The following is a 72,089-nucleotide window of genomic DNA, read 5'->3' as shown; positions in this document are numbered from 1 at the left end:
TGTTATTTTCAAAAGAATACAAACTCTGTCACTTGCATTGTTTATGGCAGAGTTTGAATGTCTCATTCATCTCTCAGTCAAAATCCTCATCAATACAATGTAACAGTAACAGTACCTTTTAGTAGGTGTGCTGACAAATTTTACTAGGAATCTGGCATGTAATGCATTATCCATATGTATTCGTTCTTTTCCTTCATTCTCTGTGACTGGCTCCTAGACTCACAAGCAGCCATTCTATTACATGATATCTGCAGAGTGACATCAAGTAAAACTAAGCTAGGGAGGACCCTGCTGGACAGGCTTGCTTCTCTGATGATTACATGGTAGCATGTGCATGGTACCACTCTTAACCATCTCCAGTTGCCAGGGAAGATCTGGAAGAGAAGTAATGGGAGAATAATTTTCTTTCTGTACCTTTAGATATGGCTGTTTCCAAACTTTGCTCTACATATTTAAGATTCCTGATCCCCAGCACAGGAGATTCTGATCAAGATGTTTGTGTTGGTGTTCAGGAATCTGTGATCATTAAAATTTTCTCAAGTAGTTCTCTGATGAACAAGTTTAGTCATTACTGCTCTCTGACATGTTGTTGAATCTAATATCCATTCTTTGTTATGGTTTGATTCTGCAGTGTTCTCTCAAAAGGCTCATATTTTGAAGATATGACCCTCAATGCAGGAAGATTCAAGGTGGGGCTTTTAGGCAATGATTAGGACTCTGATCTCCTCTGTGGATTCATCCATTTGATAGCTGAGTGGACTAAGGGATGATAACTGTCAGCAGGTGAGGCATAGCTGGAGTAGGTCACATGGTGTGGCTTTGGACTGTATTTGTCCCTGCCCTGAGCTGAGAAGCTTTTTGTCAAACCCTTCGTCCATGATGTTCTGACTCACCTCAAGCCTAAAGCCATGAAGTTGTCCAACCATGCAATAAGACCTCTGTAACTGAACCAGAATCAACCTTTCCACCTCTGAGTTGAGTTGTTCTTAACATGGATTTGGGTTACTGCCGCAGTCTGGCTGGGCACAAAATCACGAGCCACTCACAGCCTTGTAGATTCAAACAGCAATTCTTTATTCCCAAACTCACACCGGCACTCTACACACGTTCTGGGGAAATTCACCTACTCCACCAGGCTCTAATCAGCAGGATACGTCCTATTCCAGGCAGGATACACCTTAAACCTGGAACCGCCCTAAACCCAAGGAGCAGGATACTCCCTAAAACCTGATCCGCCCTAAACCAGGATCCGCCCTGGTCCTTGAGCAAGGTCACCTTACTCAAGCATACATGCAATGTCACTGTGAATGTCCAAGGCAAGTCCATTTCCATGAGTCCTTCCTCTAAGCAACATGGGGTACGCTGGCAAGGAAATTGTCATACCTACTTGGCTAATGGCTCTCAGCAGGTTACAGTGACCAAATTTAACACATTCTTCTTTGCTGAAAAGCTTGATGACCATTGTTTTGGAAAGTTAGTAATAATCACAAAAACATATTACTCAGTTTGAAGAGAACTCTGAATCAATTTTGCTATCTGGAAGTGAACTAGATTTACATGTGTTTTATCATAGTATCTGTTTTCTAATCTCTCTTTCTAGGGCTATCCTCATAAAATAACAACTGCAATTTACTAGCTATACCTGGCAAAGAGAACCAATTCATTAGTAGTTACTAATATTAAACTTCATGCTAGAAAAATCCTTTTATACAATATAGTTATCATCTGCTGAGCTAGTTAAGATTATTATTTCTCTGGAAACTTTCCTAAAAATATTATAGTTTATTGCTGAGATGTATTTTTGCTGATTTTGGCAGAACATTTGGTTCCCTTTGGTTGTTTACATTGAATTCAATTTATTATCATTAACCTTCTAGTTAAAGCTATTTCGGTTGAACTTGTTCTTATGTGACAGTATCCATCTGCTGCATCTATGTTGTATTAGGAAATAAGGGAAATGAAATATACTTTTGGCTTTAAGTTAAATTCATTTACTTAATTGCAATCAAGTTCATGTTTGATATTAAATATTTCATGTCTTTGTAAGTTTTGTACTGTTAAGATTGATGTTGTCTCCCCAGCTTCTGGGTTTATAAAATAGATATCATAGTATGTGTGATTGTCCAACCAAGAACATAAAACTTTTATACAAATATATGTAGATGGATAGTATTCTACCAAGTAATAATCTTGAAAGCAGTGGAAAGATTTTAAGTAAAATTTTGACCCTTGTTATTTGTTTCGTGTGGGTAGAAATATTTACTAACATTGCTAAAATTGATTAACTGGTATTATATGACAGTCTTAAGAGTTTCCAGAAGCAATATACATATCATTATTTAATAAAATTACTTCATAAGGCTGATTTAATGAAATTTAACTTATAAGATGCTCTATTCTTAAGCAAACAAATAAGTTATATATAATATTAATATTGATATGTATTTTTCGTCTCTTTGCTCAGTCTAGAAGTCCCTTTTCAGTGAATTTTGTGTATAGTGAATTTTGTGAACTGCTTTGGGATATTTCTCTATAGTTCCTCTTCTGTTGATTCCAAAGCACATGTGCCAAACATGTTTTTCTCAAATTCTTCACGTGTGTGTCATAGAAAATTTAATCCCTATGTTTTTCACTTATTTACATTTACACTTGAACTCATTAAAACGTTATTATGCAAAAGCTTTTTAAATTCTAGGAGACATTATTGGCCTCCAAAATTCTAAAAAAACTCCCAGCCAAAGTTCAATATTTTATTATTAGGATGTTCATTATTCTATTTTGAATATATATTTGAATAAACCAAAATAATAAATAGATCGTATTCCCCTTTCTGGTTTTCACTAGAATTTTCTAGAATTCAAAATTAACATAAATTTAAAATAAGTATTGAGAGTAGAGAACTAACACTTATTGAGTCCTTTCTAAGGACTTAAAAAATGTGAATTGTTTTAATTTTGGATCCTGTTTTCTTGGGTTCAATATTCTCATTATTTTTACAGTTGTGAAAATGTTTTCAGAGAGCCTGTTGTATGGGATGATTAACTATGTATTTACATTCATCACAGCATCTTGAGAAATAAAAAGCACAAGACACGAAAGTAAGGAACATCATCACGGCAGGAGAGATTTTAGGAATTCTAGCAGTAGACCATGAGTTCATGGGATAAAAGAGGCTGAACAGACATAACTAAAGACTTCAGTGTCATAAGAAGAAACTTCACAACAGATGAAGCCTGGCTTCCGAACAAAACATTTCAAATTCTCAAAAGGAAGATAAAAAAGTAAAATGTCTAACATCATGAAGATTAATCAAAGGATTAGATAAGGAGCAACAGAACCATTTACAGACAACAACAAATAAATTAGATTACATCAAACTAAAACAGCTTTAGCACAGCCAAGGAAAGAATTAACAATAAATAGATAACCTATGAAATGAAAGAAAATATTTGCAATGTATGATATTAACCATTTAGCATACACTGATTAGGGTTAATATCCAAAACACAGAAGAAACTAAAACAACTCTATGGAAAGAAAACAAACAATCAAAAACAATTTAAAATGGGCAAAGGATCTGAACAGATATGTCTCAAAGAGATAAGCTGGTCAAGAAGAAGATTGAAAAATACTCAGCATCATTAATCATCAGAGAAATGAAAATTTCTAATTGTGAGATGTTAAAAATTATCACACAGTGAGACGAAGGGTTTCACACCTCTGAGGAGGGCTGTTTTCAAAAAGATGGAAAATAAGTGTTGAGGGTGTTGAGAAAAAGGAAACTTTAGCCAATACTGATGGAAATGTCAATTAGATAGCCATTGTGGAAGTTCCTCTAAAAACTATAAATAAGAACAAACATAAAATTCAGCAATCCCACTATGAAGTATATGTATCCAAATGAAATGAAATCAGTATGTGGAAGAGATAGCTGCACCCATGTTTACTGCAGCATGACTCACAATAGCCAAGGTGTGGAATCGACCTAAGTCGATCAATGTATGGAGGAATAAAGAAAATGTGACACAAATGCACAAGGCATGTTTAACTTTTCCATTGCTCTGATCAAAAGACCTGATAAGAGCTATTTTAAAGGAAGAAGAGTTTATGTGGTACTTGAGCTTTCAGAGGTCTCATCTATAGACAGCTGGCTCCATTGCTTTGGGCCAGTAGTGAGGTAGAACATCATGGCCAAAGAATGTGATAGAGGAAAGCAGTTCAGGTCATGCAACCAAGAACCAGGAAGCTGAGAGAGACCTCTGCTCGCCAAGAATGGAATATATATCCCACAGGCATGCCCCAATGACACAGTTAATCTCTAATCTCTCTCAGAGGATTAATGTACCAAGATGTTGAAACTCTCACAACCCAATCATTTCACCTCTAAACTCTCTTGCATCTTCTCACACATGAGCTTTTGGGGGACATCCAATATCTAAACCATAGCAATGGAATACGAATCAGATTTTGGAAAGAAAAAGCATTTTATAATTTGAAACAGCATGGGTGAACCTAGGAAACATTACGCTAAGTGAAACCAGCCACACTGAAGGAAAGCAAGGCATGGCCTTGCTTCTATATGGAATCTAATAAAGTTGAACTCATAGAATTTGACAGTAAAATAGTGGTTGTCAGGGGATAGAGGTAGAGGGTTTTGGGGAGAATTTGGCCAAAGGACTGCAAATGTCAATTATGTTCAAGAGATCTATTGTGTGGCATGGTGACTATAGCTAATAACAATATATTATATTCTTGAAAAAATATTCATGTAAAAAACAAGAACAACAAAGTAGGTGTCAAGATTCATCTGTTTGATAGCAATGAACTGTCCCTCATTGAATTTTTATAGTTATATTGTGTTCTATTACGTGAACTATGATGTATTTTTGTTATAGAGAGACATTATAAACAATGCTTCTATGAACATTCTAGCTTAAAAATGGTTGTAAATTCTTTGACATTCTTTCAATAAAAAATCTGCACTATTCCTCTCTTCTTAATTCTGGTCTGGACCATAGCAATTTCTGCCTTAATATCCTAAAACCAGAGCAATGTGGCCTGTAGTGCAGTTACAGAGTAAGCTGAGGGACCCTCATAGAACAACTTTGGGATTAAATAAAGAGAGGCAGAGGAGACCTTTCACCAGGAACCACCTTCTGACTGTCCCCATTGGGACACCAGCAGCACGTGAGGCAAGTCTTTATGGAAAGTCCAGCTGAGATCAGTCACTGGTAGAACACCACTGAATAACTACAATGATGCCGTTTGGACTAGAAGAATCATTAATCAACTCTGCCTGAATTCCTGACCCAGAGAAGTATGTGCTTAATAAAAGAAATTTTATTTAAACCACTATGTTTACAAGTGCTTTGTTATGTAACCATCAATTACTAAAACACTCCTAGTACACTGTGAACAGGAGTCCTGTGCAGAGTATAGCCAACAGTGGACTTTCTGAGTCATAGATGTGCACATTCTCAAATTTATAGGATAATACAATAATGTTAAATGACATTTCCACCAGCAGCATAAAGGGTTGAACAAAATTTTCTTCTAATTGTACCCATTTTGTGCTCTCTTTAGAACATTGCATTTTTTAGACGTTTACCCAAATTAGGGATTGTTTAGGTGACTTATTACTGATTTTTAAGAGTTAGTTATGGATTTTGAAAACACCCTTTCTTAATTTTATCTATGGATCTATGTGTGTCTGCTTTTTCTTCAGTATGCTTTCATGTACAGAAGCTCTTGATTTTCATCTACTCCAATTAAGAAACATTTTCTTTTATGCTTAGCACTTAACAAATTTTATTTAGGATTTCTTTCTATATTTGAAGCAAATATATTTCCCTGTATTTTCTTCTAAGAAGTTAATACTTTCCGTTCACATCAGTCAATGGTCTGCCAGAAACTCAATCTGTGTGCTTTGAGTGTGTGTGCACACTTACATGCAAGTAATATGGGGATTGAATTTTTACGAATTTCTTTGGGATGATGGATTTATTATCTTGGAAGTATTTTCTGATATATGCTTGCAAGTATTCTATGACAAAGCTATACCTCTAGCTCATGTGAAGAGTTTTGATCTTAATTGTAGAAACAATGCTCTTGACCCCAAAAGTCTCTTGATTGTTAATAACACATTAAGTATACTAGAAATTCATCATCCCTTTGAAGTTCAAGGCAGCATGCACATGCTCTGTTATTCTGTGATGAAATCATTTGTTTCTCCTCCATTTGAGGAGTTTTAATCGGATCTAAATGTTCTCTCAAAGAATTGTTTTCAGTTGAAGGAAAGAATTCAAACATTCTTTTAAAAAGTCTTTAAAATACACCAGATTCTAATTTACTTTGCACGAACAAAGTACGAATATCAGAAATACTTAATTCTGTTTTGAGTCTTCATACAGTGATCTAGTTTAGAGCTGACCAGAAATATATATATTTAAACTTTACTACTTGAAAATGCCACCAATCATTTTAAGCAGTTTGATATATCATCTGTAGCTCAAAACCAGCAAATTATAGCACTCTCTTATCTTTGAATAACCCCTTTTTGTAGAGTTGGTTTAACTGGGTTTCCATTCTTTGAAAATAAGCATCTTCACTTAGACATTGAGTTTGTGCAGTGACAATTAAATTTATTATCTCAATTATGAAATATTGCATGAGAAGGGCAGAGGAGAGGCTACTCACAATTTCTCGGGACATTTGGCACAAGCCAGGTATATACTGGTTTAGCAGGAACATGTGAACTGCCTATTCATAAAACAGTCTATAAAGATGATAATCAATACTCCACAGACTAAAATTTTTTTATATATTTGAAAACATAAGCAGTTCTTGTCCCAACCCCAATTCTCTAATTTGAGTTTCCAATAGATATTATTTTTGAAAGTTAGAAAAATCGAAGACTAACTTTTTACCTTTGGATTAATTGTTAAGCCTAGTTTGCCTACTACCTGGAATTACTAATATTGAAGCTTATAATGAAAGGCAGTGAGCTTCAATGTGCTCTCCTTTTTCCTTTCTTTCAAATGAAAACTATTTCTAATTTAAGTATTTTACTTTTGAAAATAAATGCTGCAAAATACTGATCTTTGAGTAGGCCACAAACTTTCCATATGATCAAGTTAAATTTCTTTTTTTAAAAGTTCCCCAAGGGCATGTTCCTCATTTTGAAAACTGTCAGCAAGTACTCAGTACCTCCTGACAACACCCACTTTGCTCAAAGGTCCTTTAGGAAATAGACAAAGATAAAGTGTCCTGCCACTAACCCCAAGATATTTATAATCTTCTTAGAGTTCAAGGCAGGTTTACAAAAATAATAACAAGAGCAACAATAACAGAGCTCTGGTAGGCCATAAATGATAATAGAGATAATAAACACTCAAAAGGAGTTCGCTGAGGGCTGGCGTGGTAGTGGACACGAGGACCTGCAATTGGTTTGAAAGAGTTTTAAGATTCCAAATACAGACTTTTAAAAAATACACAGCTAAAGGTTGACCACATAAAAACTCCGTTTTAAACTGTCAGTAAAATGTGGTCTTAAAGTCCCCAGGCGAGGATTTTTGAAGTCTTCTGGGTGGATCTCCCAAGTGGTAGAGAAGTTGCCTTGCAGCAAAGCAGATGCACTTGAGCACTGCCGGGAGGGAGGCCTCCTCCAAGGGTTGTGATTCTCTCATCTGCATTCCAGGGAGCTTTGCTCCTTGAAGACTGACAGCCAGGGATTTGCAAAGTGGGCATTTGTCCACTGCTGAGAGCAAATCTGGGATGATCTGTTCAATTCGGGTAGGCTACAGAGAAACCATCTGTGGGACTTCTTTTGCATGTAATTTTGAATAAACTTGAACCAATGTCCTAGAGGCAAGATTCTCTTCTTTCTCAGTCATAAAGTAATCCTGAAACAAATGGGCTCCTGGCTAGAATTGACTCACTGGAAATGTAAAAACAACTCCAATTACAAACAATTCCAAGCACCTCTCCCTTGTCTGTCTCTAACGTGAAAAAAAAAAAATTTAAAAAAAAATGAAAAGACAGAAAAACCCATATTAGATACAGTGGAGGATAATCAATTAGCTGTCAGTCATTCTCCAGTTTCAAGAGGGGTCAAGCAAAGAAGGAGAGATCTAGATTAAATTAACTGGACAAACATTAAAAACAAAGGGTGTATCTGAAACAAATAGAGTAATGGCTTTTCAGAGAACTGCCATTGACTACAGGTTTTGACTTCATGCTAAAAGGGTTGCAATTAGAGAGTGGATTCATCAACATGAATGATCTTAGTGTGACTTTACTTCTTATGCTCCTTTTTAAAGTATACATAATCTTGTCAGAGGAGGGCAATTTAACAACACATGTTTAGAGATTTTAAAAGATGAACACCACTTGAATATATTCCTCACCTCTGTAAAAATTGCTAGACACGTGACTAGGGATACATTCAGAAAGGAAATATTATAAATAAATTGAAATAGTAACCTATGAGTGGCAGAATTATGAATGTTTACCCAAAATGTCAAACACAGGGTCCATTTGGTATTCAAGGGATCTATCAAATGGGGCATGTCCTTCCCCTTACTGTTTCCACGATTCTACAGCAGGTCCGAAGAGTTTTTGTGTCTTATGGGCAAACCCATGTAAACACACAGAAACACAAAACTCCTGAGGGAAGAGGCAAAACTCACAAAATATTTTCAAGCACTTCCTTTTTGAATGGAGAAGTGGCCTTCAGGAAGTGTACACTGCACCCAAAAACCTTTGGATTTTACTTCTTACTCTTCTGTCTTAGATATTTTTTTCCTTCCATTACAGAACAAATACTTTCGAATAAGAATCACTAAGAGGACCGAAACTTGGGATTGCATTTATTGTGAGCAAACGCTCATAGTCACTATCTCTACATGTAAAAAAAAAACATTTCCTATTTTTATCTTCAGCTGCACTTGCTGAGGAGAATGTATCTATTAATGTAATTGTATGTGACTGATGAAATATCAATTGTGGAAGCATTTTATTTATATCAATAGTTACCTTTTACCTATAGTAGTTTGGCTTGGACTTATAATGTTTTGTTAAATCTTTTGTAATAATATTTGCAAAATATTATTTTGATATTAATAAAACATTTTTGTTAGATAATACTTAGTACTATTTTAGTATAGTATACTATCATTTTAATAATTTAACAAAATGTTATTTTATTAAAGCCAAAAAATTAATTCATAGTACTTAGACTATTTTCAATTTGAAAAAAAAATGTGAATATTTGTCAGTAATCACGACTTGTGGTAAAGAATAAAGACCTGTTGCCTGGAAGCTCTTATAAATTGTAACAAAATCCAGATGATGATGGGGTAAGTTGGCTAAAAGAGGAAACTTTCAGGAAATGTAAGTTACAGAAGAAATAATTTGTACCACAATGTCATTTTTGGTAATTATTAAAACATGTGTATGTTCCAATTCTGTAAACTTCTGCTATTAAGTCTAAATAGTTTTTAATGAACCATATCCCAAAATACATAAAAAAACATATGTACAAATCTCACATTTTTATCTCCAGAAAATGCCATCAAATTATCTATTCCAAATATTCCTTTTTATAAATAAAGATAAATAGTCATAAAACTAATACAAGATAAGGGAACAGAAACGAGGCTTCTGCAACTTCAGGATTTCTAAATGTACGAAGCTTAGTATACTAAACTCTGGGAAGTACTAAAACTGTAGTGGATGCCGTGCAATTTCTGAATTAACAAACAAAGGCAGATTCTCAACTCATATGATTTATGCTCTAATCTGTTGTGAAATATAAGGATACCAGAAAGTAATGCATTATGAGAGATCTACTAAACTCCCCATTTTCTATAAGGATACCCAAATATTCCATCCATTTGCTCTTTGTAGCTGGCTTTAAAATGATACATTATCATCCCTATGATATAGATGAATTAACTGATTCACATCAAAGTCACAGACTTAATGAAGTAAAGTCACAATTTTAACCAAATTCTAAAAATTTAAAGCTTTTATCACATCAGGAAGTACCTGTGTAAAAATCATTGCAGAGTACCTGGTGCAAGAGTCAGTACATCATTCTGTTTCACCTTCAGAGTGAGGGGTCAATGCCACCTGAAAAGTTATGTCCATTGATCAATAAAGGACTGCCATTTGTTCTTAGCTTATTCAACATGCATGAGATAGGAAACAAATGGCACCTTCAATACAAGATCATTTTAAGAATATTTATTGACAAAAAAATTAAACAAAAATATAAACTAAATATAGGAGAATCTGAAAGTAACCCCAGTTAACAGTAGAGGAGCAGGTACCATGCTCAGACTCAATGGCAGGAGTAGAGGGACAGGAACTGGAAGGAGAAGTGATTGCACAGTGAAACAGTGCCCTCAGCCTGCAGACAGCCTCACAGGGAGGTGGACCAGGGCTTCACACTCTACCATCAGCCTGTTCTTCCCTCTGATGACCTGCTAGGAGGCTTCAGAAATTTACTTGATGGCAAACTCTATGCAAGCAAATTAGATGATGGAATGCCACTGAAGCAATGCCAGCATGGGCTTTGTTAGCAGAAAAATAGCATTAAGAACAAAGAGGGAGCTGGTACCCAGCATTCTACATTGGTCACGTAACAGATTTCTGCTCATTTCTCAGAAATTCATTTTAAGGAAAACAATGAAAGAATGCATCTCTTTGAAAGACAAAGCACTTGCCTAGTAAAGAGTCTAGAATAGGCTTGACATGGAGGGTGAAATAGGAATTGTTAAGGGAGAAAGGAAAGGAAAGATGTGATGCGATAAAGATGAAGTATATTAACTAGTCCCTCACTATTGATGAAGGAACAGAATACCACTCTGTTTACTGTAAGCAAAAGAAGATCTTCTCTCATGTAACTAAGAAAGCCAAGGAAAGTCCTGCTTTGTTCATGTGCCAACCCCCTGGTATTGTGGCAAGGGGTAGGGAAACAGGGCATACCTCTAGAGAGAAGAAAGCACAGATAGTTCAAGGAAGGGACGTGGGCACAGAGGAACAATGTTTTTGCTCTGGGTTGTGAGCATTGTTCCTCACAGATTTTTCAAGAGAAAGCAAATTAGAATTGGTCTATGAAGGATAGAATTGGTCTTCGTAGAATTTAAACTCAGCAATTATGGGGATTTGGATATTGACTCAATTAATTAAGTCTATAAATGAAATTTGGGGAGAGCACCAGTCACTAAAAGGGTATCATCAAAAATCAAGAAAAAATTCAAAATATGTTAGAGAAATATTTGTGTCTATTAATGATTAGGAGGCTAGAAATCTTTCTATTTCTAACAGTTCCGGTGTTATAAATAGAGCTTGGAAGCCCATTGTTTTTAAAATTCCATTGAATATTTTAAATCCCTTTTCATTTTTTACCAGTTCCCTCCAGAGTTCAACATGAGGGAGAGGAGCCTCTAGCCTCAGTACAATAATACTGCATAGAACTACTGAATGGGTCATTAAAAAGCACAAAATATGCACAAACTCACTTAATAACTAAGCTATAGGTATACAAAGCACAGTAAGGACTGTTTTCTCTCTTTGTATCAATGAGAACTTCAAAGAGTGGTAGAGATTAAAATAGTTATCAGTACTGCATATTACTTATGTATTTCTCAATAATGAAAAGACTTTGGTGAAACACTGAAAATAATTTTTAAAAAAATTTAAATGGTTTTTATTTGTTCTGATTAGTTATGCACGACAAGAGAATAACTTTTAACAGATCATACATAAATGGAGTATAACTTCTTATTCCTCTGGTTGTACATGATGTAGAATTACACCAGTCCTATAGTCATATGTGAAAATAGGGTAACAATGTCCAATTCGTTCTACTGTTCTTCTAATCCCACACCCGTTCCCTCCACTCCCCTCTGTCTAAACCAAGGTTCCTTTATTCTTCTCTAGCCCACCTCCCCTTCTCTTATTGTGAATTAGCATCCACATAACAGAGAAAACATTTGGCCTTTGGTTTTTTGAGATTGGTTTATTTCATTTATCATGATAGTCTTCAGTTCCACCCATTTATCTGCAAATGCCATAATTTCATTCTTCCTTAAGGCTCAGTAATATTACATCATGCATATGTACCACATTTTTTTATCCATTCATCTGTTAAAGGGCATCTAGGTTGGTTCCATAGTCTGTCTATTGTGAATTGGGCTGCTATTAACAGTGATGTGGTTGTGTCCTTGTAATATGCTGTTTTAAGTCCTTTGGGTACAGACCAAGAAGTGGGATAGCTGGGTCAAATGGTGGTTTCATTCCAAGTTTTCTGAGGAACCTCCAATGTGCTTTCCATAGTGGTTGTACCAATTTGCAGTCCAACCCAACAACCTCACCAACATTCATTGTTGCTTATATTCTTAATAATTGCCATTCTGACTTGAGTGAAATGAAATTATAGAGTAGTTTTGATTTGCATTTCTCTAACTTCTAGAAAAGTTGAACATTTTTAAAATATATTTGTTGATCAATTTTATTTCTTCCATGAAGTGTCTGTTCTGTTTCTTAGCCCATTTATTGATTGGGTTATTCAGGATTTTCTGGTGTTGAATTTTTTGAGCTCTTTATATATCCTAGAGATTAATGCTCTATCTGAGATACATGTCGTAAAGATTTTCTCCCATTCTGTAGGCTCTCTCTTCATGTTATTGATTGTTTGCTTTACTGAGAAGAAGCTTTTTAGTTTGAATAGATCCCATTTATTGATTTTTAATTTTACTTCTTACACTTTAGGAGTCTTATTAAGGAAGTCATATCCTAAGCTGGTATGGTGAAGATTTGGGCCTGTTTTCTTCTATTAGGTACAGGGTCTCTGTTTCAGTGCCTAAATCTTTGATCCACTTGGAGTTGAGTTTGTGCAGGGTAAGATATAGGGGTTTAATTTCATTGTGCTACATGTGGATTTCCAATTTTCTCCACACCAGTTGTCAAACAAGCTATCTTTTCTCCATTGTATGTTTATAGTGTCTTTGGCTAGTATGAGATAATTGTATTTTTGTGGGTTTGTCTCTGTGTATTCTATTCTGTACCATTGGTCTACTTGTCTGTTTTGGTCTTCATCTTAGTACCACTTTAACATACACACTGTTGCTGTCCAAAAGGTCTTGTGTTTCATTCCATTAAAAAAAAAACAGAAAAAAGAAAATAAATGTAAGCAAAGATGTCAGTTCATCAATGTATGAAAAATTTAGACTGGATTAAAAAAGACCCAGGCAGCTTTATGGACCAAGTACCAAGTTTATTCAAGGCATATTCTAAATGGGACTAAAATTAAGGATGCTCTTGAAAGAAGAAAAGTGAACGTTGGGTATGTGATGTGTGTGATAACACAAAGATTGTCCAAGGCAATGGTTCTTTATTGTTTCTTTTCTTTAACTATTAGTTCAGCTCTAACACTCGCAGAATAAATGCACTGTTCACTTTTGGATATTTTCTAAAAAGTTGTTAAAATGCCTTATACTATTATATGCATATATAAATTAATTCCAGATGTAAATTTCTATGAACACACAGAAAATATATTTGATTTTCTACTAAAATATCATGTGATGATAAACTGCTTTATATTTTTTGTCAAGTGATAATAAAACTTTACATTGGAGGGATCTTGAAGAAATGGACCCACATTGATGAAAAGGCAGTGACCTTCCCAGAAGAAATCCTTATAAATATTTCTAAGGTATTTTGGTTATTATAAAACTGGATTTCTCTGGGAATAGGATGTTCTAGTTAATTTAATTTTCTGTTGAACTAAGCATTAATGGATAAAGCCATTTTATTTCTGTACACATTGTTAAAATGGTTTCTAAAATATCTTGGAGCATTTTCTTTTCTGACCTAAATAAAAGTTCAGTGAACAAAAATTACCTTCACTATGATAATTTACAGTTTGTTAATAATACACATGTTTGGAAAATGGAACTAAGCTTCTATTGAACTAATGGAGATGATTTATGGATTGCCTATCTCTTAATAAAATTGCTCTTGTCAATGTCACTTCTCTTTGGATCTTAAATCAATGTCCCTTCCTTTTGGATTATAGTGTGATTCCATTACCCTCAAAAGGTTTAATAATTAAAATCATTGAAAAATTTCAAGGAGTAAATCATATAAAGTTCGCAAAAAAAATTACAGAATATTAAAAATAATGGTAAAATCACACACACACACACACACACACACACACACACACACATACACACACACAAAGAAATGTGGGAGGAAACCTTAACACATTCTGTCTCAATGAATAAACCTGGCTACTCTCCTTCGATAGACAAATGTGCGTCAGCTTGATCCTACTTTTCGCTTTTTATTTGATGATTGATGTTGGAACAGTTTCCAACATGGCTTACCATCTTCAAGTTAAGGTGTTATCAGCACAAAGCTTGTCAATGCATTTATTTCTACAGTTCATTGTAGCTACATTTTAATTCATTAATTTTTAGATTATGCAGTTGTGGCCAAGTCAGAGTAAGGGATTCCTACTTCTGGCTAAGATGTAAAAAAAAAAAAATAAGAGAAAGAACATTCCTATGATTTGAATAGAGAGGTCAAAACAAACTGCAAAATCATAACTTTTCTTGAGCCTATCAGAAAGCTGAGTTTGCAATTCAACCAAATTACTTAAATTCCAAAGAGAAATATATCCCCAAAGAGGAAATAGGGCAAAAGAACTAGCTCCCTTGGCCAAAATATTGAAGGAAAAAGAGACTGCTTAGCAGTTGCCATAAAAGCAAATATTTAAAAATCAGGTGGGATTTTATCAAGACAAATAAAGCACTAAGGACCAAGGATGGGCTAACTTCCATACAAGGCAGGAAGAATGAATGTGAGTCCAGATTCTGTCTTGCAAGCTTTTTAAAATGAAGCTCCCTTAGTAACTCACATGAAAATCTGAGGACAATGCAGGAAACCACAAGGGGTCCTCTTGCTTGTAAAAGACTGCAGAAAGTGGCTTGCATCTTCTTGGGAAATTATACCAAATCCCAGCTGCTTCTGAATTCATTCTTTCATATATATATGAAGACCCTCCGTTCTTCCATCTTAGGAGGCTGCACACACAGGATAAAAGCTGGGGTTGAACCTACCAGAGTGAAACTCTTGCCAACCACCACCAGGAGCCCAGAATCCAGCAACAGCCAGACCATACCAGGGACTGAGAACAATAGCTAGCAGGACTGAGGCTTCCTCTGCAGTGTAAGTTTGCAGAGATGATGAAAGTTGATGGTGGATCACAAACTCTGACAATAAAAACATACAAAAACAAAAGGCATAATTTCCAGGCACTCCAGCTACTGCTTTCGGCAAAAAAAAAAAGAAAAAAAAAAAAGAAAAAAAAAAAAGCCTGAAGTAAATGGAAGAAGAAATAGCATAGAAAACCCTCAGTCTGTTCAATGGGAAATGTTCAAATAATTCAAAGGAAAGCAAAACTGGGAGATGAAGGAATGTGAGGCCAAGAGAACAGAAAGCAAAAACTAATAATATGGTAGGCACAATTTTAAATGTCACTAATTATATTAAATGTACAACTGTAAACAAAATAATTAAAGTGTGGACATTGTCAGACTGGATTTAAAAAAGAAATGATTTGAATATATTTTACTCATGAAAGGCCATTTAATTGCATGATAAAAATAAGTTACGAGTGAAACCATGCTGGAAGATATATCATGGAAGAGTCATGGAAAGACAATGAAAGTGATGAAATGAGTATCGAGAGAAGTAGACCATGAGGCAGAGGTGGGGGCTAGGAGCAAAGAGAGATATTGCATTACAGTCAAAGAGTCAACTCATCAAGAAGATTAACATCTTAACTGTGTATGTGGCTACATACAGCTTCAAAATACACAAAACAAATTATGCATTTTCTTTGGAGAAATGTCTACTCATATCCTTTGCTAATTATGAAAATAATTATTTAGTTTATTATTGGTTCTTTTTAGTTATACATGACAGTAGACTCCATTTTGGTATAATTATAAAAACATGGAATATATCTTATTCTATTTAGGATCCCAGTCTTGTGGATGTACGTGATGGTGAGATTCACTTTGATATATTCCTATATGTACATAGGAAAGTTATCTCAGATTCATTCCACTGTCTCTCCTTTTCCTGTCTCTCCTTCCCTTCATTCCCCTTTGTTTAATCCACCTAACTTCTATTCTTCCTGCCCCACATTTTGAGTTAGCTTCCACATATCAGAGAAAACATTAGACCTTTGGTATTTGGGGATTGGCTTGTTTTGCTTACCTTGATAATCTCCAGATCCATCCATTTACTGGAATATGTCATAATCATGTTTTATGGCTGGTTAATACTCCATTGTGTATATATACCGTATTTTCTTTATCCATTCATTTGTTGAATGGCACCTTGGTTGGCTCCACAGCTTAGCTATTGTGAATTGAGCTTCTATAAACATTGTGGGTGTGTCATTGTAGTATGCTGATTTTAAATCCTTTGGATATATATCAAGGAGTGGGAATTGGCTCATTCCAGATATTAGATAGATCATCCGCAAATATTTTATTTCATTCTACAGGTTGTCTTTTTGACAGTGTTGAAACCATCTCGATGCCCAAGTTTTAAAAATGTTCATCAATTCCAATCTATTTTTTTGTTGTTGTTGATTATTTTCTTGTTGTCATATTCAGAGAATCATGCCAAATTCAATGTCCTGAAGCTGTTGATTCATACATTTCTCTATAGCTTTTGTAGATAACATTTCATTCTTTAATGCACTTTGAGTTAATATTTGCATACGATGTTATTGAGGTCCAACTTCATTATTTGGCATATGGATATCCAATTTTCCCAATGCTGTTGGTTTTAAAGACTCTTTTACTCATAGAATGATTTTGGCTCTCTTGTCAAAAAAACTTTTAATAATACACATCGGTATTTATTCCTGAGGTTCCTATTACATCCCACTGGTCACTAATCTTTAAAAGAAAACATAGCCAATTATAATGTGATACCTCCTCACATTCATTAGAATGGCTATTTTAAACAAGCAAACAAACAAAACCAGAAAATGTGTTGGTGAGAATGTAGAGAAATTGGAATCTTAGTGTCCTGTTGGTGGGAATATAAAATATGACACCCATTGTGGAAAAACAGTATAGCAGTTCCTTAAAAATGAAAAATAGAACTACCATATACTACAGAATTTCCACTTCTGTTTATATATCCAAATATACTGAAAGCAGGGAACTAAAGAGATACTTGCACACCCATGTTCCCGGTAGTATTTTTCACAGTAGCTAAAAACGTGGAAGTAACCCAATCATCCATTAACAGAGAAATGAATAGGCAAAATGTTCATGAGCAATGTAACATTATTCAGCCTTTAAAAAGAAAGAAAACTCTGAGGTATGCTACATCATGGATGGACCTGGAGGACATTATGCCAATTTAAATAAGGCAGTGATTAAAATATAAATACTATATGATTCTACTCATCTGAGGTAGTTGGAGTGACCAAAATTATAGAGACAAAGGTAGAATGGAGGTTGCCAGGGAATGAGAGGGGGGAATGATGGGAAGTTATTGTTTAGTGGATGCAGAATTCCATTTTAACAAGATGCAAATAATTAAGATGTATGTGGCAACCTTACAGCTGAATTTAATGTCACTGAGCCTATATGCTTAAAAAAGAGAGAAGGATAACTTTTATGTTATATGTATTTTGAAATGTTAAAAACATCTTTTTTCCCCACATCTTTTATGGGTGCATTATAATAGTACACTGATAGGATTTGTTGTTTCTTATTTGTACATGCACACAATACACAATATGACAATATAATTGGGCCAACATCACTGCCTAGCCCTTTGCCTCTCCTAACCTACTTCCCACCACTTGATCACTTTCCTTTACTGATCTCTATTTGATTTTCATGAGATTGGCTCCAATCTTTCTTTTCCATTTTCTCTCTAGCTTCCACATGTGAGAGTAGACATATGACCCTTGACTTTCTGAGTTTCATCTATTTCACTTAACAAATGGCCTCTAATTTTATCCATTTTCCTGCAAATGACCTAATTTTATTTGTATTCATGGCTGAATAAAACACCATTGAGTACATATACTGGATTTTCTTTATCCACCCATCTGCTTTTCTCATGGTAATTGGCAATTGTGCTGCAATGAACAAGGGTATGCATGTGTCACTCTAGTATGCTGACTTTAATTCTTTAGAATAAAAACCAAGAAGTGGATGGCTGGGTCATATGATGGTAAAGCATCTTAAACATAAGATGATAAAAAGAATGAAAAAAAAAATCTTCAAAATACATAAAGCCCAGATTGATACAAACAAAATGTAAAAGAAAGCACAGACCTACTATTAGAATGGATTCTTCAACAATCTTCTCCCAGCGATCAATAGAACACGTGGAAGGAAAGTCCCTAACAGATGGGCCTGTTAGAGAACAATTTTAAAGCACTGAATCATATCTCTCTATAAGATTAGAAATATGGGAAGGAAAGTGTTGATTAGCTTCTGCTGCCATGCCATCTCCTTGTTAAATTATCATGCTGTCTATTAGTTGTTCTTTTGTTGAATTAGGTGATAAAATCAATGTCATACACACAATCCTACTACCTCCATAGCACTGGTTTGGAAATTTAAAATATTTGGTTTTGAGTTGGAGATATAGCTCAGTTGGTAGAGTGCTTGCCTTGCATGTACAAGGACCTTGGTTTGATCCCTAGCATGAAAACAAAAAAGAAAAAATGTCTATATTTGGTTTGGCATATGATAAGTACATATAGACATATAACTTAAAATGAAGATACAAAATAGTAAAATATTTAACTTCTTTGTTCTAACCTTCAATCATTTTAGAGGTAGGAAGCAGTATAAGTAGGAAAACTTTCAAGAAGTTTAGGTATGACTTGGGAAAAAAAAAATCTATAGTTTGATTATCTGAGTTTTCCAGGAAGGCCTGGAGTTATATGTTTAAATCATGGTTGTTGAGAGCCACAGCCAAAGGTGCCCCAGCAAACTTTCAGCTGCCGGCTGATGATCCAGCTGCCAGCAAACTTCCAGCTGCCGGCTGATGATTGGCTCACAGTGGCCCCAGCAACATCTAGCTGATTGGCTCCTCTGCGGTGATGTTCATTGGGCTGTTTCCCTGCCCTTCAGACTGCCAGCTGATGATTGGCTCACAGTGGCCCCAGCAACATCTAGCTGATTGGCTCCTCTGCGGTGATGTTCATTGGGCTGTTTCCCTGCCCTTCAGACTGCCAGCTGATGATTGGCTCACAGCGGCCCCAGCAACATCTCCTCCACGGAGCTGCTCATTGGGTGACTTCTTTGGCTCTGCCCACGCAACCCAGCCAATCGGCCTCAAGAGCAGGAGGATTGTGGGAAGTTGAGAGGCTGGTGTGGGGGTGAGAGGCATGTGGAAGCCGGTGGTGGCAGTTGGGCTCTGAGGGTTTTTTCCCTGAGGAGCTGTTTTGTTTGGCGTTTGTAGTTCTAAAAATAAAGTTAGTTTCTTTTGACAAGTGGCTCCTGAATTGTGCCCAGACAGACTGCGGCACATGGTATTTGAAGCTTTAAGGATAGAGTCATAATTTTGTGATTGTCCAAACAATGTTTTTGAACTAATTTGCTCCTCATTTATTCAGAGGAGACCCGAGTGCTGGGAACCAGTTGCCCCATTCTTGCCTACTCTAAGACTCCATACTGAGTTCCAGCTATGGATTTTTACTAAACAACAAAAGAACCTGTGGCCTCATTTTCTAAGATGGTCCTTTACCTGGCAAAAGTAGTTTTCTCTGCCTCAATGGAATTCAAATCAGGCCCAGTTGAACAGGTGAAAATCGAGTGGTTCTTGCTCACGGTCCCTCATTTTTGTTTTCCATCATCCTGTGTTGTCATCTAGAAAGTTCATGTGCCTAATTTCTTGAAAATTTTCCCCATGCCATGATGGTGGGAAGTAAGGGGTGCCAGAAGGAGAGGACTAAGTTACGGAAAGCCTCTTTCACCTTCTTTTCTGGGAAATGTTGCAGCAAGGATGGGGTGGGGCAACTCCATTAGTTCCAGCACAGTAGTTGCCCCAAGAGCAAGCTACTCCAGGTGCTGCCATCTGCCATGGCATCTAGAGACACCATATACAGGGATCTTCATGGTGGGCTTCCAGAAGAACACAGTAGACATTTCCTTACTTGTGATAGTGACACATATTCTCGGAAACTTAATTTTACAAAAGTTAAATAGAAATTTCTCTGAGTTTTCAAAAATTTTATCTCCAATTTTTTCAGGTAGGACTTGTGCTTGTGATCATAACTCTGACAGATGGCTAAACACAGCTATTTCTTCTGTTGTAGTAGAAAAGAGAGCACCTTCCTTTATTTTTTCCCCAACATGTAGGATTAGACAAGAAAAATTTGTACTACTTATGCTATTTTTGGCAGTATTTTTATCTGGCTGAGTTTTGGTTGTTGGTGTCAGTTTTATAGCAACTTTATAGAAATGATTCCAATCCACAGCCCGTTCTGCTAAAAAAAATGAGATAATTGAGAAGACGCTGAGACTAACACAAAAATAAGAATTTAGATAGCTACACATTTATTTAAAAAGGTGGCTTCATTAGAGAGAATAAGGTGTAAGTGGCCAGAGGAAATACAAACAGGGAGAGCACTGTGAATATTCACTAGCATAAAACGTTCATTAATGGTTTATTTACCATGGTGATTGTTTTAAAAATCAGGCTCATTGTTGTCTACGAAGTTTTAAATATCTCATTTTCATCATATTTTCTTATCAAATTTCATGGTGCATACACTACCCAACTAGCTAAAGCACACTGATACTAAGGATGGAGAAATGCAATGAAGAGGATGAAAGTCTGTGTTCACAGTAGTATGCTCAAAAATGAGAATGGCCAAAAAAAAAAAAAAAAAGGAGAATCTTTATAATCTTTCAGTTACATTTATAAATAGAATGATGCAACTATTCTCAATTTTATAAATGATTTCAGTCCTTTTTTTTTTCTTACCTATACCAGATAAAACAAATTGGGTTCTAGAGTTGTTTCAGAGGAGATTAGGAACAGAGCATTGACTGGAATCTGAATGAGAGGACTACTGAACTAGATGATCCAAGTCACTCAGTTGCAAATGTGTCTCTATATTCTCTAGAACAAGAGATACTGCTTAAACAGCAGGAAAAAAAAAAAAAAAGATCAGAACTAAACAGAAACATAATGAAGCGTCTGTCCATGTTTCAATTTTGCATGATGTATAATAAAAGGGTGTGTTAACTTTCCACCCGATTTCTTCTCTACCGCTGGCTAATTTTGGAACCTGACTTTGAATACTTTTCAGTCAGGGTTTCTGTTCAGGAAAATAGAATCATTGTACTGAAAAAGAAGCTTGGATTCTCACTTATGCATGATTCATAAGCGAGTGAAGAGGAAACACTCAACAAAATAAGGGAATGATATAAAAGAAATGTGCCTCTAAATAGTTACATTAAAGCATGATATGCTCATATGTGTAAGATCTGAAAATGTCTTTTCACTAGTTTGAGACTCCTGGGTTAGCTCATGAAATCTTGCATTTTGAACAAATGGTTTCCGTACTAAGATTTTTAATGAAGGTAATAGTTGCCACTTGTAATTTCTGTAGCCCTTAAAAGAGGAGTGAGATGAGGAAGGCTGAGTGAGAAGTTGTGCATGTCCTGAGTCAATAAAGAGCAAAAAATGTCAACCTTTGCCACTATAACACCTTCTGACAAAATAATGTTTAACTCAGCAACTTGAGTAAATGATTAAAATCGAGATTCTGCTGGGAAATGCCAGGGGTGACAGACTCCATCGGAAATAGGGCAGTGCTACAAAAATTACTGGAGGATAAAGAAGTGACAAAAAGAAAAGGTATGCTGTAACAAACTAGAGTGAAGCAAAACCTTCCCTCTCTTTTCTAAGAAAACAAGGCCAGATATTTTTCAAATTGCCTTGCTGTCCACCCTGAGCTCCAACTCCCTCTCCCAGGGCAGGACTGCATGTCCTTTGCCTCCTTTGACACAGAGTTGTTCTTTCGCTTCTAATTAAAACAGAGACATTACTGATTAAAGGTAGGGAAGCAAAGAACTGATTTTATTTTATTCCAAATTAGTTTGAGCTCACCCAAGATCAAAGAAAACCCAAACCTGAGAAAACAAACAGACCACAAACAAGCAATTTGTTGACTTGATGCTATTCCCTGGAAGGGAGATGACGGTGGCCCTTTGGAAGGTTGGCTCGGCTGCCTGACTCTGTCAAGGGGTCTGCAAGCCAGGGAATGTGTTTTTGAAAGCACATTTTGAGAACAAGACAAAGTCCAGTTAGAATATGCTCAAAGGCTGAAACACACATGGATTTACCTTGACATATACATCAGGGAGTACAGGCATACACCCTCTTCCCACCCCCCTTCACAAAACACTGTTCTATGTGCAGTGATCACTTACCTAGGGTTTTACTGTGTGCATCACATCCAGACAGCTTTCTGTTGCTACTAGCTCAACCATTTAACAGGATGTGCTAGTTAAACAACTTTCTGTGCTGGAGATGTAGGTCACTCTTAGAGTACTTGCCCAGCATATATGAGACCTAGGTTCAGTCTCCAGTACCAATGAAACAAAAATTTCTCTTAGTGGTCACAATAAGTCTTTTTTTTAATACTTTTCTCAAAATATTAAGGTATTTTTTTCTAGAATTCATTATTTTTATGGCATTTCCTTTTCTTTGCTTTTTCGGAGCAGTGATAAAATCTACTTACCTGAATTCCTATCACTATTGACTCCTTTTTCTTTAAACTCAAATGCTGAATAAAAAGCCCAATTAAGACCCAGGATGGGAGAGGACATAAAAGTAAACACTTAAGTTTTAAGATTATTGCAAAAATTTAGTTTAAAAACAGAATGGCCAAAAGAACATGTGTAGACTGTAATATAAATGCATTTTCCCCTGATCTTAAATAAACATATGTTACAGAATATAGTCAGATTTCTCACACAATAATTTCTAAACAGAGCACATGATGGTGTCTGGTTTATTTCATTTACTAGAATATCCTCCAGCTCTATCTATGTTGCGGCCAACTACAAGATATCCTGTAAGGTTTTCTTTAAAGAAATGTCTACTGGAGTACTTTGCTTATTTGAAATTGTATTATTTGCTTTCCTTCTCTATGGTTGTATGAGTTCTTTACAAATTTTGTATATTAACCTACATCAAATATGGGAAATTCAGTCAACCAAAGCAAAATGAATAAATGGGACTTCATCAAATCAAAAATATTTTGCACAGCAAAGGAAAAAATCAACAGAACGAAAAGGAAACCTATAAACTGGGAGCAATACTTGCACACACATTTTATTTAAATAAATTGGAACTCAGCGAGTGACACTAAGATAAATATGATGTGAATGGTTTCTATATTTCCAATTTAGGAACTAATAAATAACATTATTCATAACAAACTATAATGGTACATATACGTAATCAAAATATACAATTACATATCTTTGAAATCTGCCTAAGAGAGTCACTCAAAGCTCTTCCAAACGTATGATTTCAGCCATGTCAAAAACCAGTGATGCCTACACAGTACAGAAAGAAGGGAACTTGATTGGCACTGCTGTGGTCTCCTCACGTGATCTAGCTTGTTTATCTGTCCTTTTGCATCTCGTCTCTATTGAGTCAGTTCATTGGCAATCTCAGTTTCTGTGGGGACATGGTGTGAACAATAGTGTCCCAGAGTTGAACTTGAACTTTTAAGTCTTCTATAAAATATTAATTGTTTTGGAGTGTATATTTACTCTGCTATTTTTCTGTGTCTTCTACATATTAACTCATGTGATTTTTCACATTGATCCACTTATCCTCACTTTACAGTTAAGAAATTTATGCACCTACTTAGATCATTTGCTCAGTATCACCCAACTAGGAATAGTGGTGACTGAAACCTAGGCAGTTTTGCTTCAATTCCTTTTTAAAAAATTCTTATAAAATCGGGAAAAGAAGGTTTTAATGCATACATATATCTTAGTTCAAAAAGGCTCTTAATTAACCAATTCTATTTTTAGGCAGTTTTTATTCAATTCTATCTTTTTTGAGGATTCATTCCACCTTGTTTGAACACAATCCAGAGAGAATCACTTTATTATCCATTGAAGAAATCTAAGTTGTACTTCTCATCCTCAGATTTCTCTGACTTTTAAATTTCTGTTAATAAATTTGTTCCATGTGTCTTAGATTAGCGAGATCCACTGAGAATACAGATAAATATGCATAGTACCTTTTTACATGATACCTCTTCATATGTTTGGGAATATTGGCCTTCACTCAATAGGGCTTTACCTAGAGTAATATCTTAAGTTCTTTGAACCATATACTTGGAATAAAATTTTTGTTAGACACCCTGATTTCTCTCTTATGAATGTGATTCAGAAGGCCTATGATGTCACAATGAGAACTAATACTTCTAACATCATAGGTCAAAAGATGAGTGGATGGACCATCAATCTCTATTAAATCTTATTGTTTTTTTTTTCCCTTATGGTCTGATAAAATTATTAATGTTATGTTAAAATTGCTGCCAACTATCACTTCTGAGTTTTTTCTTCTAATCTTCAGTTAATTTGTTTCAATCTTCTCTCATACCTTTGAAATTGATTTAGAATATGAATGTTTGAGTTTCAATGCAATTTCCTCTTGTGGGAATCATTTTACTGCTGTAATCTGGCAAGACATGATGGCAATGGTCATCTATTCCATAAACTTGATATAAACATACCCACTTGGTCTTCATCTGAATGAGTGAAATAAAATCCTGAGAAGTATGAAGCTGAATTCTTTGAGATATCTGTATGCTTTAATTGTTCTTAATCACAAATTAACAAAACTTTTCATAAGGTGATTCTGAGCTTAGCACAGTGCTAGTCACATAGGATATGCCTGAATAGTATGCATATGGTCTTTTCCAACAGAAATTTTAGAGATTAGCTTTCATCCTGCAGAAATTTTTTTTCCAGATCCAAATGCATTTATTAATAAATATCATTTGCATAATATTGTTACATTGACTACAAATTTACCTAATTGCATATAATAGATGAACAAAACAACAGCTTTTCTATGTGAATGATTATAAAAGTGGATATTTGTTTTTTGATTGGCTTATAAAATCAGAAGCTAGAACCAGTAGCAGCTCAGTCCGTGGTGATGTCGCCTCAAAAGAGGGACCAATGATACAGACCCATTCTAAAATGAAGGCTCAGGAACTCCCTGGAGAATCACTGGAAGAGTTAAGGAGTTAAGAGTCCAAGGTCCTTGGGTGATTGCAGCAGCAATAAATGTGCCCCCTTAAGAAGAAGAAAGCTTGCTTATGCCTCAGTTTTCTCCTTTTTTTTCTCTTTTGTTCCTCCACTCAGGCCCCCTCAGCCTATTGGACCATGCTGCCCACATTTAGGGATTGCCTTCTCTCTCAGTTTGCTGTCCCATATCCCATCATCTCTGGAAACATATTCACTACACACCCAGAAGACTTTTAATCATGGGCATCCCTTTATCCAATCAAGGTGAAAATATAGATTAATCATTTCATTGCAGTATAATTTAACAGAATTTAGTCTGAACTGTACACCATGAAATTCACCATGTGAGACATTGTAAAGCAATTAGAAGATATCTCCCACTTTTTTTTTTTTTTTTTTTTACTTTTTGGCCTAAAGAAACTATAAAGAAGAAACGCATTTATTTTTAATATTGTTGTTACTTACAATATTAAAATTTAAGGTAAAGATATAATTGATCAAACAGAGAAAGAAAATATGAAAGAAAAGCTAGATAAGTCCTATGATTTATTTGCAGTAACATATTGCACTTAAAGAAAATAGGACAATGTCTAAAGGTTCAAAAGGAAAATGAGAGTGACCCAATAATTTTTTTTTAGCCAGCTTAGATATCTATCAAGTATAAATAGAATATGGAGTCATTTGAAAACATAAAAGAACAAAAGAATTTGTGAAATACAACTTGGATCAAATAAAAAATAAATGCAGAATGTCTTATAAATCACCACTGATGAATACCTATATATAACCTCTTAAAACAGGACTAAATATCCTTGAAGAACACATGATATAAAATATAGATCTGAATGCTAAACATATAATAAAATCTTATAAATATTGGGTTAAAGGCACAGGATATGAAAATAGGCATAAAATGTATAACATGCTAATATCTTCATTTATTTATAGCAGGAATTTTAATAGATTTCTTCAAGTGGAAACATATGGTTAAAACTATTAATTTTTATCTCTTAATCTTGTTAAATTGATGTTTATCCTAAGATAGTTTCCATACTTGTGTGATTAAAGTCAGCCTAAAGCAGCATTCATATGTAGCAAATTACAACCTGACTTGGTATGTAAACAAACTAAAACCTATCGCTCTCAATATTCTTCTATGAATAATCTCAATCTCAATCACAATGAGTGAGCTTCAGCCAAGCAAAAGCAAGTAATAACTATAGCCAATGGGGTTGCTTCTGGAAGTAAGTCATCCACTTTTCTAACTATAGACATAACCTGCACATGGGTGACAAGGAGCATTCTGAATTAACTACATTCAAAACGATGCCCTGCTTTAGAAAGCTTTTCTTGCTCAAATAAACTTGACTTAATTATTTATCTCCACTTTTTTCTTTAACAATCTTATGATTAAAACATTTTCTGAATTTCAAGTTATTTTTAAATATATGGCAGCACTGTGATAAAGAAACATTTGAACGAACTCCAGTATTTTTGTTTCAGTTTAGATAAGTTTGTTCTGATAAATTAAAGTAAAATTAAAGTTAATAATCTTCTATGATAGCTTTTATGGTATGGTCCCACTTTATTAATAAAGTCTTTGGTTTTCTATTTTACCATGTATTGTAGAAATGCCTAGAAAAATATCTGAAATGAAGTTCATTCATAGTTAATTGTTATAGTTACTAATTTGTTTATTCTTTCATGAAAAGATTTGTATTTGGATAGATTGTTGCATCTTCCTTATGATTTTTATGCATTTTTGAATTTTCAACATTGACAGTGTGCACTGAAATAATGGAGTAACATTTACTTAAGAATACTTGGAAGTAAATATCACTAGATATTGCATTTAATTCTTTGTAGTGGGAATGCTGTTGAAGTAAATATCACTAGATATTGCATTTAATTCTTTGTAGTGGGAATGCTGTTGTATTCGGTCTTTTACTTTATCTAGTCTATTCTGTCTTTTTTTGCCCATCTTTCTGCTCTGGGAAGCTGACCCTGGGGACTGAACTACCTGGGCTTCCTTCCTGTTTAGCTTCACAGAATGTTGGTCTCAGATAATGGGAAACGCTGGCAGGGGAATTTCAGGGTGAGAGGGAAGTTTAGAGACTTGTTCCCAACTCCTTATCACATTTGACAGCATACTGTGTCAGGGGTTGATAACTAGAAGGACTGAAGCTCCACTAGGGAACCCCGCTTTAAGATTCTAGTTCTCCCCACATCTAACTGGTCATTACCTTCCTTCATCCTTCAGACACAGTGGTGGTAATGGTGGCTCACTTCTGCTGGTCTCTGGGTGCCTCAATATCCATTGGCCACAACGTTACTCAAAGTTTCCTGAACTGTCTGAGCTAGATTCTGTTCACTGCAGGATGGACAGGATAAACAATCTATAACATTTTTTTGTTAATTTGAAAAAAAAAATCAAAATTATTTGCTTAATTTCATTGGGTCACTCTATAATTTTTTACCTTAACATTGGTGTTGTATCAACATGGCTCAGTCCTAGGACATAACAATGAGCATTTTTATCCTAAATATTATTATTTTTTTCATTTTCCAAAATGTTTTATTTAATTATCCTGTTCTACAGAGAGGGAATATCTATTGTTTGATTCATTTTAAAGTGCTGTTTCTGCTAACCATGTTTTATTATTTATCATAGGTGACATAAAATAATTTTTTTTTTTGCTTGACCTATTAGACATTCTCTGATGTACAAAATCTGATATCTAGGCCATGAATTTCAAAGCTTTACATGGATTGCTTCTCCCAAAAGAAAAAAAAATTGATATTGGGACCTTTCATCAATGTTCTAAATAATTTATATCTGTTGCAATATTGCCAATAAAAACAGCAGAAGATAACACTGAATGCTACATATTCACCTAGGAACCCTCCCCCAGCCTGTCCACTGCTGCCATCAAGTCATTTTCTTTGTTACCTCTTAAAGTCTTTCAATTCAGCTGGGATTTTAGGTAACTGCTGGGAAGTATTAAAACTCATTATTTGGTTGACCAGAATAGTTGCCCTCTCTTATTTTCCAATAATGCTCTCTGAATGGTTTCCTTAATACGTTTAAAAGATGTGTGGTACTGCAGTAGAGTAGAATGTAGGACAGGAATTATAGTTATCGTTTCAGATGAGGTGTGTTGAAAGAGGTCAGGATGACGCAGTTGGCAGCTTTCAGAACCTGCCTCCTTATTATTACCATCTGTGTCAACTTGCAGCCTTCATTTCACAGGACAGGAAAAATGAAAATGTGGTGGCGTTTTGAGGAGTCTTTTTTTGTTGTTTTGTTTTGTTTTGTTTTTATTATGATTGACCCTGATTTACACACTAAGTAGGTGAATGAAACCAAAAAATTGTTCTAAGGCTTTACTGAATTTGACCTATAACTATCTGCATATGTAATTAGTATTTAAAACCACTCTCCCCCTACAATTTTCTTTCATATATTTCTTTAGAGGAACAGCAGCAGTGACGATAAGGTTCTTTATGGAACCTGGTGAAATTTGCAATATAACCTTTATAGCAAGTATATTATTACTGGCAAAAAAAAAATGTGGTTCATTTTTATAACAAAGTACATTGGCAGTAGAAACCAGTAAAGAACAAGTATTCTGCAGTAACCTATATGGAGTGCTTGGAATGCCAAACTATTTGGAAGGAACCTGACTCACTTCAGGGAAATTATGTAGGTCTCAATCAACCACAAATTGAAGAAAGCAAAGAAAATGCTGAGAGTCAACTTTCAGGTTTCTCATGTTGGATTCATAAGCAAATGACATCATTTAAAGACTTTATTGTAGGGGCACACTAAAAAACATCAAATGCACATGTGTGTCAAAGGATAATAAAGCTAAACTCAGCAGTTTACTCTTTTTAATGTTGTATACTAAAGCTTTCATGCAGTAACTTTTTACTTGGACAAGACTTCCTTTTTCAGCACTAGCCTATAGTTAAGTACCATTTCATATTTGGAAAAGGTTTGAAATTTAATACCAGAAACATACCACAGTACCTAAAGTTGGTTTATGCACACTCTAAGCTTAGTTTAATTATTCAATAAGAGAGTCTGTTTCTTATTAGAGAATATGGGACCTAGTTACCCTCAGTTAGCATTTATATTACTAATAAAAAGTCCAAAATAAGGAATGTAAAATATTAACTGTTGGAACAAGTTCACTTAAATTAGAACTAGTGTCAAGATTCAAATGTATAAACATACAAATTTTTATTGGTCTTTTTCCTGGCATCGTGTATCAACTGCTAAAACAAAACAGTTAACCTAGAGCCCCCATTTCCTGTAAGGGGGGGTTCAGCACAGAAACCTGAGAGACAGCAGGGGTTTCACATAAGCTCTTTGGGCAGTGGATCCCAGTGTCACTTCTATCTGTAAATTTAGAATATTTCATAGCTTTTAAACTAGCTACAAGTTCCAATAAAAATGCCTGAAAATTCACTGACAAAAATCATCATAATTTTTAAAAATGTCTGTTTTTTTTTTTTACGACTAGAATGTGGATATTAATTACAAGGACAGAACTAAATACTGGTGAAGATTTTATTTAAGTACACTTGAAGTAGAGATGAACTAGACTACGAAGAGTATGATCACATGTTAACATTCACAATATTAATAGATTGCTCCATCAATTTTTTTTCAATCAGAAAGTTTTTTAAAAATTCGTTCTCTTTAGATATACATGAGAGTAGAGTGTATTTGGACAGAGCATACATTCATGAAGTATAACTTTTGCTAATTAGAATCCCATTCTTGTGTTGCACATGATATGGGGTGATGACCCAGGAAATATGAAAAGCTCATGCAAAATTGAGGCTCCTTCTGACCTCCATTGATCTAAGATAAATAAGGAAAGAGGTCTATTAGAAAATAGAATACAGAGGGAAAAGAATAATAGGTACACTAAGAAAGTTTTGAGGAAGAAGTCTGAAAATAAAGCCATCAGAGCATGGAGTAAGTCTCTTGTGTGGTCTCTCCCTCCGATGATCCACCGGACTCCCCTTACAGTCTGAGTGAGTGTGCATATGGTGGACATAAAGCCTAAGGCTTGAGACTTTTGAACTTAGCATGCAGAGGGAATGTCTGTAATTAGCCTGTCATTATTATGTGTGCTTTGAAGTGCTTAGAATTAATTTATAATTGTTAGCTCTGAATGGATAATGTCTATTGCAGTACCTAGCATTAAGAATTGTTGTTTTCTTGGGCTGGGGATGCGGCTCAAGCGGTAGTGCGCTCGCCTGGCATGCGTGCCGCCCAGGTTCGATCCTCAGCACCACATACAAACAAAGATGTTTTGTCTGCCTAATTAATTTATAATTGTTAGCTATGAATGGATTATGTCTATTGCAGTACCTAGCATTAAGAATTGTTGTTTTCTTGATTAAATACCTATAGAGTGAAATTATGTTGAGTAATTGAATGAATAAAGCATTGAAAGTGGCAGAAAAAAAAAATAAAGCCATCAGAATAAATCTGAAAAAATAAAAGGAAACAACACTTAGAGGCTACAAACAGTAATTATCTCCACCACAAACTCAGGGCATCCCATTATCTCTTCTCTGAAGTATTTCAAAGGCCCTATGCAGCTTCTTCTCATCCTGCAAAGAGAAATACATTCTCATAAGGCAAAGCAGGCTCTGCCATTCTTTCTGCTGTCCCCTACTTCATGTACTCCTGATACTCTTTATCCTCATTTATATTTGCATAGTGTTTTCCATTTCTTACATATAGCAAAATTTCATTATTATCTTTTCTTATTGTCCTTTTCCTCTGAAATTCTTACTTGGGTTTTACAATGCATATAAGTAAGCAGGCAATAAATACTCATTGCATGAATGGTTGAATGTTCTCAGAATAAAAATCAAAGTTCTTAATATGGTAAGCAAGGTCCTACATGGTCTGGTCTTCCATCCTCTCCAGTCCCATACCAACAAGGCCTGTACTCACTTTTTCTACTCGAGAATTCCTAGATTTTTAAATTTGTCATGCAGAGTTTGGTAAAGAGGCAAGAAGGATTCTTGTATTCCTGGGCAGAAATTTGGGCAGTTTCAAAACAATTGGACAAATCTTTGAATATTTTGGTGCAGTTGGTGGTACACAGGTAGAGAGAGCACAATAATATTACACTATCAACATGATTGTCAGAAATATTTGACCCTAGCAACATCACTTCATATTTTTTATTCCTTTGGAAGCTCCAAGATTTTTGCCTTAATAATTTCCAAGCATCCCATAGAATTTCTATCAAACATATATTTCTTTTTCTCTTTCACTTTGTTTACTTATTTCCTTTTTCAGTGCTGGGGATCAAACCAAGAGCCTTTCATCCTCTCCAGTCCACACATGCTAAGCAAGTGCTGTACCACTCAGCTATGCTGCCAGCCCAATTATCAATTTCTTGAAATTTCCTGAGAACAACACCTCTCAGGGAGTTGTTTAGTTGGGACATTTTCCTTTCTTCTAAAGACTTTTGGGTTTAAAATTACACATTATTTCATACAATTAAGTATTCCTTATCTCAAAAACGAACATGCAACTGACCATTTCTGCAGGAAAAGAATTACCTGTTGCATAATGGAAGTGTAACTGATGTGATTCTGCAATCTGTATACGGGGTAAAAATGGGAGTTCATAACCCACTTGAATCAAAGTGTGAAATATGATATATCAAGAACTATGTAATGTATTGAACAACCAACAATAAAAAAAAATCAACTACTAAAAAAAAAAAGAGCTATTATCTCTAATCAAATATAAGCTCCAAAGAAGCTTTTTTCCTGTTTTTATCTTGGGGATTGAAAACCAGGGAAACTTTACCACTGAGCTACATCCCCAGCTCTGTTTTTTTTTTTTTTTAATTTTGAGACAGGGTCTCACTAAGTTGCTTAGGCTGGCCTCAAACTTTTGATTCTTCTGTCTCAGCCTCCTGGAGTTGTAAAGATTGCAGGTATGTACCACTGTACCCAGTGACTTAACATTTCTTCCTTCCTTCCTTCCTTCCTTCCTTCCTTCCTTCCTTCCTTCTTTCCCTCCCTCCCTCCCTCCCTCCTTCCTTCCTTCCTTCCTTCCTTCCTTCTTTCCCTCCCTCCCTCCCTCCCTCCTTCCTTCCTTCCTTCCTTCCTTCCTTCTTTCCTTCCCTCCCTCCTTTCTTTCTTTCTTTTTTCCCTCCCTCCTTTCTTTCTTTCTTTCTTTCTTTCTTTCTTTCTTTCTTTCTTTCTTTCTTTCTTTCTTTCTTTCTTTCTCTCTCTCTCTCTCTCTCTCTCTCTCTCTCTCTCTCTCTCTCTCTCTCTTTCTTCTTTCTTTCTTTCTGCACTGGGGATTTAACCCAGGAGTTCTAAACCACTGAGTAATAACCCCAGTCCATTTTTATATTTTATTTAGGAACAGGGTCTTTCTGAGTTGCTTAGGGCCTCACTAAATTGATGAGCCTGGCTTTGAACTCTCAATTGTCCTGCCTCAGCCTCCGAGCCACTTGGATTATAGGCGTAAGCCACTGTACCCAGCAACATTTCTTAATACAAGCAAGTAATTTGTAAAGATTTATGTTATTTACAAACTTTTAATGACATAAGAAATTAGAAAAAGAATAAAGAAAAAAAAAGGAGTCACATATAGCCCAAGAGTGATTCTTAAAGAAACCAGAGAATGCATTTATACTGATGTAAAACAAGGAAATAATGCTAGAAATTTATTGCAAATATTCATCTACTTCCTGTATCATTTTAAATATTTCTTTAGAGATGGTAAGATAGTTTTTTTGAAATGATTAAAACATTTTTTATATTTCAATAAATTTTCATTCTGAATCTCATGTATAACACAAAAGTATAAGATGAAATTGGAGTAACAGCATGGAAAGATTCTCATATTGTTTCTTCTTTTTCATCCACAGTTTTAATTCCATTTCTTTAAGTAATATGTTATGGAGCCAGGTTATATGGGCAATGACCAAACAGACTCCATTTTACCCTGAGACTCCATATCATGTAAGAGATGCTTCTCCCACGGGAAAGCTCTGCCTCTGTACCCGTTAATAGTTACCTAGCATAACATATTTGGCAACACAAAATAGCAATTCTTATACAATGTAAAATTGTTCTCTTTGGTTTTCATTTTTCTTGGGCAATGTACCTTGTCAAGATTGATTGTCTAGATGTTAGTAACCCTTCTCTAACTTGTACTCAACTAGGGTCATTTTGTCTCACCTCTCTTCTGCTTGCTTGCTGCTATGCTGACCTGGAAAGTCCCATGGGAAATACTAATGTACCAATCACATTGTCTAACTAACTGCCCAATTCAGCTTCTGTACCTGCTTGCTTGCAGCTATGTCAATGCAGATGTGGTTTTTGCGGTTTTTGCCCTTAAATATCCTAAAATGCTCAGACTCAGAGCTGTTCCTTGTAGAGAGTTATGGGTGTGCAGTGTGCAGTCACCAGCAGACCTGCTAAATAAAGATTCTTCAATTTAGACAAAATTGGTGTATTTTCTGAGAGACCTGCCCCACAGCATAATACAGGAACCTGCTTTTTGTACATAGATAAGTCTATGTTATAAACTTGCTATTAACTGGTGCAGAATACATACACACACACACACACACACACACACACAGACATATAAATGTTTAGTATACATCTATATACAAATAAAAAATTCTTTCAATGGTCAAATATGAATGTACAACTTTTTTTGTTGTTGTTCCAGAAATTGAAATAAGGGGCATTCAACCACTGAGTCACTTACCTAGCCCTTTTTGGATTTTACTTAGAGACAGGGTCTCACTGAGTTGCTTAGGGCCTTGAAAGTTGTTGGGGCTGGTTTTGAACTCACGAACCTCCTGCCTCAGCTTCGTGAGCCCCTGGTATTACAGGCATGCGCCACCTTACCTGGCCTGAATGTGCAATTTTGATGCACTGAATATTGAAGATGAGAGATAGCCTCCTTCTTGAAAGATAAATCTTCCAAAAAAAAAAATCTGAGTTGTTCTCTATGCTCCATGTGGTCTGCAGTCAAGTCCCTGGGAATGCAGGAGATCAGCAAGATTATTTGTGGTCATGAGGTACCCTTCTGATGACTCCCACACCTGAACTCATCCTGAGAGAACAGAATAGAAAGTGTGTGCAGTTTTGAATGTCTGCCAGAAGTGACAACCAAACATTGTTTGGATAAAAATGTCATAGTTAGGGATTTTCTTTCGTAACAGGTGGACAGACATTTAAATTTGTCTCTTTGACTTCAACTTTATAGAGTACTGCTTAATGAATACTTATTTCTACACGTAACTAATTCCTCCCTGCTGGATGTGGCCATCTCTATAACTTTTATTTCTGATTCATTTCCTCTGAATCTCTCTGGATTTTTACTTCTTGGTCTCTTTCACTTATTTTGTTTTGGGTTTAAATCTCCATTTATTACTTTATTTCTTAGGGCACTGGATATGATCCACTTCTAGCATTCTGTTAGATTCCTTTTGACTTGCTTTTATTGCATTGCATTGCAATAGTTTAACTCTCTTGTCTTTTGGTAGAAGGATAAAAATATTGATAAGGTTCCTGTACAGCTGCACCTATTTGCAATGTGTTTGTAGTATCCTAATAAATCCATTGCAAGTTGAAAATATCAAAAATTTAAAATGCATTCAATAGTCCAAACATACACATAATTCAGATTCTTGTTTTGAACATGCTCAGAAGACTTAACATTAGTCTACAATTGAGAAAAACAATCTTGCACAAGGTCAATTTTATAATAAAGGTTTTGAGTATTTCATGAAATGTATTGAATACCTATCTCAAAAACACTGGCAACATGGTACATCTTAGAGTAAAATCAAACTTTAAAAATTATTAATCTATTAATACCTAATACCTTCAGAGTATTGAAGGTACTAGGTATTAGGTATTAATATGTATGTGCTTTGTTGCAGGTTTAGGATATTGTTCTAAGTGAGAGCTGGAATAGAATAGAGCAGAATTCAATTATCTTAGCTCTCTTTTATACTAACACAAAAGTTTCTCTTATTTAGTAAGTGTAACATAAACTTGCATTCATTTATTCATTAGATATTGAGTGTCTACTACAAACCAGGCACTTTTTATTATTTCTAGATGCTTGGGAGACAATACTGAGAAGAATAGAATTTATTTTATTTAACTTGGGAGCTTATTATCCAGCTGGGTAAGAGAGACACTGGAAACTAGAAATCATAGGCTAATCAGTAAGGGACTTCTGCAATAGCTTAGGTGGATAGAGCAGTGCAGGTGTGCTTAGACAAAATGAGAGCACCATGTTTGGAGAAAGTGAGCGCAGGAAGGTCAGGTAAGAATCAGAGAGGGCAGCATAGTGTGAGATTCAGTTAGACAAATGCAAGGGAGGGAAGAAGGTGGATTATATGGGACCCCCCCATGCAATTCAAGGACTTTAGATTTTTGTCCTTAGAGAAACAATTCACTGCAGGGTTTTCAATAGTGGCATGATCAAACCCATTTTAGAAAAAAGTGTCAAATTCAAAGCAGTTGCTAAATTTGAAAAAAAAAAAAAAGGTCTCACAAACACACAAAATCATAAATAAACCAAATAGGGTGGCAAGTCTGTATGTACTTGGTCTGACTAGATGAGCACCTATGAAAATCAAGATGACTTACTTTCTTCCTCACTGGGCTTATAAATTGTTTTTGAATCTTGGGATTTTCAATTTTAAAATGAATGTATTAAACTTGACCATCTACCTGGATTTTTTAAAATTTTCATTCTTAAAAATTTCTAAATTATATTTTTAATTTTTATAAGAAACAATGATAAGTATATGAAATAATACATTTGTTAATTATCTTGATTCAGTCATTTCATCTTGTGCACATTGGTAAAATATCAGCGCTCTATAAATTGATATAAGGGTTTGTCATTTTTATGCAGTATTTCTCATAGAACACAGACTCCACTAGGGCTTTCATTTCACCATGTTTGTCCTGTATATTATAGAGTAAACACATTACTTTCCATACTGCAAGGCATGCAATAATATTGTCATGTAAAATTCTAGGATTAGTTGCAAAAACATCAATTTGTGAATAAATATGTTTTTATAAACATGTTTTCCTTAATTATGTTTTTAGTTTCTATAATTATTATCTCTTGAAAAGTAAAATTTATTTAACAAATTAAAATAAAGGCAATTATTAATGACTTTAAAGGATCTAAGTAATTTTTTTTACTAATGTACAGAATTTAGATGTATAAATATTTTGTAAATTATATTTCCATTGAATCACTTTACTCAAAGTGAATTGAATCAATTCACTTCAAGGGAGAAAATGTAGAAAATCAAAGTAGCTTTTATTTTCTCAATTTTATTCTGTTTATCATTCCAAGAATGTGTGCCCATGAGAAAAAGTTGCCCTAACACGCAAAAATGGAAATAGTGAGTGAAGAAAAATTCCCATCTTCCTTCTAAAACTACAAGTAGTTTCCTTAATTCAAGCTGAACTTTAATCAGCCAGCATATGATTCAGGGAGCTTGCACTTTTATCATTTCAATTTATCATTCTGAAAGAGTTTAGATGAGTTTGTGGTATAAAATTACAAAGTCTTCAACACACTTCACATCTTATTCATGTATTCTTTTCAGTTGTGTAAGATTTATACAATGAAGTGTTTATAGGAAGAAGGAGGAGAAGGAGGAGGGGGAGGAGGAGGAGGAGGAGGAGGAGGAGAAGGAGAAGGAGAAGGAGAAGAAGAAGAGGAGGAGGAAGAGGAAGAAGAAACTTAACACATTAATTCTTAGCAAAAGCATTAAAATGTAGTGGCTCCATAGCTTTTATAAATAGACAATAAATTTAAGACTCTCCCACTATTGAGAAAGTTCATCTAATCATCTACCATAAACCTGATCATTGAATATATGTATTTAAGGTATTATTTAATATTATATATACATATGTTTCCTACTTTTAATTAAATGGTATTTTACCATCTATTATTGGTTTTAATCTATAATAGAATATCTTATTGCAAAAGATTTGCTTTACTAATCTTGAGAGAATGTTACTCTTATGTTAATTCACACCAAAGTACATCATTTTTCAGAGATAAAATAGCCAGTAAAATATACAAAACATAATTTAAAACTTAGGTATTTCTTTCAATTTTATTATAATTCCTATTACAAGTAAGAAAATGGAAAATGAAGCGTTCTGAAATTATTTAACTAAAGACATAACCTGTTAAGTTTGGAGTCACTGTATGAATCAATATTTCTTTATTTAGTTTCCAGGGCTTTGCAAATACAGTATTAGGTACTAGAAAAATAGAGCTGGGACATTTAATCTTTATCATAGGTTTAAGATACTTAATACATATCCTTATGCTTTAAGAGTTGAAGTCTAATAAGAAAATTATATAGAAACGTGACATATTATATAGTACTAAGCAATGACAATCATAATCATCATCAACGTTTTTGAGTGGATCCAACTTGTGGAAAGTATAAATGTTTATTATCATAAAATCCACAAGTGTGAAATGGTAAGATGAAGCTAGAGTGAAAGCATACCTAAAAATCATTGGATTAGCAAAATTTTTCATAAAGGGCTAGGTAGCAAATATTTTAGGCCTTGTGGGCCCAGAGGCCAAACTGACAATACCATACAAGGGTTTATAATACAACATAAAATGTGATAACTTAAAAATATAAAATCTATTCTTGCTCTGTGGGCCATTCAAAATCAGGCAGTGAACCCAAATTTGGCCTTTGGGCTATATAGTTCCTGACTCTTGGGGATTATATCCAGGGGAGTATATCTGAGGTCAAGGCAGTGTTTCCATTCCCACTGATGAGCTTTGGAAGCCTATTATTAAATCTAGAGAATTGGAGGGTTGGATGCACCATATCATTTTATTTCCAAGCTAATATCTCAGATTTCTGCTTTATTGATGCCCTTTAGGACAACTCTGTGTCTAACACATTTTAACTCATTTGGAAAATTAGGTATTTTTATTAGTAGTAGTTTCTGTATTAATGTTAATTAATGTCCTTGTATGGAAAGTGCTGAAAGGGCTTTTGTCACCTGTATCAGGAAGAGTTGTGTTTCCTGGAAGAAGTCGGGCTTTCGGAGCCTCTGACTTGTGTAGCAAAGTGAAGCATACCAACAGTAGTACATTCCTAACTCATTCTAACACAAGAGGTCTGACAGTTTAGAGTAGCCAAATGTTCATTAATTCCATTCCTTCCTCTTGGGCATAGAGGGACACTGCATTTCCCACCTTTCTTGGTAGTAAAAGTGAAGCTGTGTGATTGTGTTGGGGCCTTTGGGAAGATGAAAGTGATGTGTGAATTGGCATGTTGCTAATCTACCTTCATAGAAAAAAAAAAAAGGAAAAGTACCTGTTCATAGTGTTCACTAAAGTTCTGAGTGTAAATCCACATGGCAAGCTATCAAGGTGGCGTCAGTGAATTTGGAATTGGAAAAAGATGCACAAAGCTCATGAAAACCAGTTTGAACTGGTTACATCACACTGTATTTATATGACTTCAGAATTAGTCATTAAGTCCCACACATGACCAATCCTTCTCTCTTCCCCTTTCATGGTGTACTATTGAGGACACATTGGAAAACACGTAGAATCACAAGAAGAAAGGAACTGGAACCCCAAGGAACATATTGGGATGTGATAGGTGTGTGAATAGAATCTCATTTCATTAAGCTACTGGAATTTTGAGAATGCTTGTTATTCCAGCATTGTCTAGCCTGGTCACATTCATGGTCATATTCAGCACGTGGTGGTCCTTAGCAAAGTATGTAGTATCTGAGAGGAAATAAAGCAGCTACCAATCCTCTGTGGAGCAATCACAGATATTGGGGACAATAAAACTGTAACGACTGGTGGCATATCAGAAACCTTGAGTGGGTCATGGGGGCACTTATTTTCCATCCTATGTTATGTAGGTAGTGTCATGAATCAGTACTTCCTTTCTGTGAATGTGACATGAGATGCTAGGAATGAAGAGCATATTTTGTTTCTTTGATATTCTCATCACTGAAAAATATTTTTGATGAACTCTATATAAGGCAAAGAGAGGAAGTGCTAGGGAGGGGGAAAAAGGGTAAAAAGATGGTGGAATGAGATGGACATCATTACCCTAAGTACATGTGTGAAAATACAAATGGTGTGAATATACTTTGTATACAACCAGAGATATGAAAAATTGTGCTCTACATGTGTAACATGAATTATAATGCATTCTGCTGTCATATATAACAAATTACAATTAAAAAATTAAAAAAATAATTTTGTGATTGCATTCATAAATGAAGTCAATATCTCAATCTATACATGCTTTATGATTTAGATATGAGGTGTTCCCCAAAAAGCTTGTGTGAGACAAATGCAAGAAAGCGGAGGTGGAATAATTGGGTTGTCAGATTTTTAACCTCATCAGTGCATTAATCGCTCAATATGGTTTAAATGAATGGTGACTAAAGATAGGTGTGGCTGGAGAGTAGGGTTAAATAAAAATTTCAGAATGACAGCAAGAAAATAAAAATATTTACAGATAACTAGCAATAAATATGAAATAAATATGAATAGGTTTTAGCTTTGATATATAAACAGTTTTGAAAGCCATTATTCTTATCCTTATAAGAAAAAAAGCAGGAAACACTCAGCATTAACAATGGGTCTTGGCTTTATCAGAAAATTGATGTCTCCAAACAAAAGTATTTAAGAATTCTATATCCAGTAAAATTATCCTTCAAAGTTCTTTGAAATAGAGACTTCATCAGAATAAAAAATGTGACAGAATCCATCACCAATAGATAAGAACACAATAAATAGTAAAAGGAATTCTTCAGGCAGAAGGAAAATTATACAAATGCTAGTTATCTTTTTGTCACCATGACCAATGTACCTGACAAAGACAACTTAGAGGAGGAAAGGTTTCTTTTGACTTACGGTTTCAAAGGATTCATTTTATGGCTGGCTGGTTCCAAGGCAGAAACATCATGGCAGAAGACATGGCAGAAGAAAGCAGTTTAGCTCACAATAGCAAGTAAGCAGAGAGAAAGTGATAGAAAGTGTCCAGGGACAGATATAGTCGCCAAGGGCATGCCCCCACTAACCTACTTCCTCCAGCCATGGCCCTCCTACCTATTGTTTACATCACCTTCCAGTTATCCATTCAATTTATTAACCCATCAAATGGTGAGGTCAAAGCCCTCATAAGTCAATTTGTCCACCTCTCTGAATATTGCTGCCAAACACATGAGTTTTTGGGAAAGACATTCCAGATACGAACCATAACAATACACATCAAGAAACGGGAGAGAGGAGAGAGAGAGAGAGAGAGAGAGAGAGAGAGAGAGAGAGAGAGAGAGAGAGAGAGAGAGAGAGAGAGAGATATTATAGAAAGAATAAATGAAGATAAAACAAAATGATTTTTATTTGTATTCTTAATTAAGGTGAAAAGTAATTGTATGTAACAGTAATAGTGAAAATGTATTAAATATTTATAGCAAGTAGTAAGTAAAAATAATGACCGCAATGGAGGCAGATGGGATGGAGGAATTGGGAACACCTTCCTATAAGGCACAAGTTCCAGAAGTGATGTGGTGTGTGTGTGTGTGTGTGTGTGTGTGTGTGTATATATATATATATATATATATATATACTGTCATTTGAAGGTTGACTTACTTAGATCTCATTGTAGAAAATTCTAGGGAAACCACAAAAATAATTTGTAAAGAAATATAATAGACATAAGAGGTGATAAAATGAAATATACAATGCTTATTTAAAACTAGAGATGGCAGAAACAAAGATATGCTATGATTAAGAATTAGAAGACTCGGGCTGGGGTTGTGGCTCAGCGGTAGAGCAGTTGCCTAGCACATATGAGACCCTGGGTTCGATCCTCAGGACCCCATGAAAATAAATTAAAAAAATAAAGGCACTGTATCCAACTACAACTAAAAAATAAATATTTTTTAAAAAAGAATTAGAAGACTTGATATTATTAAGATATTATTTCTTCCTATGTTGATCTATAAATTCAATATAAGTCCAACCAAAATCCCAGAATACTGTTTTGTAGATATTTGCAAACTAATTCTAAAACTCATACTCAAAGGATCTAAAATTTTTAATAAAGTACTGACAAAATGCTAGATAGTTTTTAGGATTCACTCTATAAAACTTCAAGATACAATATAAGGCAACAGTAATTAAGTAGTATGCTGAAAGAAAAATATATGTATGTCTGTGGAATAAAATAAAGAATCCAGTAATAGAAAAATAAATTTAGTGAAATGATTTTTGATGGCCACAAATTCAATTCAAGGGAGAAGGAATTTTAAGGTGGTTGGATACTTGAGGGGCTCTGTAATACAATGAAACCAAATACACCTTACACCTATGTGAGTCAGCTTTTCTTTACTATGATCAAAATATCTGACAAGAACAACTCAGAGTAGGAAAAGTTTATTTTGGCCTATAGTTTCAGAGGTTTCACACCATTGCTGGCTGATTCCATTGCTCTGAGCCTGAGGTGAGACGGAGCATCATGGCGGAAGGGCTTGGCAGAGGAAAGTCACTCAGTTTATGGCAACTGGGAAGCAGACAGAGAAATAAGAATGGCCAAGGATAGATATATTACCCAAGGCCTTTCCCCCAGTGACCTACTTTCTACCATCTGCTTATAATTAAAACTCTGTGGTTCATTCAAATTATTAATCCATCAAATGGTTTAATCCACTTATGAGGTTATGGCCCTCAGAATCCAATCGTTTCGCCTCTGAACATTGCTGTACTGCCTAGCACATGACCTTCTGGGGAACATTCCAGACCCAAGCCATAATATCTTACTTTAAAATTAAGTCAAAATTCATCACATAACTAAATGTAAAATGTCAATCTTAAATATAAAATAACAAACTGTAGAAATTATTGAAGAAAACATAGGAGAAAATTTGTTATCTTTGGTTTGATGGTGAGCTTTTTAGACAAAACACCAAAAGCATGATTCATGAAATAAAAATTGGTCTTTTATCTCATTAAAATGGAAGTTCTTTGTGAAAGAAAGTGGTGAGATAGTAAAATGTCTAGTAATCCACTGAAAATATTGTAAAATATCTGATAAACAACTTGTATCACAATATGCAAGGAACACATAAAACTCAACCATGTTAAAATGAAAGACCCAATTTAAAAATTGATAAAATACATAGACATCTCACTAAAAAATATACATACATATGGTGCTCATCATTTCTTTGAGATTTTGCTTCAAATTATAACACCAATTAAATATCAGTATGTAGCAGTTAGAATAGCTAAAAACACCAATTCCCAATGACACCAAATAAATCTGAAAATACTGATTGCAGGTAAGGACACTGAGCAACTGAAATTTTTGTTCTTCACTAAAGGAAATGTGAAAATACAAATGGAACAGCCTCTCTGGATGACAGTTTGTCAGTTTCTTACAAAGCTCCATTATGGCAGACAAGATATGCTTCAATAAGTAAATGGATAAACAAAGTTTAGGACAGAGATAAAATGGAATGTTATTCATAAATAAAGAGGGATGAGCTACCTATTAGTTTACTATATGCGAATATATGGGTAAACATTTAATGTATATAGCTCAGTGAAATAATCCATTCTGAAAATGCTATTTACTGTATGATTATATTTATGCTATCCTGGAAAAGTCAATACAAGAGGGATGATAAACATGTCAGTGGTTGGTTGCCAGGAGTTCGGGGAAGTGGGTGGGATGTGTTGTGATATGTAATAGATGAAGCACAGGGAACTTTTTAGGATAGTAAAATTATTTGGAATGAAACTGAGATGCTGAATGTATGCCCTGAGATTTAGCTGAGAGCCACAAAACTCTGCAGAAGAAAAAAAAATAAACCTCTGGTGCACAAATTTCAAAAATGAAATTGTTTACAAGGCCAGAAAAATCTCAACAACCATAAAAAGTAAACTATGAGAAAAACAAAAGAAAATAAATACCAAACTGTAACACGATGAGACAGCCTCTCTTAAGAGGCTGGGGTAAATGTGCTCCTAAGTAACTCCAGAAATGAATGGAATGAAATCTATAATCATGAACCAAAAGAAACTCTACAGCAGCCCTTACTTGAATCAAAATAGTTCTTTTTCCCAGAGGTGTGGGTTAGCAATTCTCATATCACTAAACAATCATAATGGAATTAAACAACTGTGTACGTTTTTGAGGAAGGTACTTTTCTTCCTACAGGAGTGAAGGATTTCAGTTAACCTAGGAAATATGGCCCAGTGATCCATATGTTAATGGGTCAGAATTGAATGTATGGGCTTGAGCTCAAATTTTGTTTATGATATTTAGTATGTATGAGTGTGTAGAAACACAGGGATATTTATGTGTATACACACATCTATTTCCTTCTTTTTCTGTCAACTAAAATGGTCTGGCAACTCTTCAGTAGCAGTAAACACACACTTAGCACCCAGATCTTGGTTCCTAATACTAATATCCAATAAGAGGGATAAGAATGCTCTGGAGAAATGGATGATTGTAGGAGTGAGAGGAGATAAAGTCAAAATGTGAAAAAGGTAAGTGCTAAAAATAAAACAAAACTCTCTATAGTAGAAGCAAGTTAAAGAGACCAAAGAGCTAATGGAAGGAATTCCCAATGGTGCAAACTAAAACAATTTGAACAATACAATGAAATAATATTGACTATAATACAAGATTAATAAACATATTCATGATTCCATGTATATATAAATATTGAACATATAAGGGGAAAAAATCCAAAGTGAAATAATAATTCCAACGTAAATAATTTACATTATAGAATATCTACATCATGCTCTTTCTTCTTTTATACTTATTTATTATTATTTTTTAGTTATAGTTGGACACAATATCTTTATTTTATTTATTTATTTTTATGTGATGCTGAGGTTCTAACCCAGGGCCTCTGATGTACTAGGTGAGCACTCTACCACTTAGCCACAACCAGCCCACATTATTCCCTTTCTTTAAAGAGATGAAACATAAAGCCTTAGTCTCTAATGAGGGTGAGGCAGAGTGACTTCCTTCCAATCAATACAGCATAGAAAAGAGGGAAAGAGTAACTTCTTTGGTGCAGACATCTCTTAACATGATCTCAGCTGATCAAGATGAGAAAGACCAGTGATTCATATCAGGTGTCCTTAACTTTGAGAGGGATGTAGATGCTAATTTTCTTGACTGTAATAATCATTTCACTGTGCACTTGCATATTAAAACATCATGTGCTACACTTTAAATAAATCTAGACTATGAGTCAGAAATCATTTTTATAGTGTCTACTTTTGATGTGATGAGAATTGCACATTATCTTGTGGTCTTCCCCTGAGAAAACAATAACCCCTGTCTAAGGATATGAAAACACTGACAAAACCCAAATGAAGCATTCTAAAAGTATCTAACCAGGATGTTTTAAAACTGTTAAGGTCACCAAAACCAGAAAATCTCAGAAACGGTCATAACCCAGAGTAACACAACAAGTAAAGGTACTCTGGATTAGATCCTGGGACTTAACAAAGTGAAGTATGGACTTTGGTTAATCATACATCATATTAATTAATGAACTAGTAAATGTATCTTACCAATGCAAGACATTTGCAACAGTGTAAATTGGGTGTGGCACACAAGGGCACTCCCCATTATCCTCAAAACTATTCTGTAAACCTAAAACTATTCTAATTTTTTTTTAAAGATTTTTTAAAAAACTGGTACTGGGGATTGAACCCAGGGGTGCATAACCACTGAGCCACATCCCCTAAACTTTTTTTTATTTCAAGACAGAGTCTCAGAAATTGCTTGGGCCTTGTTAAATTGTTGAGGCTAGCTTTGAATTTTTGATCCTCCTGCCTCAGCCTCCAGAGCCACTAGAATTAAAGGCATGCACCACTGCACCTGGATTAAAAAAAAAGATTATTAAGTATAGATAAATGTGTAATCCATGAACATTGTTGTGATTTTTTGTAATATTTACATAGAATGCCAAATTTTTATAAAGTTCAGATATTCTTATTTCCTAACCTTAATCATAAATAAATTTATCACATTTATCTGTAATACATGTGGATGATTTCAACTTCATATTGTGTACATATATATGTAATTTCCATATATAAGATGCAACATCTTGGGGCTGGTTGTGGCTCAGTGGTAGAGCGCATGCCTTGCATGTCTGAGACACTGGGTTCAATCCTCAGCACCACATAGAAATGAAGTGGAGGTGTTGTGTCCATCTACAACTTAAAAACTTTTTTTAAAAAAAGATGCAACATCTGTCTAGAAGTTGATATTTATGTTTCAATTAAGTCTAATTATGTGTATCTCAATTGTATCAATCATGTTCAATTGAAATATATATGCCAAGCTTTTGGCCACTTGGATATGTGTGTATGGGGGTGCACAGAAAAATAGTCTTGCATTTGTGTTTGTTTGGGTGCACATATGTATATTTTAAAACTAGTTTAGATAATGAAGTTTTATTTTGAACTAGGATTGGTCAACATACATTTGATTTGAACCAACAAACTTGAAACCAGTCTAGTGATCTTCTACATGATATTTTACACATGTAGAAAATATTTTCAATAGCACAAAACGAGCCAATTTTAGTAAGATAAGGAATAATTCTTTTGGACTTGTTCTATGCCAATTACAAAAGATGCCAGAGGAAAATAAATCTGCCATGCAATTACTCTACAGTTGTAACTCACTTTCAGGAACCATTGTTGTCACAGGCTGCTAAAGAGCAGCAAAAAGAAAATGGTGATGAGAACTGAATGCTGGGTGAAGGGGGCTGACTCAGACACTCACTTATCCATGGGGCACAGGTTGTGTTTGTCTTTCTCTTGAGCAAGTCTTTTCTATTTTATTTCCCAACCGCAGTGTTAAGAGTTGTGGTTTCCAGCTACTTTCCTTAATATTAGTCTCTTACTGTAGTCCCTCAACTGTCATGTGAGGAGAAGTACCTTCAAAAGTCTATTATGCATTTTGAAATATAAATATTTTAAAGTATACTTTCATCTTTGTGCAGATGATGGCAGGCTCTCCAACTCCTCAGCACGTGTTTCTATTTAAAAAAAAAAATCTCCAAGAAACCTGAGTTATCACTTAGGTTACCTACAGGGATCAGAAACACACAGTTTTCTAGAAACCTATGCAAATTGCGACACTCTGGCTTCATTTGTTAGACAGAAGGGTGGATGCACATGTATAAAGGAAAATGCAATCATTCTTCACTTATCTCCTTTATAACAATATTTGGTGGGTGATCAGGAAAATTATGAAGAATGTGACAAAATATAAAATAAAATGCACTCCACAGCAAGCCTGCTACCCAGAATTTCCTACTCTGAAATGTCTAAGGAAAACTCTCTGAGCAACTCCTCTTTTTTTTTTTTTTTTTTTACCCTCAGCCATATTTCTAAATAATGTGTTCTATGCATGGTATATATTTTAAATTAAAATTCTTTAGAAAATCAATAGAAGGATTTTTGTAAAACTTTTGATTAAACAACTGCCTGTATTTTTAAAAAGAGTTATACATTGTAAATATTTAGATTTATTTTTCATTGGCTTTCTAGACCCAGTCAACATTTATACATAGTGTGCAATTTTATACTGATGGATATAATAATATTTTAAATATTTACAAATCATTATAATCTTTAATGGCTACAAAATATTGAAACTTTGAATATACCTTCATTTATGTACTAATTTTCAAATAATTTTGTTAATGGACAATTTTACAGTTATCTGCAGTTTCACAAATCTTGCCTATATGGTGGTTAATAAGACTCAATCCGAGTGAATTTGGAATGAAGCCTTCCCTCTTAAGAGCTGTGTAGACTTGGGAAAGTTATTTACTCTCTGTGAGTCTTGTTTCCTTCCTCATTCATAAAATGAGATAATAATAGTACCTCTCAATTATTGTGAAGATCTACTAAAGTTTGGCATATCAAATAGGAAAATGCCTGGTACACAATAAATTCTTGCTTTGTGTGTATATGCGTGCATCTGCCGTCAATAGGCAGGATCTTTTATTTTTTCGATGTGTAAATGATGTTTGTCACACAGTACGTCCTTAACTGAGAGAAATAAAAATGCAAAGCAACCTTTAATAGTGCTCCCATAAAATAGGACAGGGCTGAACTTCACATGATGGAAGAGGATAAACCAATGCAGGTGTCACTGAAGCATCATGAAGAGGATCAGGAGAGAACACTATTTTCTTTTCTGGAATCAGAGCCACTTTTGAACGACGTCACTGGAAGCTGCATTCAGTGATTATTCATTGCTTTAAAAAATAAATCTAAAAGAAAATTAAACAAGGAAGCAGAATAACACTGAATTGGGTGGTTTTGATAATTTCTGCTTGACAGATCTGAAAGTAAATGGCTGAAATTCACAGTGGGATCTTTAAATCATTTTAGAGTCCATTCTGACTGGCCCCATGTGACTTTTGACCCAAATGAAACTATTTTCTTTATATGTGTAAACATTCCTCTGTGATTCTTCAACCACCCACTTACAAATTAATCAGGGAAGGAGGCATCATCCAGACTGAAAAGGTGATGCTCTGCTTTCTCTTTCTCCCCTCAGTTTTCATTAATTGAAGTGAAGAATACACACTGAATGAAACTTTATGTTAAAATTTCAATGTATAAATTCCATATAATCCATATCAAAATTCACTTTATTATTATTATTATTTTAGAAATTTCACTTTTAAAATAAAAAGGAAAAAACTCTAAAAATCATATGGAACCTCAGAAGAATCCAAACAACCAAAATATTCTTGAGAAGAGCAATGATGAGGGTATTACACTTCCTCATCATCACTTCCTTATACTTTCCAAATGCATTATAAACCCACAGTAACTAAAACAGCATGGTAGTAGCATAAAAAAATGTACATTATGGACTAATGAAACAGAACAGAGAGGTAGAAATAAAGCCACATTCATACTTCTATATACATGTGATCTTTGACAAGGTTGTCAAGAATATCCAATGGGGAATTAGTTGGGAAAACCATTTATGCACATGCAAAGAATAAAATTTGGCCCTAAATCCACTCCATACACAAACATCTACTCACCATAAATTAAACAATAAAGAGTTTTCTCCAAAGGAAAAAAAAATTCCCCAAAGATATACAAAATATGTTCAATATCACTAATATCAGAGTAATGCAAAACAAAACCTCAATGAGTTCTCTTCTCACATCTCATGGAGGAACTACTATAGAAAAATTAAAGTTATGAGTTGAGGATATAGAGACTTGAGGACCCTGTGTTTTATTGGTAGAAAAGGAAAATGGTATAGCCATTAGGTAAAACAGTATAGGATTTCTTCAAAAGACTAAAAATACAACTATCATATGACCCAGGAATTCTACTCTGGGTATGAATTCAAAAATTTAAAAAGCAAAGTAAAAAATCTTAGAGTAATATCTTCTCTCCTATATTCCCTGTAGCATTATTTACAATTGCTTAGATATGGAAACAACCTGAATTTCCACTGTAGATAAGTGATAAAAATAATGTTGTATGTAGTTAAATGGAATACTCTTCAGACTTACAAAGAAGAAAATCCTGCTACAGGTGACAACATGGATGAATTTGGAAGACATAATGTTAAGGAAAATAACCAAGTCACAGAAGGCAAGCACTTTAGGATTCCTTTTATGTGAGGTGTCTGAAACTGTCAAATGCATAGACTAGACATGGAGTAGAAAATTTGTTCCTAGATTCTTAAAATTTTGTGGACACTAGATTTCATAAGTTTCTTAACACAGTAGAAACAAACAAAAAATAATTCAAAGGTTTTCAATTTGTAACTTAGTTTTCACCTCAAATATTTCATTATTAGTCTTTTCTTTAAGACTGGAAGTATAGTGCAGTGGAAGAGCCCCTGCTCAGTATGCACAAGGTCTGTGTTCTATCCCAGCACCACACAAAATAAATAAATGAATAAATGAATAAATAAATGTAAAAACTATTCCTTTGAGTCAATAAACTCCTTAATAGATACAGAAATATTTTAGGTAACATCCATTGGCCAATCCTGACAGCCACCTTAGTGCTATATAGCTATGTATTTCCACACAAACGTGTGAAAATATGAGACCTAAATCTCCAAATGTTGTACAAACTTTTGTTCTTTTTTAGTTCAAGGAATAACTTAAAAATTAACATTTGAGTGTAAAAATAAAATACAATTATTTCTTTTATTAAAAAATCAGTGCATGTTAATTATACAGAAGAATGAGTTTCATTGCTACTTTATTCATACATGCATAAAACGTAATTTAATTTTCTTCAGTTCTACATTACCTCCTTCATCCTCCCATTTCCATCCTTTCCTTTCTCTAACAGTCTTCAAATTATTTATATGTCATCTTTTTAAATTTTTTTAGTTTCCGCCTATGCAAAACATTGTGATTCTTGCCTTTCTTTGTCTGGCTTATGTCACTTACAACAATGCCTTCCAGTTCCATCCATTTTCCTGAAAAGAACACAATTTTATCTTTATGGTTGAATAATATTCCATTGTGTATATATGCCACATTTTCTTCATTCATTTATCAGTGGACAGACATGTAGGCTTTTGTGAACTGTGGACTGTGCTGTGATAAAACTGAGTGTGCTGGTAGCTCGATGATATGTTGCCTTTAATTCCTTTGCATATATACAAAGGAGTTGTATAGCTGGATATGTTAGTCAGTTTTTTTTTTATCCCTGTGACCAGAACACTTGATAAGAACAAGTTAGAGGAAGGAAAGTTTATTTTGCTAATGGCTTCAGAGATTTAGTCCATGGTCAGTTGAGTCTATTGCTATGGGCCCAAGATGAGACAGAACACCATGGCAGAAGGGCATGGTGGCCAGGAAGCAGAAATAGGAAGGGGGGAGGGGCCAGAGGGAAGATGAACCTTTGTAGGGCACATCTCTAGTGACCCATCTCCAGTGACCCACCTGCTCCAGTGGTGATCCTCCTGCCTACCACCCCGTCAGTCTATTCAAACTAGGATGGATTGATTAGGTAATATCTTACATAATCTCATCATATCATCTCTTGTGGTGAGCCGTTCCTGCGGACTGTGGTCGCCATTACATGATGGCGCTGGCTCCGTTGTGGTCTGTGAAGGACAACTCCATATCAAAGAGAGTTGGCGTGTTCCCAGCTCCTTATCAGAGAAAGTTGGCGTGTCATTTTCTAGCACCCTGTGAGAAGGGTACACGTGGCAGCTTTGCATTGGGGTTCACGGTGCTTTATTAAGGCTGGGAGGGGCATCCGAGGTAGTAGTAGAAGAATTATTAGAAGAATATCAAGGGCCTGAATAAACTGCTGAAAGAAGATTCCTGAGTCGCGTCTTCCTTGCGGGCAAGGGGGGTCGCGACAATCTCTGACTATCCACACATCAACATAGGAACTTTTAGAGGGATACTTCACATTCAAACTATAACACTGGATCATATGGAATTTTTCTTTTTTTTTTTTTTGTATTTTGAGAAACCTCCATACTGATTTCTATACTGGCTGTATGAATTTACATTCTCACCACTAGTGCATAGAGATTTCTTTTCCCCAGATTCTGGCCAACATTTGTTGTCTTAGTGCATTGTTGATGAATGCCATTCTGAGTGGGGTGAAGTGAAATCTCATACATAGATCATTGTTACCTCCCATTTCTTCCCCCTTAATTTGAATTTACTTGGTGACTAAGCCACAGCCATCTGATGCCAAAAGAAGGGCCAAAAACATGGATTGCAGAAAGGGCAGCATCTTCCATGAATAATATTGGGAAAACTGGATATCCAAATGTGAAGCTAGATCCCTATCTCCAGCATTTATAAAAATCAATTCAAAACGGCTCTAACACCTAATTATAAAATCTGAAACTTTGAAACTGGAAGAAAGCACAGACACACTGACTTCCTGAAAAAGGACTCCAACATCTTAGGGAATATGAGCAAGAATAGACAAACAGAATCTCACCAAATTAAAAACCTTCTTCACAGCAAACAACAGAGTGAAAAGTCAGCCTCAGAAAGGGAGAAAATATCAGCTACTCTCCCAACTAATGATTAATATCCATAATTAAAAAGAGATCAACAAACTTAACCACCCCCTGCAAGAACGAAAAACAAAAAGAAAAGAATAAAAACAAAAATAACAACAAAAAGAAAAAAAAACAAACCAACAAGACTTAAAAGGAGTCACATACATTTCAAGTCTCCATTTGAAGTTAAATTGAATGACCTTTTTAATAACAGGCAGTAGAGTTCACTTTGGTTGAAGAGCATAATTTCTTAACCATATAATGAAAACTTAGCAAATGTTCATATTTCTGTCCAATCAATAAGCCAATATGATGAAGTAAGGGCAATTATAATTCATTGTGTATATTAGCTAACACAATGCCATTTTCATAAAGCAAAATTAATTTAGCTACCTAGTCTGTATAAGACCAGTAAATACTTACTGGTGCTTATCTATAGATTTTGGAAATGTTTTGGAAACATTTAAACTGCTATTAGCACATTAGGTTTAAGTCAGCTGGGCCAATTTAAAGACCAGTTACTGGCATTCTAAAATATTAACCTGAGCTTGAGACTATTAGTGCACAAAGACACTAGAGTATTCACAAGGGAACTAAGAGTAACAAGCATCAATTTGTTCCCAATACCTCTGTATGTTACAGTTTGTCTTTAGTGTGAGGCTAAACCATAATTTCCATTTATAAAGAGAACAAGAGATCTGACACCGTCATTACATAAATTTCAGCCTGGAAGTCACCTGGTTTAAAGTTTTCCATTTCCTTTGACCGTTTCCTGACCATCAGAATTATAAGGGGTGAACAATATGCTTATTTGTATTTGTTTTACTGTTTGGGGCTTTTGGTTTTCAGTAAAACTCACTTCAGGAACAACTTTTTTGATCAATATTAAGAAATCTGTTTTAATGGAAAAAAAGGGTATTATTGTAGGGAATAAAAAGTTTTAAGAAAGTTCAGGGATTTCAAAATCAAGAAGAGAACAGCAGCACATAAAAATAACAAACATTTCAGCAAGTGAAAACTTCTAGAAATTTATTTGAAACAGTTTAAATACTTAAATGAAGCTAAGAAATCTGGAAAATAGCATTATGAAAATGTAATGTGTTTAAGCAAAGAAATAAAGATAAAGTGATTATATAATTTCAAAATAAGGAAATCACAATATACAGAATTTCAAGTTCTTTAAATGATATTTTCAATGTAGAAGGCAGCAAAAAGATTAAAATCATAGATTGCTAAATTAATTGTTCATGCTTTTTTAATAAAATTGCACATATATAGTATGAAATAATTATAAAATAACATAATACTACAATGTTATGTAAATATGTAAGTTTTGTTAATATATAATGTTCAATTGATGGGGTGCATAGGAAGCAAGTTCTGGAGCAATGTGGACTAAGTGCAAACATTTATATATAAAAATCTTTGACCTTCTGAGTGTGGTATTGCATGCCTATAATCTCAGTGGCTCAGGAGGCTGAGACAGGAGGATAGAGAGTTCCAAGCCAGCCTCAGCAAAAGTGAGGCACTAAGCAACTCAGTGAGACCCTTCTCTAAATAAAATACAAAATAGGGCTGGGTGTATGATTCAGTGGTGGAATGCCCCTGAAATCAGTCCCTGGTACCACCACCACCCCCAAAAAAATTTTAAACTATGTAGAATTTCTCTTAAAGAATTCATAAATAAACACATATACATATTCAAATTCACAACAAGATACTGGTTATAGTGGTTGACTCTCAGATTGGCAGAAGGAGAAATGTAAAAAAACTTATTTTTTTATTTTTTATGGGAATAAAAGGATCTTTTTATTTTCTTCTCAGCACAAGTATTAAGTTTTCATAAACTAGGTAAATTTTGTTAAATCACTGGAATGCTTGTGTTTGTTTCATTATCAAAAATACCTTTATTACTTTCTTGTGTCATTCAGCCAACTATAATTGATTAATATTTTTATAAAATGGGTAATCCTAAAATATAATAACTTTGATTAATTAACTTCTATAATATGAATTAGAAAGAGCCATCTCATCAAAAAAGCATTAAAATTTTGTGGAAAAAATATATTTGCAAAATATAATATTGCCATCACTTTTAAGAGGTCACTCAGTTACACTTGGACTATGTATGGTAACTATTTAACTGACCCACTGTCCCTTTGCCAGCCCCCCTCTCTTTTTTCCTTTGACGGTTGGTTGATCAGTGTTGGATTTTTGTAGAGGAATATGAGTTGACTTATAGATTTTTAAAGTCCATTGATTAGTTGATAAACAAATGGTCTGATGAATTGTCTCATGTTAAGCATTGTCTTAGGTGCAGGGAATAAAATTATGAACAAGACAACTGTGGTCCCTTACCTTGGGTTACATTCCCATGAGTGGTGAATTTGGAAGTATATCTATATAAATAGAGTATATGGTAAAAATCTAGATAGTGTGATAAAGTCTCTGGTAGTTTATGGAAACCAGGGAAATGGACTTAAATGGGAAAAAAAAAAAAAGGTGAAAAGTATGTGCTCCCATGCATGAAAGTATCTTTGGGCTGTCTTTCCAAGCCTCCTTTCTGACTTGCTTCCAACAGCTTTCAGGAGTTCAGAAAAAGTTTGTCCCCACCACTAGATGTGTTAGGGACAGCCAGTGCCTTTCAGAGAACGACCACATTATTCCTAAACCCTTAAAAGACAGTTTGTCAAAAGGATTTTGCTCTAGTAAATTATCTTGGCAACCATACCAAGACCAATTGAACATAAATCAATGAGCTTAGTTCTGGATTCTCAATTATAATTCATTTGACTGTATGTTTATCTTTATTCAAATTCTAGTGTCTTACTGGGTTAATGTAGTTTTGTATTAAAATTTTAACTTGGAATTGAGGGTCTTTCCATGTTGTTCTTTTTCAAGATGATCTGGGTAATTTTGGCTCTCTTACATTCCTTGTGAATTTTACTAGCACTTTGCCAATGTTGAAAACAGAAATTAAGATTTTGGGTAGTGAATGCATTGGACTTGTATAGTATTATGGGAATTTTGTTGTTTTAATATTAATCTTCTTAGTTATGAACATTTCTTTCAATTTTAATTTTCTTTGCAACTTTTTAAAATTTGGTTTTGAGTACAAGTCTTTTTACTTTTATCAAATTTATTTCTGAATCTTTTTTTTCTTTTAAATGTTATTGTAAATGTAACTAGTTTCTTAAATTTTATTTTCAATTTATTTTATTGAGAATATATGGAAACAATTGATTTGGGTACATTTATCTTGTATCCTACAAGATTACTGCATTCATTTACTAGTTGTAAGAAATTTTATGTGGATTCATTAGGATTGTCTATGTTCAAGATCATGTCATCTGCTAATAAGAGTATTATTTTTTCCTTTCTAATCAGGATGACTTTTATTTCTTTTTCTTGCCAAATTGTCCTGGCTAGAGCCTCTATTACAGTGTTGATTCAAGTTATGACAATGGCCATCTGCTGGATTTTTCTTCCCCCCCCCCTGAACTTAGGGATAAATCATTCAGTTTCCCATTATTAGGAATAATGTTGGCTTTGGGCTTTTGTACATGTTCCTTATCAAATTGTGCAAATTTCACCCTATTCCTTGTTGTTGAGTGTTTCATCCCAAATGAGTATTGGATTTTATCAAATGCCTTTTCTGTGCCGATTCAGATGCTCATGTACCTTTTGCCCTTTATGCTGTTGACAGAACATATTGTACTATGTCTATTTGTTTTTGAATGTTAGAACAGGGTTATATTTATGGAACAAATTTTATTTGGCTATGATAAATATCAATCCTTGTTATACATGATACTGGGTTTGGTTGGGTGGTTTCTTATTGAGAAATGTTGTATGTATATTCATAAGGCATTTTGATGTGTAGTTTCTTTTCTTAGGCTGCATTTGTCTGGTTTTGATATTGAGGTAGTATTGGCCTCATAGAATGAGTTGAGAATTCCATTCTCTATTTTTTAATTTAATTCAGTTTTTGAATAGTTTGTAAGGGTTCACATTACTATTTCATAAACATTTGATAGAATTCACCAGTGAAGCCATTAGGGCTTGGTTATTCTGTGGGGAAATAATCTGATTGCTATTCAATTTCTTTAATTGTTATTGGTTTATTTAGATTTACTATTTCTTCTGGAGTCATTCAAATTACTTTGTGTCTTTTGTGAGTCCACTTCATCTAGGCTAAGACATTTCTTGGCATACAGTTGTCATAATATTACCCTTATAAACTTTCTTTGGTACTTGTAAATTCAATAGTGATGTTCCCCCCTTTCATTTCTGATTTTAGTGATTTGAGTTTATACTTACTCTCTCTCCCTCCTTTTTAATTCTGCTCTTTTTAGCTAAATCTTTGTCGCCTTTATCGACCTTTTCAAAGCACTATATTTTGCTTCATTGATTTTCTCTATCGTGTGTCTATTCTTCATTATTTTCTCCCTCTTGCTTATTTTGACTAGACTTTGTTTTTTTTTTCTAGCATCCAAAGACAAAAGGTTATATTATTGACTTGAGATTTTTTTTTAACATTAACATTTGCAGCTATAAATTTCACTCAAGCATTGGTTTGACTTTATCCTTGAAGTTCTGTTATGTAATATTTCCATTTTCATTCCTTATTTGTCTTTGATTTCTTCTTTAATTCTTGGGTTATTCAGGAATGTGTTAGTCAGTTTTTCATCACTATGACCTGTATACCTGACAAGAACAACTTAGAAGAGAAAAAGGTTATTTGTGTTCGTAGTATCAGAGGATTCAGTTCATGGCTGGCCAACTGCCTCACTCCAAACTAGGTAAGGAAGATCTTCATGGCTGAAGGGTGTGATAGAGGAAAACTGCTCAGCTCATAATACCTGGGTAGCAGAAAGAAAGGGGATGAGAGGGCCGGGAACAAAATGCAACCCCCAAGGACATATTCCCAGTGATCTACTTCCTCTAGCCATGCCTCACCTGCTTACAGTTACCATCAAATGGATTGGTTCAATTATGAGGTTACAGATCTCACAATTGGAACATTCCTGCATTAACTCATGGGCTTTTCATGTCAAAACCATAATAAGAAGTCAGTTAATTTTCACTTATTTGGAATTTTCCAAGCTTATTTCTGCTATTGATTTTTAGTCTCATTGCAGTTAGGCCAAAGATCATGCTTTTCGTGATTTCAATTCTTCACATTTTTTGGCATCTTCTTTTATAACAGTGTGTAGTCTATCTGTGGGAATGTTTGTCATGCATTTGGGAACACAGCATAATCTACTATTTGGGAGTTAATTGCTTCATAGTTGTCGTTTACTTCTAGTTGAATTTTAGTGTTGATTCTTGTTAATCTTCTGCTTAGTCATCATACCAAGTTTGAAAGCAAGGTGCTCACATCTGTAAGTATTAGCATCAAAGTATCTGTTTCTTTAATTCTGTCCATTTTTGCCTTATATATTTCAGATTTCTATTGCTTATTGCGTTTACATTTACACTTGTTAAGTTCTCCTGATGGATTGACTCTGTTATTATTTTATAATGTCTTTGTCTGTGGAAACAAATATCTGAAGATCTGTTTGTTCATGTTAGCATTTCTTTTGTCTTCTCTTTGCATTATATATCCTTTTTTGTCCTGTTAATTTCAACCTATTTGTATCTTTGAACATAAATTATACACTTTTTAGAGAACATGTAGTTGAACCATCTTTATTTTTACTCATTACAACAACCTCTAATTTAATTTTTAGAATTCTTTTTATTAAATGTAAAGCTGACAATGTCAGTTTCCCATTTAAATGAGCCAGGATAATTCACCAGGATAAAATCAAAACTATTTGGAATAGCATATAAACACATTAAGGTCAGTATCTTACATATTCTGTTTTATTATATCTTTGTACCCCTTTTATTTAATGTAATAGAATATGTATAAAATAAAATTTGGCATTTTAACCATTTGAAAGTGTATAATTTAAATGTATATTTCCACAATTTTTATCACTCTCAATCAGAAACCCCTTAGGCCAATCCTTTTTTTTTATTTTAAGAGAGAGAGAGAGAGAGAGAGAGAGAGAGAGAGAGAGAGAGAGAGAGAGAGAGAATTTTTTAATATTTATGTATTTACTTTTTAGTCTTCGGCGGGCACAACATCTTTGTTTGTATGTGGTGCTAAGAATCAAACCGGGCCGCACACATGCCAGGCAAGTGCGCTACAGATTGAGCCACATCCCCAGCCCCAGGCCAATCCTTTTAATTCCTCTTTTCCCCTTATATGGTAACCTCCAATATATTTTCTGTCTATAAATTTCTCTATCCTACATATTTCCTATGTAAAACAACATTCATTCTTATGTTTGGCTCATCTCAGCATAACTATTTAAGGTTATACATGGTGTAGCATGCATCAGAACCTCATTTTTTGTTGCTAAAAATATTTTATTGTTTGTATATATTACATTTTGTTTATCTCTCATTGGACACTTGTGTAGCTTCCACCATTTAGGTATTTTGAAGGAAAAATATTGGCATTCAAATATTCTTTTGAGTTTCCGATCCTAATTCTTTTGAGTATATACCTTCCCATTAGCTTTGAGGATTAAAATTTTGCAACATCTGCAATGATATGATATTTATTATTTCCTTTTTCTCTATAATTATAGTTATCCCAGTAAGCACAGAGTAGTATATCATTGTAGTTTACCTACTTGGTTAAGTTTATTCCTAAGTATTTTATTCTTTTAGTTGATGGTGTAAATTAGATTCTTCATTAATTTTCTTTTTACATATATATTCATAAGGAATATTAGTCTGTATTGTTGTTGTTTTTCTTCTGATGTTTCTACCTGGCTTTGTTTTAAGGATAATATTGGTCTCATATGATTTAGGAAATACTCCCCTCTGTTTTTTTTTTTTTTTTTTTTGAAGGATTTTGAGAAGAACTTGTGTCAATTTTTGAAATGTTTGGTAGAAATCCCTGTTGAAGACATCTGATCCTGAGCTTTTCTTTGTTCAGGAGGTTTGATTACTCATTCAGTTTCTTTCTGTGGGTCACTTAAGATCTTCGATTACATTAGGTAACTCATTTGTTGCTAGAAATTTGTCTGTTTCATCTAGATTATCTAATTTGAATGTATAAAATTATTTTTAGTTCTCTCTTTTAACCATTCCTGAAATTAGATAGAAGTTTAGTTAATAAAGAGAAAAGTTGTGAATTTTTCCGTTTCTATGAAAATCTAAAAGAAAATCTTCCACTTGTCATTTTTATTATGCCCTCTCTCTCAACATTCACTCTTAAGATTTTTATTTCTTGGGGATCTTGGAAGGCAAATGTCAATAAGGTTCAAATTTCTGAATCTAATTTTGGAATTCATTACCAAAATTCTGTCTATTTTTAGATATTTGAAAAGTTTATTCTGAGTGAAACTTTATTTTGAATTCAGTAAACACATCTTTTATATTACTACAACGGGTATTTATAAGCTATATAATAACTGATACCTATTTTACCTATTTTTTTCCTTTTCTTCTCTTATTATTATTATTATTTATTTATTTATTTATTTTTTGGAGGGAGGCTGTTGTGGTGGGGTACTAGAGATTGAAATCAACCACTATTGTGTATTTTATTTAGAGACAGGGTCTCACTGAGTTGCTTAGCACCTCACTGTTGCTGAAGCTGTCTTTGAACTCATGACCTTCCTTTCTTGGTCCCCTAGCCACTGGGATTACAGTTATGTGCCATTGTGCCCAACTGATACCTATTTCTTTTTGGTCAAAAGTAAAATCTGAAATTAGAGACTTGAGACAATTTGTATTTTCATTCACTATGTAGGGAGCCATAAAAGACATAGATCATCGAAATCTTTGAAGAAATCTGTTTTACAATGTTACAATTTGAATATGCATTGCCAACACACACACACACACACACACACACCTGGGAACACACACACACACACACACACAGTGCCTTAAACATTAAAAACTGTTTTTCTTTTGAAGTTGTTTTAACAAAGTTCCAATGTAGAAAATTTCAGTAAAACGAATATAGGCAATTTCTTTGTAGAAATACTTGGGAACTTTTTCATCATCTTCTAACAGTTACTTACTTTAGAAACAGTAAGGTTGTTCTTGATGAAGAAAATAATGTAAATAGGCATAGATCCATGATATGTTCCCTCAGATATGGTAATAAAGGAATATTTGCCCTAGAGGAGCTGTGTCAAAGCTTTAGATGTAATGATCTTTGCCCCCTAGAGAATTGGTTCTGATGCTTAACTCTGCCACCTATGGAGTATCCTGCTGTGATCCCAAACTGTTCAAACCCAAGGTGACTGGTATGTTTTCCACCAAGTGACAGTCTTTGAATTGGTCCATGACTCAGATTTTCTTTCAATCTTAGGTTTCTATTATTTAAAATAAGTCTAAGTGTCCAGAGTCGTGAGATCAAGTTGTGTGTCTTTGTCCCTGGAAATCCCCACTTCAGATCCCAAGAACAAGCTATTCAGAAGCTTACACTGAGGCAACAGTCTTAATAGAAAAGCATGACTTCATTTTGGCATGATTCGTCTTCAAATCAGGTCAGTGATTTAGATGTGAATGAGTGGATTGTTCGTGGGCACCGGATCAAATTAGACTTTCATTTATTTTAAGAAATTCATTATACCGATTATGATAACCACAATAGGATGTCTTATGACTGAGAAGTGCAAATTATAAGAACAGTAATATCCATTGTTAAGTATTAGATGAATATATCTGTGTAGCTTGCTCGTTAAAATCTGTTTCATTTTGCAAAAATTTCTTAAATAATGTAGATTGTAGGTAAAAGATCTTGAACCAAAACATAATTTATGAGTCTATAACATGCTGGTCGACTTAATTGGTTTGTAGAATGGAATCAGAATGTATTTAAAAAATGAGAAATATTGTTTCTTATTATGTTCTTACTTCCAAAACGCATTAGTTAGGAAACAGAACCTGGAAACAGAACATGGAAACAGAACCTAAAATTAGGATTTGTGCCCATAGTTTAGAAATTCAGGTAAAAATACTCCATACCCTAGTTTGGAAAAAAGGGCATGAGATTGGAGTCTGACAAATTTATGTCACATCTACTTTGGTCAACTCCTCTAGATTCTGGCAACCTTATTTACTCATTGGTAAAACAAGGACAATAGTGATTCTTTGTAGAGTTCAATTAAATGGAAAAAAAAGATGCAAATAATGGACCTGCTATAGTATTGATTGTATATGAACATAAGCTAATTTAAGGTAATCTCAAAAGTTTTTGTAAATATTTGCAGAAAGAAAAATATTAATATTCACTTTTTTTTCCTTATGAACTCTTAGAAATACCACAAGGAAAATGTGGACTCTTTACAGTACTAGTTTTCAGTTACTGTAGTTCACTATTCCACAATCACTTGGCTCTTCTTCCATGAATCACATGGAAAGTTAAAGGATATCTACAAATAATATTAACATTGGCTTGCTTGAAGTTTAAATTTTGTTGAAACTGAAATCATCCATTTAGGGAGAAAACTTCAGTCATATTTCTAAGCAGAAAAATAAGCTACTAACAAGTACTCATGAGAGGGTTTGGTAGTTAGAGGTTTTCTTTGTATTTTAAGTTTTGAATTAGCAATTTAAATTTCTTCATGCTTATCACATCCAAGTTACTGAGGCAACTGGAGACAAGAATTTGTGAAGAGTATTATTCTCCTTTAGCTGGTATATGGTTTGTGAAGACATGTTGCTACTTGACTATTAAAGTAAATATATAATAATATAAATATATATTTTTTATTTCAGTGAAGATGACTGGACTAATTGTTTTGCATTACAATTTCATTGTATATGCTTGACTTCAGAAATATCCTTGAAATCAGATAGCTGTATTTGTAAAGCAAATATTTTGTTTTATCTTGAAGAAGAAAAACCAAGCAGCCTATGTAGAAATTGTTCAGATTTGTAGCACTGATTATATAAAGTGAAGTTTCCAAGGGAAATGGTCTTGGCTTCTCACAAGTACTGTTCTGAGTACCAGTTTCTTTAACTGTGAGGCCTGTTTTAGGATAATCTTAACATTAGTATCTGGATAGATATTGATGACATTATGGACATGGGCTTCAGCGTGAGATCAACATGACCTCAAATCAGGGGTTCAAAAGGATTCAACTACTAACAGGCTCCATCTTCTAAAACTGGCTAAACATATAGTTTTGCTCTAGAAGATGATGATGGGTACCAATCATGATAAAATTGTTAGGCAAAAAAAAAAGTGGGGGTGGGGAGAAAAACAGTGGGTATCTGTGCTCTTTTTACAACTAGTTGACTGCTAGACTTCCTTTTTCTTAATTGTTATTTATGAGTGAGTCAATTATAAACGTCACTAAGATTTCCAAAGTCTTTACAAAGAAGCTTTGGTTTCCATTGATGGTACCCTCGGGTAAGCCTGTAAAAATGGAAAGTTGTGAACAGGAAAGAAAAAAAAAATGAAAAACAAAAAACCTTTGCTCTAGTAGCCAAGACAGCAACCAGAAAGCTCATTTGCATGTTGTTTCTCAATTGGATCATCAAGAATGGACTTAAAACCAGGCTCTCATGGGGTCTTTTTTTTTTTTTATAAGAACAGAGTAATATCTTTAAACAAAGCAGACTTTGTGTCCTGTTGTATCTGAGAACCTTTTCTGATTATCTGTAAGAAAGCAGAGTGGGAAAGAACAGAAGATGAAATTCACCCTAAATAATGGGGCAGACAGCACAGCAGAAACTGAGACTGTCTTTGAAGGACCAAAGCATTGGATGCCAATGTTTACAGGGTGTACATTCCAGAGAAGTGGTTAGAAAACTCTAAAACAATCTAGAATACTTTAAAAAAAAAATAAGGTATTTGACAAGACTGCAAGACTGTGGAGAGCAAATGAGTTTCTACAGATGTCAACTGGTAGATAGTGTAACTGAGAGAGGAAAATAAGGCCTTCTCATTATAGGATCGGAATTCTCAGAGCTTTTCTAAAATGGGCCTCAGACCTAAGACAAAAGATTGAGGTCAAGGGTAAATTTGTGAAATCCTCTACTGCCTTTATGTCTTTGCTGGTGACAGAGGATTGTATAAGTATATCCTAGTGATGTTTATAATTGACTCACTCATAAATAACCATTAAGAAAAAGGAAGTCTAGCAGTCAACTAGTTGTAAAATGAGCACAGATACCCACTGTTTTTGTCCCCACCCCCGCCTTTTATTTTTATGGCCTAACAATTTTATCATCATTGCTATCCATCATCATCTTCTACAACAAAACTGTATAAATTATACCTCTATAATCTAGACAATGGATTGGCAACTTTTTTTTTTTTCTGCAGAGGCAGATTGCAAATATTTTAGACTTTAGGAGCCATACTGTTTCTATAACAATTTATCAATGAATGGTCTTGGCTGTGCTTCACCAACACTTTATTATAAAAATCCAGAGGGTGGGCCAGATCTTGCCAGTGGGCCATTGTTTGCAGTCTTCTTATTTAGATGCCAGAACAGAAATGCCACCACTCACATGACAACTTAGATCAGTGCTAGCCATGATAATGTGGTGAGCATAGTTCTTTGCTGGAGTTTGGGTTCAGTGGAAATAAGTGCCAGCATTAGTGAATTACCACATTCCCTTCTTCTGACGCCTCCTCTCCTACTTGACTATTCTCATGGTAGCTCCATTCATCCTCACCAGTTTTCCAGTTCCTGAGACATCCAGGTAAAGCATAATCTCAGCCTCTGATCTGGTGTTACCTGTCCTATATACTCTTTTCCTAAATATTGTTCCTTGAAAATTTGTTCAATTATTCCTATATTTGCAACAGATGTATCAGGAAATAGCCTTCACCCTACATGTTCAAAGAAAGAAAATTTAATCAATGACATACTTACATTGCTGTGGCAGGATTAAAGGAAGAAGCATAAAAAAGGCACAGGAACAGAAAAGAAACCTTGGGGGGGCGGGGGTGTCATAGGACTCGGCAAATAAGAGCAAAGGAGAATCACAGTAGTTGGATGCACCTCAAGATGGAGCAGAGGCTGGCCTTGGTTGAATGGACTTCCTTGATTTGAAGGTCATAGAAATAAACATGGGATCAGGGAAATGGAGTGCATATTGTCTCACATCAGTGCCTATCTGAGGATACCCAGTGAGGAGCAGCTGTGTTAGTGGGATGTTGTACTTATAAATGTCAGCCAGCATCTCTCTCTGGCCAACCCTCTGAGTTCATGATGGAGGTGGTGTTGATGGCTCTTAGGAAGGCCATAAGCCATGCACTCCATCTCAACAAGGCTGAACTAGTTATCACTGTACAGAAGATCCTTCCTGTCATCATCAAAGACCAGTGCTGGGGCTTCAACACGCCATCTTCTCTTGAGGAGATCAAACAGTGACTTGGTTCCAAGTTGACTATTTTGGATCTGGCTCAAAAAGAGTAGGGGATGGTTTTCAGCAGGACTTACTGTAGATTTTGTTTTCCTTGCTCACAGTGCCTAGGATAATACAGTTATCTGATGCTCCCAGATACACTGACAGGGGACTGACTCTGTTATAGAACCCCAGGTGAAGAAGCCCATTTTAAGGTGAAAGAGGTCTGACAATAGACCCAAAGTTATTGCATACTAAATACCGGGTAACCAAAAGGATGTGGCCTGGGAAAATATTGTGATCACTTTTTAAAAATGAAACTAAACCACAAGTTTGGGGATAAAATTCAAGAAATTAAAATGTTGTCATTTGAGATGCAGAGTCCATCTTTACTCAAAAGTCACTTGACCATAAGGTAAACTGTATTGCAAGAATAAAACAGGAGTGTTCCTATTTCCATTATTTCTCTTTTTATGCAATAACATTTACGTCAGTAATAATAGGAAAGCAAAAGTGATAGGCAAGAGAGAAGGAAAAGAGAATGCATCACCAGATGGGGGGAAGCACCAACATCTGAGGTCAGGTAGATGGGAGTTCTGGGGCCGCTTTTCAGAGACACCCCAGAGTTTTGGGACACCCCAGGCAGAGCATCCTCTCCATGGAGAGAGTCCAAAGTCTTACTCCCAGGGGAGCTATTTAAAAACACAAGTTAGAACAAAGAAAGCTCTGTTCTAACCTCCTGCACAACCTAGTGATCCTTTCAAGGACACTTCATCCCCTGAAGGACTGGCCAGATCCCCAAAGGGAGGGTGCGATTGTCTTAAGATAAATGCATGACTCCAAGTTCCCCTGCGTGAGACAAACCCACCAGAAGTCTGTGTTCTTTAGAAGTTCCAGGAGGACGTGCAGAGGTCATGGCAGGCACAGAGACAGGGAACATCTTTACTATTTTCCTGAGGCCTTTATAAGCAAGTACTAGTTCTGAAAATAAGTATTTCTTGGGAATATGGAGGATTTGAACAAGGGACAGCTATTGAATTCACACTCTCCTCAGTTATTTAGAAATATGGCGGTAAATACAAAGTGAATACTAAAATAAATCAATAAAGCCAAAAAGACACATCAGAAATGTGAAAATGTTTGCCTCCATGTGGTAGAACTGAGCAGATGCGAAGGGTCGAGTACAGCAATCAAGTTATATAAAAACTCATGAATTGCCAGGCTAGACAGCATATGTCTCAGCCATACATTTACTCAGTTATATATTTCTCTAATGAGCAGACTCTAAATGAAGCTGTTTGGGCTGGCATATTGCTGATTGAGATTATCTTTAAAATGACTTTTGTAGAACAATGAAACTAGGAAATACCATTTTCCATGCTCAATTATTTTAATACATTTAACATACTGGCAACTTCCTAGATGTTTCCTAATCTTTTTCTTGATTCTAGTTTTATTTCTGCGAATAGAATACTTCAGCAGACATTGAACTTTTTATCTAGAGGCATATTGGTGAGATTGAGACTGTGTGGGTAAAACATTTTTCCTGATCACTTTTAAATAAATTCTATTGAATATGTTTAAGGTATACAACATAATGCCTTGGGATCAACATATTAACCACCATCATTATCATCTATAGATGCATATAGTCAACTAAATTAACATATTCATCATCTCTCATAGTCACCCATTTCTTTGTTCTTATTTTTGGCAAGGGTAGCAAAATGTACTCTGCATAAATTCCACACACAGTGGAATTTTATCACTTGTAGGCTCATGTTGTACATATGATCTCCAGATTTATTCATCCTATGTGACTTTATATTGTATCCTTTCACTTATATCTCCCCATTACCTTGCCTTTGGTAACCTCTCTTTTGTTTTGTATTTGTGTACATTTGAACTTTTTCTTACATTTTGCATATAAGTGAGATTATGCAATATAATTTAATATTATTTGGCCATGAAAAAGAATGAGATATTGCTATTGCCTGAACATGGATGAGCCTGGAAAACATTATCCAAAGTAAAATAAGACAGACACAGAAATAAAATCATTACTTGATTTAAACTTTTATGAGTATGTGTAAATACTCAATTTGTACTATTAAATTGTTCTTAATATTAGCTTTCTGTGCTTTTTAAAAGATGACTTAGATATTTACCATTATCAAAACTAATCTATTAAAACCTCTTCAGAAAATATAAAAGGTGTTGGAAAGAGTTCCATAGGAAAAATAAAATATATCATTTAAAAATCTTTCCTTTGGCCAAATGCAATTTGTATTGTAAAACTACATCACAATAAGAATATTTCAGAGTTTCAGACATTTGCATCTGAAAAGGTACTGAACTTCTTGAGAGAAAAAAATGGAAACAGCTATGCTAATCACAATGTCTAGAGAAGAGTCTGTTGGAGTTTTGACCAGATATCCATTTTCTTTGTCAGCAAAAACTTCTTTAGCATTAGGTAATCAAATTTACATTGGTCACAAAAGAGAAATGCTTTTTATCTCTAATAGTAAAAGGATTTGGATCTGTAAGAGCATAGAGCACTAATTAGGCCACAGCCAAGGATGTTATAAAATTTTGTTCATATTGATTTTAAAAGAAAAAGAAAATAGATCCATGGTTGTGATTTTTATAAAATGGTTTCTAAACTTATAAAATGATCTTTATAATTACTAAAAATTCTGCCCCAGTATTTTACATAACTTATTTGGACTTCCCTAAGACTGAAAAGGATTGAAGAAAAAAATGGGTCTTCATCATTTTAATATCCATGCCCAGATGTGAAGAAATAAGGCTGAAACTTAATGATAATGGAAAGCATATTTTTTTCTTTTGTTATGTATTAGATGTATGTGAAAATGGATTTCTAAAGCCAGGTATTTCCTGGAGAAAATAATTTTGTCTTGGTTCCAAGGACAAAAGTACTAAGAAAATAGATACTTTCATACATTGCTGAAAAATGTTAAAACTCATACATACTAGAAAGAACAACTAGGATTTTAATGGAACAGGCTTGATGGTATGCTAGATCGTTTTCTGCTTTTGTTAGTTCTTTTATTTTTATTACTTTTTCAATTCACTTTGTTTCTCCCAGGTATTCACCTGGATTCTGAGCTAGTGAGTGTATTAAGAATAAATATAACCTTGAGGCAAAAGTGGCCTCTGGGAAATTACATCAATGTTGGCATGCCTTTATTTCTTATGAAGTCTAATCACCTGAAATGATTAAGGAAGCCAGCTTGAAGCAGGAAAAAAAAGCATTTGTTGGAATTTCAAATATAACATACTATCACAAAAATAGCAAATGTAATCCCAGTTGAGTTTGATGTACCATATGTCAATTCCAAAAGGTTTTCTTCTTTGGAAGAAAAAAAATAAGCATTTTAGATATGTTCCAGAAATTAAATCTCCAATAACTGGTGACTTTGGAAGGTCAAGGTTAATAAAGAGTAATTTCCTCTACCTGGTACAAATTTTCATAACTAAATGATTTTGCTCTTCGTTTGGCAACAAGTGAAATTTGAAGAAAATGCAAATTGGGCAAAATATAGCTAAATCAAATTTGCATAAAAATGACCAAAAAGCCATTAATAACTGATAATTATTAAATGCTTTAATACAGTGTCATTCTATTCTTATTGTTGTATGATTTTACTTTAAGAAGATGAGTAATTATTTCTATTTTCTGCTTATGAGGCTTAAAATTTTACCTACTTCAATTTTAATGTGGCAGAGAGAGAAAAGTATGATGGTTTATAGCAGAATAATACAAATTAGATTAAATGTTGTATCTAAAAGGTGCTTTTGTTTTTAACTGTTAGGAAAGAATATAAATCTGAAAAAAGAAAAGAATGTCAAGTGGTTAAAAAATTGTTCTGCTTGATCAAATCGTATAATTATTTTTGTTTCCATTTTGTTATGTGCAAATGCATTGTCTTAATTTAAATCATTTTTTCTGTATAACATAGCCGAAATACTTGTAATGTATGACACAAGGGATTCTGGTATTCTAGGACAAAGTCTGCTCACAAAATCATAGTTGTGTTTCTTTAGTTGTAATGTCATTTTAAATACACATGTCTATGTCCGCAAGAAAACAGGATCACACAAATGTATACCATAGAGTAAGATTTTGCATCAATATTAGTCAATGATTTGGTACTGAGTTTGAAATAACTTCATTGTTAAAATTGAAAAATGAAGCTTTCAAACTAACGTATGACAATAGTTTTATTGCTTAATAATTCACTCCATCATTCATGTTTTTTTTTCTCCCTTACTCTTTCTTTCCCTCCCTACCTCCTTCACTTTTTTCCTCCCTTAGGCCCTTCCTTCTTCTTCTCTATCTTCTCTCTTTTTCCCTTTCTGCAAGCTGTATTCATATAATAAAGAAGCAAAGTTTAAAAGCTGCATCTAAAAAAACAACATGTAGGCAGGCCAACATATTTTATGATATTATTGAATTTTATCTGAAGTTGTGAAAAAATTGATACAGATTGAGATCACTATAAATCACCAAAAAATGAAAATTAACCATGTCATTATACATAATAGTGCTACAGAATTTCTTAATTCTTATGAATTTTTCATATCTTTGGACATATCCATCAGCTGGAAATGACTATTTCTTTTTTTTTGATTAAATTTTAATCAGGCTTCTGGAATGTTCTCCTAGAATCACTTATGTACTTCCTTTTATAAAATCCAACTTTAACAAAACCACCCTGCTGAGTCAGTTTAGCCAGTAACCCCCTCCTCAATATTTGATCATCCTACAGAGCCATCTCAGAACTGTTGAGACTAAGGGGACTCTTAGGCATGGACTAAATGTATCTTGCATTGTCAGATGAGTGTGAGTTTGGGGACCAGGGGTGCAATGTTATGGTTTAAATGTAGTATCCACCAAAAGCTCACATGTGAGAAAATAAAAGAGGGTTTGCAGGATAAATGATAAATGATTGAATCATAGCCTTAACTTAATCAGTGAATTGATGCCTGATGGGCTTAACTGAGTGGTAACTGGAGTCAGGTGAGGTGTAGCAGGAGTTAGTGGTTCATTGGGGAAACAGCTATGGGTATATATTTTGTATCTGGAGGGTGGAGTTTCTCTCTCTGCTCTCTGATCATCGTATGAGCTGCTTCCCTCTGCCCTACTCTTCTACCATGATGTTCTGCCTCACCTCAAGCCCTGAGTAATGGAACCAACCTTCTGTGGACTAAGACCTCTGAGACCATGAACCCCTAAATAAACCTTTCCTCCTTTACAGTTTTTTTTAGTCAGTTCCTTTTAGTCACAGCAGAGAAATAAATGACTAAAGCACTGACTAAATTTTACTCTTTATAACATTAAATGACACCTCTGCCTAATAAGTTAATTATTAAATTTTTGGCATCTAGTCAAGTAAGATTTTTCTTCTTCCTTTTATAGGAAGAACTTTTTACAGTTTATAATTTTAAGAGGTTTATTTTACTTTACCTTTTTATTATTCTTTATAACATTACAAATCTATATATATTGTGCATTTACATGAAAATATTACAGACAGAAATATATACTTTGCTTAGAGTGTGAAAATAAACTTCCCTTTTCCTTAGAGAACCTTGTAATATTCGATTTTAAGAGGCTCTCCCAAGAGTGGAAGTAAACCTTTTTATTTCTTTCTATAAAAGAAAGAATGTGTATATGTCAAGATTTCTTTAATACCTGTGACCAAGTTCTCGCTGTCTTTATATGAACCAGGGTCAAGGGGTCACAGATTTAATGGAATGTGAGCATGTCACCTAGGGATTGAAACTATGACCAGGTATGTGGAAAGGAAAATCCACTTTATTTTTAAGATAGTTTTGGAAGCACCATATCCTTTCCCCTTTAATGAGAGTTAACATGAAAATTTATTTTGAATTTTCTTATACTATACATCTCTCATAATCTCTATTCTAAGGAAGAATATCAAAATTCTTTTTATTTTACTTTCAAAAACTTATATTCCCACTCCAAAACATACATAGTATTAAAAGCACCAAACTGAAAATGGTGTAATCAGTGGTTAAAATTTAGAGGATACTAATGCAAGAGTTAAAATAATGAATATTAAAATAATTTCTAAATTTCTGTGAAACTTTCTTCAAGTCAGTCTTTTAAACTTGTAAAATTTACCAACAGTCTATAAAAGAGCAATAGTTGTAGTCTTGGTCAGCATATACTTGCAGGAGACAATAGAAGCAGCCAGTTGGACTTAAAGCAATGGAGAGCTAAAAATTAATTTAATTTTTCTCTTTTAGCAATTCATTATTTGATGTTTTTGACTAGAGGAAAATCTATAACATTTCTGTTTGCTTGGAAATTACAAATATTGAGCTGTATTAGTCAGAGTTCCCTGGGAAAGCAAAATCAATAGGTTTTCAGGAATCGGCAGATGCAATTATGGAAGCTGAGAAGACTCATGATCTGCTATCTTTAAGCTGGTGACCCAGAAATGCTTGTAGGGCAGTTTTAGTCTAAACCCTAAGGGAACCAATAGTATAATTCAAGTCTGAGTATGAAGACTGAAGAACTAAGAGAACTGATGTCTGAAGAGAGGACAAATGATGCCAGGGCTAAAGGAGAGAGAGTAATGCATGCATCTGCTTCCTCTCTTCCTAACTGTGCCCTCAATGCATTGGATGATGCCCACTCTCATTACTGATGATGACCTTTAATCAGTCTTCTGGTTCCATTGCTAATCTCTTCCATGGATACTTTTAAAAACACACTATAAATAAAGTCTTACCAACTATCTGGCATTCTTAGCCCATTCAAACTGATGTATAAAAGTAACAATTATGCTAGCTATGTTGTGCACATATTTCAAAAGCTCTGGAAAGATGGGCTTTCCTTATCTGAAGTTATACCAGATTAGCTAAACAGAGAATTCATCTTCTTCTACTACTACTACAACTACTAGTACTACTACTATTATATTTAATCTGAGGTTCTGGTTATGCCTAGATAATTTTAGGAGTAAAGTTCACAAATAATATGGTGAGAATATAAATATGGCCAATGTGAAGTTTCTTGATGGAGTTCCTACATTAACTTTTCCTGAGTACTCCAATTTGGGGTTTTGCATTTAAATAAGGCAGTAATTATGTGAAAAAAAGTTTCATTCTCTTTGTATCTAGAGATATTGATGATGTTTAAACGTGATTATGAGAATCAGTGGGTTTCAATAGCATGATAATAAAATCTCCTCTACCCACTGAAAGCTTCATCCATCCACACATAACTATATTCTTACCTGACACATAACTGTTATTACTTCCTATGTGGACCTCTTCATTCTCAGATTATTGTACAATTTATGTGACATCAGACTGTGCTGAGACATTCTTGGCAATTATTCAAGTTAAATAAATCCCCAGAAACATTTTAAATCTTATTTTTCAGTTATTCTAGACTCTTTGAGGTGATAACTTCAAAGCAGTATTTATACTGCTATGATATATCACAAATAATACATTATAACTTTAAATATATAATATTATGATATTTATTATTAATTATTCAATATTACTCAATATGTATGGACAGGAATACATATGTAAACCCATAAATATATATATATATATATTCAATTATATATGGGTATCAATATATAATAAAAGTATATATTAATATATACCTGGCACTTTAAAAGATAGGCTATTCACATTTTTATTAATTTTAAAAGGAACTATGGAAAAGCCACTGTCCAGAGGCAGCGCCTTGTGACAATGTGGCAGATGCTATGATAGACTGTAGAGTCCCACTTCTGAAGAGCTTCTTCCCCCAGCACTGGGTGTCCTGCCAGCATAAAGCTCCCAGCTGTCAGATCTCTCCTGAAATTGTCGAAGAACACTTTGCTGCTCAAGGTCACTCCCCTTCTTAGGGCCTGGCTAAGGCACTGGGTGGGATGATATAGTAATGTAGTGGCTGGGAACCCCTAGTTCCAAATGGAACAATTCCAAACCGCCATTCCTGCTCTAGCTGTTCCTGTGGGGTTGGCTCTTCCCTCTAGCCAATCTTGCTTGTTCTTCCCTTTAGGGTAGAGATCTGCAGAGCATTCTCTAACTAATTTACTGAAAGTTAATCTCCAACATCAAAATCTGCTTCTTGGAAAAACTGACATACAATAACTATACAATTTTTTATCTAAAC

At 34.5% G+C, this 72,089-nt stretch overlaps 1 long non-coding RNA gene across 1 annotated transcript; it reads right to left on the bottom strand.

The window, feature by feature from the left end:
* Window positions 1-14,340: 14,340 nt before the first annotated feature.
* Window positions 14,341-22,599, bottom strand: LOC144375904 (uncharacterized). Its single transcript, XR_013435755.1, has 2 exons — window positions 22,512-22,599; window positions 14,341-15,287 (listed from the first exon to the last, which is right to left on the bottom strand). It is a non-coding gene; the product is annotated as an uncharacterized LOC144375904 (long non-coding RNA).
* Between the last annotated feature and the right edge of the window lie 49,490 nt (window positions 22,600-72,089).

This window comes from Ictidomys tridecemlineatus, chromosome 3 (genome assembly GCF_052094955.1).
Source record: "Ictidomys tridecemlineatus isolate mIctTri1 chromosome 3, mIctTri1.hap1, whole genome shotgun sequence".
NCBI lineage: Eukaryota > Metazoa > Chordata > Mammalia > Rodentia > Sciuridae > Ictidomys > Ictidomys tridecemlineatus.
This window is presented reverse-complemented; position numbering and strand designations above follow the sequence as displayed.